At 42.8% G+C, this 72,089-nt stretch overlaps 2 protein-coding genes across 3 annotated transcripts; both read left to right on the plus strand.

Annotated features, from left to right (window-relative positions):
- Positions 1-15,870: 15,870 nt before the first annotated feature.
- LOC306894135 (uncharacterized protein) lies at positions 15,871-20,363 on the plus strand. The gene is made up of 3 exons (XM_079456419.1): positions 15,871-16,047; positions 16,275-16,373; positions 16,806-20,363. The coding sequence occupies exons 1-3, from the start codon at positions 16,014-16,016 to the stop codon at positions 19,454-19,456; spliced, it is 2,784 nt and encodes a 927-aa protein (XP_079312545.1). The 5' UTR covers positions 15,871-16,013; the 3' UTR covers positions 19,457-20,363.
- Positions 20,364-30,252: 9,889 nt separating this feature from the next.
- LOC306894137 (uncharacterized protein) lies at positions 30,253-34,291 on the plus strand. 2 transcript variants are annotated; one of them, XM_079456421.1, is made up of 3 exons: positions 30,253-30,350; positions 30,600-30,695; positions 31,437-34,290. In XM_079456421.1, exon 3 carries the CDS (start codon positions 31,439-31,441, stop codon positions 32,711-32,713), a length of 1,275 nt encoding a protein of 424 aa, XP_079312547.1. In that variant the 5' UTR covers positions 30,253-30,350; positions 30,600-30,695; positions 31,437-31,438; the 3' UTR covers positions 32,714-34,290. The 2 variants fall into 2 exon arrangements, with proteins under 2 accessions (XP_079312547.1, XP_079312548.1); XM_079456422.1 differs by lacking the exon at positions 30,600-30,695 and having other exon boundaries at positions 31,437-34,291.
- Positions 34,292-72,089: the final 37,798 nt, after the last annotated feature.

The following is a 72,089-nucleotide window of genomic DNA, read 5'->3' on the forward strand; positions in this document are numbered from 1 at the left end:
TATCTTTATTTGTGTTCAGCTTAACAATGAAATTTGAACGGTTTATAGCAGGAGGGTGATTTAGTGACTAAAACATTTACATTTTTGGGTGAACTAGAATTGGTAACGAGTGCAACGATGTTTAAAGTAAATTCTGTTTAGAAACAAAACACTGCTACACACTTATGAAGCCTTAAACATGATAATGAATGGCGGAAGAGCACTTCGCAGCACTTCAACCTCGGCGCAGTAATATAACTCATATAGTAATATAATTAATATAGTAATATATAATATAAAGATTTCAAGCCTGTATGACTTTATTTCTTCAGCAGAATTTTGAACAATGTTGGTAACAGAACAGCACAGCTCCCATTCACTTCTATTGTATGGCACAAAACCATTGCAAGTGAACGGGGTGCTGTTAACAACATTCTTAAAAAAAAACTATGTTCTGCAGAATTACCTGGTATTCTTTGATCAGTCAGCTTGCATCTTCACCAAGGTACATGATGAGGCACTTCAGCAGGCACTCTCTTATGATGTCTATGTCCAGACTCTACAAGATGTACAGTTTTTATTAGACGAAAACACTATTGAATTCTAACAATTCTAATTGCATCCAGCAATACCTGATCCATAACATTAATTGTATCCTTCGTTTTTCATGGAGGACTCCCCCTTTGCTCCTAATAACCTGGAGAAGTTGAGAGCTGTGTCGGTCCAAAGAAGCCAAAAATCTTGATGCGCAAAAATTCAGCATTAATCTGCAAGAAAGAGAAACAGAAAATGGACTTCGTAAAGAACCTGATATTACTTTGAAAACTAGGTGTAAAAATACATATATGTTTAACATTTTTTGCTGGAAAAGCATGATCTGAGGCTTTGGTTTTCAGGGAATTTGCCAAAAACTCAGCGCATCCAAGACCTTTTAACTGTGTGCGTAGGTTTCCCATCTTCATTTTAAATCTATGTGTCCACCCGTAGCAACCATTGAATGATCCTTTTTCTGCCAAGCAAGGGTGTTTCTTGATCAGGTGCTGCCCAATGTGATGGAAATACTCTTTAAACGATTATGTGTGTTTGTATTCACAAAGCATGCATTTATAAGTTGTCAAAGAATCTTTTTGAAGGTGATGTTGAGGATGCCTCCTCGACATGTGGCTCTTCAGAGAACTCTAAGTTTTAAATGAACAATGAGGATAAGGATGACGATGTCCAAAATGCCTATGATCAAGCTTAAAATGCTTGAGAAGCTCAGGACGCTTGGCTTTGGTGACACCACAGTCTTTGCATTTCTACATCGAGTTACTTGCCAATGAGAGGGGTTAGGAAGAGCATAGAAGAGAAAACCATGCATTACAAAACTGACCCTACAAAGCAATAATTAAGGTGCAAATTACTTACTTTTTCACGTGACTGGATTATTCAGAACCTGCCCTGAAAAACGTTGCCCCATCCTACAAAAGACAAAGAGAATTATAAGAAACTTGGGCTCACACATAACGTAAAATCTAAACAGGCGACTTCTTTACAGGGTATGCTTGTAGATGCAATATGTTATTATGTGTTGATGCCCGTCACTTGAAGTCATGTGTTTGGGCCTTCACGTTAATATGCGTTTCGCGCACATAGCTTGGGTTAGGGTTAATCATAAATGAGAGACGTTAGCGTTCAGAAGACACTCGCAGTCTCGTGCACACAATTTTTAGCTGAGCTGACGTTAAGTGTTAAACGAGTACATTGTAAAAACTACTTTCTTAAATAGCAAATAATCATCGTTATAAAAATAAATCTTCATAATAGTGTTAAGCCCATACAAAGCGTCTAAAGCGGGCATGTATTTTCTATATGACAAACTCACATTATGAGTATCGCACTCCAGCATACACGAAACAGCAGTTATACGACTTTTCAATCAACCCATCTAACCTATTTGCTTGTATAATAATTATTTTATTTCCACTCAGTTTAACTTCATAGTGATGAGGGGAACTTGTAAACTTGGTAGCCGAGTTAGACCCTTCCATCGTAATACTAACCGTATGTAAAACAACAGTATATCACAGTAGTTTATGTAATTATACGTATATGATTTCAATAATAAACCCAAACGTATCTTTAGAATTACTTACCGATTTTAGATATTGTCGTTTTTCCAAGCCGTGTTCATCCATGCAGTGTAAGAAGATGGCGGAGAGATGAACGTCCTCACGCTCGACTACGGGTTACGTTAGACACCACGTGATAATGGGAACGTAATATTTTTAAGTTGTTTCAAAGACATGTATTTACGTTACACTAACAAGTCTTACTTTTAATTTAAATCAACCAACCTTTTTACGTTACAATGATGGCTAGACAGAAAATCTAATGTTTTAAATCAGATCAAGGTCAAAAACTGCTTTAGAGTAAAGACATGCCTTGTGCACTTTTTACCGTGTAATTTTTTGTAATATGCATATATTTACAGTATTTTATATTTACTTTTTTCAGGGGAAAATATTCTGCTATTGGACTTTTTCAAATGTGCGGCAGCTTGTGAAAAGCTGCAGTTTGCCTGACAGGATCAACTGGAGGAGGTTACAGTTAAAAACATTTTGGCTGAAAACAGGTAAAGTAATTCCATTGTATATATGCAATATCCAGTGCTGGGAATGTCGAAATGCAGAGAGAGATCAAGGGATTGACATTCAAGGGGGATGGAGGATTTTCATATTGTATCCATAAAATACCCTCTAAACACTGTGGACTTTTCATACATACATAAAGCAAGATTTTCTGCATCTAAAGGTTAAAAAATATCCCTGCTCATATTTTAATGAACATTATTACAGTTTTTCTCAATTGGTAAAACACAATTTCTGAAACCTTGCTCCATTTCTGAAAACATTGAACACAAAACCTCATCTTCAAGCACTATTTACAAAACCTCTGACTCCTCTTGCAAAATGAAATCAAGCAGTCAGTAAACAATACACCAATAAATAGAAAATACATTGTTCAAAACACAGTTCTCAGGGAGAAGTACATTTTTAATCTCAAAACAAAGTTTATATTGTTCCCTCATTTGTCTTTTGATGAATGAAAACATGTTCTATCATCGTAGCTCAAAATTGTTCAGAAATTACTACTCTGCTTTGCTCTTTGCACTTTTTGGGGGGTTCTTCCTCCTCTTTCTTGCCCTCCTCCTCCTCTTCCACCTCTTTCTTGCCCTCCTCCTCTTTGCCCACCTCGAATACGCACTCGTCCTCTCATATTGTTTCTTCTATCAATTTTCAGACTTTCTCCTTCCCACCTTCAACAACCTGTTTTCTTTCTGAACTGTCTTATATTGGTTGTGTCACATCATTTGAAACAGGTTAAATCAATTTTGAGTGGTTGTGTTCAATCAATGACACATGTTCTCTATTTGTATTTGATTGTTGCCACTTGTGTTCACCAGTATGGATGACATGTGCATTATAGTGCAGAATGTGTTTTGAGAATGATAATGTGTTTAGCGTTTTGCTGAAGAGTCTAAGTGAGATTTGCAAATTGTGTTTTACCATGAGAAATGGTTTAAGGTATTGACAACAGACTGCACAATTAGCTAAATAAGTTCAGGCAACTGAGAACTTTGTTCAGCCAATGGGTTTTAGTGTTTTAGCAATTGAGAAAAACTGTAAAACTAAATATCAAGAGCATTGATAAAAAGGTATATTTGCCACATTTTTTTAGGTTCATACAGCAATGCTGTAGAAAAATGTTCCCGTGTGGTGGAGACTTCAAATATTGAAACAGAGGACACCACAAGAACTAAAAAGAGGGCACAGAAGAAGCCAAGGAGATTTCTGTCAGAAAAAGATTCCTCCTCAAGTGGTAACAGTTCAAATCACTTCCAAAACCTTTATTCCAACTCTTCAAAAGACTGAAACATTTCTTTAAACTATAAACAGAAACTGTTGTCACTCATTCTCTAGTTTACTAAATGCTATGTAAATATATTTTTTCCCTGAAGCACACATTAACATAAAGCTCTATTCATTTATTCTGAGATGTTTCTGAGAAAACAAATTAATGAACAAAATTGAAGTTGTGAAGTTTTGGGCACCTCAATAACCCTAAAATAAGATATTTAACCACTTGTGATTTGTTTGATTAAAAAAAATATATGTATTAAAGGAAAGAATGTCAGTGTCCCATATAGGCAAGTTTCTTTGGACAAATTGTATTTTGCTACTTTGTTTCAGACATTTACAGTAGATTTGACATAATAAGATTTAACATACAATTTGAATTGTATTTGTGAACTCTATGCTAGGGCTGGAGGGCATGTGTTCTGCATAGTTTAGTTCCAACCCTTATCCAACACACCTGTTCATACATTTCAAATAGTTAGTAGTATTTGATCAGGGTTGGAACTAAACTCTGCAGGACACCAGCCCTCCTGGAGCTAAGTTAACTAGCCCTGCTCTATGTTTTATTTTAACACAATTTGTTCTTATTTTCAGATGATGGCAGAGTATTAACAAGGAAGAAGTCAACAAAAAGTACATGCAAACCTGTTCCACCTAAATGTAAGTTGGTGCCATTAATTAATACATAATTGTCTTGTTGTTCTTTCAGTTTTCTTATGTATTTACAGACACACCCTTGCCCAAGACTTCTCTGGACATGGGTTCGTACAAAATCAAAATATGTTTTTAAGTATTAGTACTAGACATGCAGTATTTGACTCTCTTTTGCGTTTTGACTTCTAACAGACAACAATGACATTTCAAGTGATTGTTCTGTGAATTGTAAGCATATTTTTTCTTGTTTAATTTTCATACCTGAAACTTTATCAGTATGGCTCCATAGTTTATTTGGTTATTTGTTCTGCAGCAGAAGAATCACTGCAGAAGAACCCACAGCAACGGGTGTCTAAAAATCTTCAAGGTTGTGCAAAATATAATAGAATTATTGTTTTTATTGACTATTTAAATCAGTGTATCTTTATCAATAATTAATTGTTTTAAACTTATAAAAAGGTCCGTTTTGGTCCTTGATTTTTATCCTGAAGACGTTATAAAATACACCAGTAACCCACTGCCTCTTGGGGCTTATTGCTTTATTTTGCACCAGTTGCCTCCCAGCTCCTTTTAGAAGAGCCCCAGTCTTCGTCAGCCACAAAGAGTAAGTCCGTTTTTAACTTTTTAAATTAAATTAAAGTATGTTCAATGATGTTCAAAATGCTTTATAGACTATCGCACAAAAGTCTTGCAAAAGTTGCAAGAAATTGTTGAAAATCAACAAGAAATCCTGGCCATGCAGCGACAATTGCTGGCTTCTACAGCTGTGACGGCGTCAGAGGATGGAGGAGACCTGCTCGATAATGGGCCGTGTCATACAGTGGAAGAACTCCAGCTGCTGGACACTGAGCTTGCCCACAAGGACAAACGAACCAAGATGGTAAATATATATGCAAGAATGTTGATTGTAGGCTACATCTAAAAAATCTGCTGGCAGCCACTGTTGTAGCATTAAACTGGATTCCTACAGTGATTCACTATTGAAAAAGTGTTGGGCCGCATTTCTTATTCGGAAGTTCGGAAGGTTGGTCTAGTGCTGAGAAAATCATCCAGTGTCCGAGCACAATAAACACGTGAACTATACAAGTATATTTTTTGGTTGCTATAAACATTTTTAATGTACAGCAACATCAAGTGGCTTTGCGTGACTCTCCTTATGACCCAAAGTTTGAGAACCTGTGATATAAATGACATAACTACTAGTTAATGTAGCGGGTTGATACACCAAATTGCAAACTAAATCCAGACATTTGTTTCATTTAATTGTGAAATGAGTGTGCGAACCCACAATCTCATGCCCAAATGTATCAACCCGCAAATATATATATATATATATTCTTCAGATTCTGCTGTAACCTGATTCTTTAGAATTGCAGTAAAGGGCAGTTAAAACTTGGTAGCAGATTTTAACTCGCATGTTCAATAAATACACAGACCAATCTTTATGAACGTTATTTGAACACACTTCACTTTTTAAATTAAATTATTTGTCATATTTTTTTACAGATGAACTACCTTCGATCCCTTGGGGGCTTAAATCCTGGTGCTGCAGTCCGCAAAATGTTGCGCAAGATTGCCACAAATTAGGTTTTGGGGGCCTACAGTCTGAAAGGAAAGAAAAATAAACAGGCCTTCCAAGACCTACAAATATGCCACTTAGTAATAGGCAAGTTTTGTCCTAACTTGTGTAATTTTAGCGTCATTGAAACGTTTTGTTTTACTGTGTGAACATAAAGGGAGTCTTTATCTGATCAGAGATTGTCATTCTATTTTGTAGGAGCAACACAAAAAAACTTTAAGCAGCTGAGGGCAACTGATGTGGAGGACGAAATTTCTCTTGTTTTAAAATATGCCCCACACAGACATTTGAAATGGTAAACAATGTCATTTTTTAATTATCAGTATAGATCAATCAACTTTCAAACTTTTTATAAGACGGGCCACTAGGTTTGAAAAGATTTGTAGCCTAACAGCGGCATCTAGTGGTGTGATGTTAAAGACGGTTTTATAAAAGTTTAGTCAGTTTCCGTTTTAGTAAAACACATTGTACTTGTATCAACGAAGTAACTTTGTATAGAACTCCTCATATTATTGTCAAATAATTGTATTGTTTTCCATATGGTACTGTCGCTTTGAGTTGGAAAAGCCTCTACTAAACGCCTGTACTGTAAATTAATTGCAGGCATATTATTGATCAACATCAGTCACTGGCGACTATTAATTAATAATACATATTTCATATAATAATGATTCACTTCAACTACAGTGTTTAAGATACGTCTTACTCATTTCCTTTTTCTTTTGATTTCAGATGATGCTAAAGTGAAGATTGAACTTGATGGGGCTTCTGTATTTTTATTATATTTTTACATTTAATAAATAGTAATTATAATGTTATATATGTTTTTATAAATTATATATTACCAATTAGTTTAATGTCTTTATGGTTATTGTTTTCTTTCAATTTGTTTTATTTGTTTGTTGTTTAAGGCTTTTTATGTAGTTTATATATATATATATATATATATATATATATATATTTCTCTTTCTACATTTAATAAATAGTCATTTATATAATTATTTTAAAATACAATTTTACCAATTAGTTTTAAGTCTTAAAGTTATTATTATTTTCTTTCTATTTGTTGTATTTGTATGTTGTTTAAGGTTGTTTATGCAGTTGAATTCAATACATTTTGATTTATTTTATCCCAGTTTTTGTTCTCAATCTATAACACGTGATTTTAGGCTCATTTCATTCCCCATAACATGGTTAGGAGAACGTTAGCTTAACGTTAGGAGACGTTAATAGAATGTTCCCTGTAGGTTAGGGGAACGTCCCCTACCTTTGTACTAGCGTTAGGGGAACGTTCGCCTAACGTTAGGAGAACGTTCCCCTAACCTACAGGGAACATTCTATTAACGCCAAAAAAACTTTCCTGGAAAACCAACAGGGAACGTTAGAATATCTGTGCTGGGAACCAAAAATTGTTTGCTGGGATAAACGGGTCCTGAACGGGTCCGTGGCGGATCCGCTGCTTTATAAACAGGTCCGAAACGGGTCTGCCCCAGATCTGGATCCGCCATCCTTATCCGTTCTGGATCCGCTGCGCTGTGCAAGTGGACTCCATTCCGGATCCGTTTTGTACATCCGTTCCGGAGCTTGTGGTACTTCCGGGGCGGATCCGTTTCGGAGTCAATTTGCTATCTGGGTCCTGGACGCGAATCTGTTGTTCAAACTAATGAGCGGGAACAGCGGCTGTTGTATTGTGTTGTAGCGCAACTGAAGTCGGGTCCTATGGGCACAGATGAAAGGTATGGACCATATATACGCGTTAAAAACAAGCTGCTGTGGTGTCGATCATGTGTGATTCGAGTATGCGGAAGTAACGGCGTTTACAGGAGAAAAGTTCAGAGCTCGCGATCACTGCAGTTGAAGCTCTGAGAGGAACGGATGATTCATGCGCGTGCACGAATATTACATGTAATATTATAATTGAACGTTTTCGATGTCCCGCGGTACAGACCCGGAAGTGACGCTCCAGGCATTGGCATGTTCCGTGTCATGAGGTTTCCCTCTGTTATTTAAAGTATTTGACGTAAGGATTTTTAACGTCATCAACCCTGAACCCTGACCTCTATGACAAGAATAGACGCGAATATTGTGCTTCAAAAGAACGTTTGAATATCTGTGTGTGTCATTGAAACACGTCTGTTTAGCACAGCAGTTCAAATCTAAGACCAATAATACATTTGAATGTTATTTCTCATAAATATCCCGACTATACATTGTAATCTGGTGAATTAAAGTCTCAATGTCCTGCTGAAACAGCAACATCAGCAAAACCTTGTTTCCTTAAAGTAAATATACGTGTGTATGTGTGACAGTATCTTTTAAAATGGCGCCTCCGCTCCTGGATAAAGACTCATCTGAATCCTTCTCTAACATCTCCAGTTCACACCAACAGTGATTGACACCTTCAGTAAAGCTCCTCCTACATCAAACCACCAATAAATACCAGAAAGCAACAAGCAGAAGAATCACTTCAGGTGTAAGAACTGAAATCTTCACACAGTTGTTGGAGTTTGTGGAAGAGAAGCTTGAGAACACGAGAGATCCAGAACTACACACAACAGAAACTCAGAGGACTAAAGAACACAGAGGTTGGTTTCTGTTTTTAAATCTTTATTACAGATTGGATTTAAAATCTACATAATAAATTTAGTGATTGTCGGTGGACAATAAATGCAGAAAATTAGCAATAAAATACATTTCATTAATAATATAGGTTGTAGGTTGACCCCCCTTTCTGCTTTGTTTATAAATAGCTTTTTTGACCTTTTTTACACATTTTCATCAGTCTATTTTTTATTGTCTTATTGGAAAAAAGCATGAATGCATTTGTTCTTCTACCAGACCAGAACACGGACGTGATGATTTTAATTACAGGACATATAATTCAATGACACAACTTTTTTTTTTTAAATAAACATGAATTTGTTCTCTGGCTTGCACAAATAATATTTTAACATAGAAATAATAATTCTATTGCTTTTTTCTGCTGGAAATCTCATTACCGTAAAGCGTCCCGCTACATCTGAGTGCATTTTATGTTGTAATTTAAACAGAGTAAAGTTAAAATATTCTCTTAGGATGTGTTCATCTCAGTGGCGGTTCTACACGGAGGCCTAGGGAGGCCCGTGCCTCTGTAGAAATGTCCCTGGCCACCCCCGTGCTGACCAAAAAATAAGTGTCAATTAATTATCATTTTACATGCGAGCGCCAAAAGCGGAACTAATACGACTCAACGTTCTACACGGGTGAATTAAAGCGGCGCACCCAAACACTGTAGCCGCCTGCGGTCGGTGCTGCTCGGCTCAGCAACTACTCTTGGAGAGCGGAGCTACAATTTCTCCTGGTGCAAGGTAAGAAAAAACTATTTGATCTCATAAGTGACTTGTTGTTCTTGCACATAACCATGTTACTTTTGTTCTTTACATTGATAATAAAATCTTTAAGTTTGTAAATGTCTGGTTCCCCTTCAGTCGGTCTCTCGACGTTGTGAGAGACTGACTGGGGTTTGATCTTGAGAACCTACCTTCTCTGAGATAATTAATTATAAAACGCCAATGGGCTTGGCGAATGGCACGCGCACGCCAGTCTCCGCCCCGTGCATACGGGTATAAAGGAAGATGGCGGCGGTCATTCACTCATCCTTTGTTCTTTGGAACCTGTGTGTTTGCTGATGCTACACGCGATACTCGACTTCGAGAAAACTTTTAACCTGCTGGATTTATGACGCGGAGCAGCGGACTTCTCCTTTCGGTGGACTTCCCCTGGGCGTTTCGGCAGAAGGCTACAGACCTTAAGAGGTAAGTCCCTCCGGCTACGAGCATGTCTCGTAGCTGTATCCTTGGGTGCGACAGACTCATCCCGGAGTCTGACGGCCATGATTCCTGTGTCACTTGCTTGGGGCTCAAGCATGCTGAGGCAGGTTTCACTGATGCAATGTCCCGTGTGTGCGGACATAGCAATCAGGGTGTTGCGGTCACGGTTGGCTACGTTCTTTCGAGCGCTGCCACCACCCCGTCTGTTTCCCAGGCGTGTTCAGCTGCCGTTTCGGCGAGGTTGACCGCTTTGGCGAGCGGCGGGGGTGATTTAGGGACGCCGATAGATGTTGCTCCGTCAGCTTCACGCTCGCGGACCATCTATACCCCTTCACGCTCACCTGGTTCGTCCCCTACGAGCGGCAGACGGCCGTCTCATAGTGGTAAGACTTCGCACACGGATGATGACGCCATCTCTATCGCTGCGTCGGACAGCTGCCTGCTGGCATCGGATGCGGAAGACTCCTCTGATCTCCTGTCGTCAGGCAGTCGAGCTCCGGAGGAGACTGACGGTGAGATGTCGGCCATGCTTTCCCGGGCAGCCGCGTGCATCGGGTTGCAGGGTGTAACAACATCCTCCTCGGAACGCTCGCGGCTAGATGCGCGGTTTCGGGGGCGTGGTCAAAAGCCACGCCCCGCTCCGTTACCATTCTTCCCGGAGGTGCATGACGAGCTCGCCAAGTCCTGGAATGCGCCCCTTTCGGCGCGTTTCAGGCCGGAGGGCTCTGTGGCTGTGACTTCCCTGGTTGGTGGGGCGGCTAGAGGCTATGTTGATGTTCCCCGCGTGGAGCGTGCAGTCGCGGGCCACTTGTGCCCGCAGACAGCTGCCACTTGGGGGGCTCAACCTAGACTCCCGTCCAGAGCATGTAAGCTCTCTTCGACACTCGTCGAAGGCTTGCAGTGCTGATGGACGAACCGCCTCCGCTCTCCACGCCATGGCGGTTCTCCGGGTTTTTCAGGCTAAAGTTCTGAAGGAGTTGGACGGCGGGAAGTCCGACCCAACTGGTATGAGTGAGCTGCGTACTGCCACAGACCTCGCGCTACGAGCGACGAAGGCCACGGCACGTGCCCTAGGTCGGCCGATGTCCACAATGGTGGTCCAAGAGAGGCATCTGTGGCTTAGTCTTGCGCGGGTGAGCGGCGCCCAGAACGCCCGTTCTGGATGCGCCCATCTCGCAAGCAGGGCTGCTTGGTGATACCGTGGCATACTGAGGCGATCTAACAGATCCTAACAGATCCTACCACGCCGCAACGTGCCCACCAACAGGTCGGCATGGTCTCGGGCACAGCCTGGTTCCCAGCAGCCCTGCCCTCCCGCGGCGGCCCTCTGGTTGAGGAACCTCCCAGAGGACGACCCACCAGAGACGTAGCCCCCGCGGAAGAGGGCATCTGTTCCCCGTCAGCAGCCCGCCAAGAGGTCCTTTAAGCGGCCCTGACGGGACGAACCAGGGGAGATTTTACTGGGCCCGAATCCCGGCCTTTCCAACGCCGGATCGGAGAAGGACGCTGCCTGCCCTTTTCAGGGTCCGGCGCCCACATGCTCACAAAGAGACAAATCTCCCCTGGGTTTTCCTCCACAACACTCTCGTCCAGACGGTGTATTGGATGGATCGGGCCGCCGACCGCAATCTCCCCCGGACATTGCGTCAGGCCGCCTGAAGCAGGTAAACATACAGAGCCGTCAACCTCCCGGGGGGTCCCCCCTGTGCGAGGTGACCGTACTGTCAGCCACCGAACCAGCCTCCCCCGGCAAGGTGAAGCAGATTGTCCCTCTGGTCCCGTTGTCGCGGTTCTTGGGCGCTTGGTAGCGCACCAGCCCGTCACACTGGACAGAGAGGACAGTCCGTCTCGGTTACTCGATCCAATTCGCCAGGCGCCCCCCCAAGGGCATTCTGTACACCTTGGGGCGAGGAGAGAATGCTTCCGTACTTCGGCAGGAGGTCGCCGCCCTTCTGGCGAAGGGTGCGGTTGAACCCGTCCCTATAACCGAGATGTCGTCCGGGTTTTACAGCCAGTACTTCATCATGCCCAAAAGGGCGGGGGGCTGCGGCCCATTTTGGATCTGCGGTGCCTGAACAAGCACCTGCACAAGCTTCCGTTCAGAATGCTGACGCAGAGGCGCATCCTGGGCTCGGTATGTCACCAGGATTGGTTTGTGGCGATCGACCTGAAGGACGAGTACTTTCACGTCTCTATTCTCCCCCGACACCGGCCGTTCCTACGGTTCGCGTTCGAGGGAAGGGCGTATCAGTATAGGGTCCTGCCATTCGGTCTGGCCCTGTCTCCACGTGTTTTTTCCAAACTAGTGGAGGCTGCCTTAGCTCCTGTCAGGGAGCAAGGCGTGCGAGTGCTAAACTATCTTGACGACTGGCTTATCTTGGCACACTCGCGAGATGTGTTGTGCACGCACAGGGACCTTGTGCTTCGGCACCTAGACCGTCTAGGCATCCGGGTCAACCAGGAGAAGAGCAAGCTCTCCCCCGCGCAGAGCACCTCTTACCTCGGTATGGAACTAGACTCTGTCCGTATGTCAGCACGTCTCACCAACGAGCGTGCACAGTCAGTGCTGCGCTGTCAGAGGTTGATCAGTCAGAATCCCTCGACGCCTCTGAAGAATTTTCAGAGGCTCCTGGGGCACATGGTGTCCTGGACGGGGCTAATCCCTCTCGGGTTGATGCACATGCGGCCGCTCCAGCACTGACTACAGAGTCGGGTTCCCTGGACGGCGTGGCACGCCGGCACCAGGCGGATTACGGTAACGCCTCAGTGCCTTCGCACTCTCTTACCCTGGTCAGACTTGACCTTTTCTCCGAGCTGGGGTTCCGCTCGGACAGGTTGAGGCGTGTCGTGGTAACGACAGACGCCTCCCTGCAAGGGTGGGGTGCGGTGTGTAATTGGGCACGCAGTATCGGGTCGGTGGACGGGGCCCTGACTGCGTTGGCATATCAACTGCCTAGAGTTGTTGGCAGTCCTTCTGGCACTGAGGAGGACAGCACGACTGCCGTGGCGTACATCAATCGCAAGGCGGCATACGCTCACCGCAGTTATCACAACTCGCCCGACGCCTCCTCCTTTGGAGTCAGCAGGTGAAATCCCTGCGGGCCACGTTTCTTCCGGGCAACCTGAACCAGACAGCCGATGCGCTCTCTCGACAGTGTACTCCCCGCGGAGAGTGGCGATCCCCGTGCAGCCTGGCTCATGTGGGAAGCGGTTCGGCAGGCACAGGTGGACCTGTTGCCTCCCCGGACTCCACCCATTACCCGCTATGGTATTCCCAGACCGAGGGTCCCCTCGGCACGGATGTCCTAGCACACAGCTGGCCGCGGGACAAGCGGAAGTACGCCTTCCCCCCAGTGAGCCTCCTTGCACAGGTCCTGTGCAAGGTCAGGGAAAAGGGGCATCAGGTTCTGGTGAGTGGTGCCAAACTGGCCCAACCAGACCTGGCTCTCGACGGCCCCCATTGGCCCATTCCCCTGACGAAGGACCTTCCGTTGCAGGGAAAGGGCACGTTGTGGCACCCCAACGCAGGCCTCTGGAACCTCCATGCCTGGCCCCTGGACGGGACGAGGGCTTGCCGTTAGCGGTCCGGGAGACTGTCTTACAGGCTAGAGCCCCGCCTTATACGCTTATAAGTGCCGCCAAATTGTCCTGGTGTTCTCCCCGGGAGGAGAACCCGCGGAGTTGCCTGATCGGATCAGTGCTGACCCGCAGGTAAGTATCCCCGTCAGCACAACCTGGTCACCAGGTTCCTCAGGAGCGAGAGAAGGGTGTGTCCACCTTGGCCACGCTCCGTACCCTCTTGGGACCCTAATGTGGTCTTACAGGGCCTTGGTACGGCCCTGGTGAGCCCCTAAGAATTGCCAATCTTCCTCAGTTGGATGAAAGATGCACTCTTTGTGGCGCTCACCTCCATCAAGAGGGTGGGGGACCTACAGGCATTCTCTGTGTCCCAAAGGTGCCTGGAACTCGGGATTGGTAATTCTCACGTGGTCCTGAGATCCTATGCCGACGTCGTGCCCAAGCTTCCCACTACTCCCTTCCGGGACCAGGTGGTGAACCTGCAGGCGCTCCCCTCCGGAGAGGAAGACCCAACCTTTTTATGTGTTGTGTCCAGTACGCGCGCTGCGCACCGGTCTGGACCGCACACAGAGCCTCAGAAGCTCTGAGCAGCTCTTTGTCTGTTCTTGGAGACGGCACCCGGGGGGGGCTGTCTCAAAACAGAGGTGGCGCACTGGGTACCAATCCCAGGATCGCCGTGCCCGCTGGCAGTGAGAGCCCACAGGGCGATGGCACAGGGCGCCTCTCTGGCAGACATTAGTAGAACTGCGGGTTGGGCTACGCTCCGGGACCTTCACGAGATTTTACAATCTCCACGTGGAACCAGTTGCAGCAAATGCCCTTAAATGCCGCCAACGTTTAGGGTGGGCTCCTGGTTTGGGCGTACGCCTGCGAAAACGCCTTCTCCCCTCACCAGGTGAGACTAGTGCGCTATTGTAGCCTACCTACTTTCCCCTCTCGGGCGAAGTATAGGCATTCCATCCATCACTAAGCATTGCACTTGGTAACAGACTGAGCAGAGCCGTCTGTTAGAACCAGGTCCGTTATAGGTAGAGTCATCCCTGCTCAGGCAGACCCCTGTATTAGGACTAGTGCCCCATACGTAGTGACTCCCCTCTGGGTCGTCTCGTGTGTTGAATTCCTCACTCAGGATTTCCCGATTGGTGAATCTGTGACCTCCCCGCCGGTGGTAATCCCACCTGGATTGTCCCCCTATTCGGGCTAACACCTTTCCGCATGTTGTTCTCCCCGCCGGGGAGACCATGTCATGTCTCCACATGTACCTCCCCTCCGGGTAGGATGTGGCCTCCGTAACACATTCTTCTAAGAGGAGAGCAGTGTTTCCCCAGTGTTCGGCTCCGGACAGCTCCTCGCTACTAGAGGCGTACGCCACTGTCCGTGAGGCCGTCAGTAGAGGCTTCTCAGTATGACCAATACTATATGACTGGAAGATTACGTCTCGCGGTAGCACTCTTGTGACTCGCTAGCCCAGTCAGGGTCGCTCCGCTAGAGGTCGTGATATCGGTGCAAGCGCTGTGGCGTTTAAGATTGATCCCCAGTCAGTCTCTCACAACGTCGAGAGACCGACTGAAGGGGAACGTCTCGGTTACGTCTGTAACCTCGGTTCCCTGATGGAGGGAATGAGACGTTGTGACTTCATGCCACAACGCTGCACCGAATCACTGCAGTGAACGGGAGTGCCCTCTCAGGTTCCTCAGTACAAAGGGTGAGTGAATGACCGCCGCCATCTTCCTTTATACCCGTATGCACGGGGCGGAGACTGGCGTGCGCGTGCCATTCGCCAAGCCCATTGGCGTTTTATAATTAATTATCTCGGAGAAGGTAGGTTCTCAAGATCAAACCCCAATCAGTTTCTCACAACGTCTCGTTCCCTCCATCAGGGAACCGAGGTTACAGACGTAACCGAGACGTTTCGATATGTTTAGAAAGTTATTAATATCTAAGCAAACTTATCGAAGCAGAAGCGAATATCTAAATGTCAGTATCCTTGCTACTAGGTCTACACAATGCCCTCACGGAACAAAAATATATGGGAATATACTTCAAAATGTAATGCGACATATTACATAATGCATTTCCATATATGGGAAACTAGTGCTTATATTTTTCAATATATGCATTGACCATGAATGGCTAATAAATATACAATATTAATAAATGAAGACAAAAATAGCATTACATGTTATATTTACAAAGTTGTATCCTTTATTGTGTACATATATTGCACACATGTTCCCATAATAGGCAAAGAAATGTACTGCATGCCCCAAGTTATTTTTCTTATAGTTCCTTTTTGCCCCAGTAAACAAAAAAGTGAGAGAAACAAATCAAGGTGTTGAGGAGCAGGAAGAGGGAGAGCCAGATGAGTCAGTGGAGGTTGGAGAGAGAGCATGTGATTAAAGTAAGGGCTCTGACACAGAGAGGGACATTCCAGAGGGTGAGGAGCATAAAGAAGAGGGTGAGGAGGAAGAAAATATACAGGGACAGAGAGGGGAACAGCCAGAGGGACAGAAAATGGATCCATGTGGATCAAGTACTGCACCATCAGGTTTGTGATGAAGAAGGTCTTTAGTATTTGCAAAACAGTGCAATGATAATTTCATTGTTGGCCTACTGTGTGTCCTTAAAATTGTGCTTTCTGCTGTACATTCCTTTTTGTGACAATATGACTCTAATATTTATTTTTTAAGTAAATACTTGGCTTATAAATTGAAATACATGTCGATATACATGCGTAAGTCATTAAATGTGTGTTTACTGTACATCTTTCTACAGATATCAGCAAGTCCAAAAATGATAGACCAGTACAGCCCATCTTGAATATATTCCCAACCACTTTGACGGGGGACAGAAAACAGAGCTCAGGCCAAACTGGTATAATTGATCCAGCATTGTTATGCCAAGTTAAGTGTGGACTCAACTGTCCACAATAGGAAATTGTTGTACCCTGAATGCATTTTTATTTTTTATGGCCCTACCTCTTTTGCACCTGCACACACTCTTGCACTACTGTACAAAATAAATGTTTATATGATTGTAAAGTAAAATAAAGTTTGTAATCTTTAAATATCATTTGTTGCAATTTTTTAATGTGCCCCTCTGGTTAAACACTGGCCCCTCCTTTGCCCCCCTAGTAAATTTTGTCTAGAACCGCCACTGGTTCGTCTTAAATGGCAAACACTTTTATCCAAAGCAATAGTCAGTGCACTGAATGACTGTGCTGAAAATGAAACCATGATCTTGTCTTGTGATGTTGTTTTGTACAATTGTAAAACTGTGTTTAACAGATAGTTTTGTTCACTTCAGATATGATGGAATTGAATAAGGACAGTCAAGATGAAGTAAAAGATGCTGATGAGAAACATCAACGTGCACAAAGATTCCAGAAAGTTTCACTGGAAGAAGCTCTGAGAACAGGAGACAAAAAGAGTGAAAAACAGCACATGAGAATTCACACTGGAGAGAAACCTCACGCATGTCTACAGTGTGGAAAGACTTTTACAGATACGAGTAGCCTTAAGACACACATGAGAATTCACACCAGAGAGAAACCTCACGCATGTCTACAGTGTGGAAAGAGTTTTACAAGCACAAGTGGCCTTAAGATTCACATGAGAATTCACACCGGAGAGAAACCTCACGCATGTCTACAGTGTGGAAAGACTTTTACACAAACAGGAAGCCTTAAGTCACACATGATAATTCACACTGGAGAGAAACCTCACGCATGTCTACAGTGTGGAAAGACTTTTACACAAACAGGAAACCTTCAGACACACATGAGAATTCACACTGGAGAGAAACCTCACGCATGTCTACAGTGTGGAAAGACTTTTACACAAACAGGAAGCCTTAAGTCACACATGATAATTCACACTGGAGAAAGCCCTCACACATGTCTACAGTGTGGAAAGAGTTTTACAGGCACAAGTAACCTTAAGATTCACATGAGAAGTCACACTGGAGAGAAACCTCATGTATGTCTACAGTGTGGAAACAGTTTTACAAAAACGAGTAGCCTTAAGAGACACATGAGAATTCACACTGGAGAAAAACCTCACGCATGTCTACAGTGTGGAAAGAGATTTGCAGTCTCGAGTCACCTTAAGACACACATGAGAATTCACACTGGAGAGAAACCTCACACATGTCTACAGTGTGGAAAGAGATTTGCAGTCTCGAGTAGCCTTAAGACACACATGAGAATTCACACTGGAGAGAAACCTCACGCATGTCTACAGTGTGGAAAGAGTTTTACAGACACAAGTAACCTTAAGAAACACATGAAAATTCACACTGGAGAGAAACCTCATGCATGTCTACAGTGTGGAAAGAGTTTTACAGACACAAGTAGCCTTAAGACACACATGAGATTTCACACTGGAGAGAAACCTCACGCATGTCTACTGTGTGGAAAGACTTTTACACAAACAGGTGACCTAAAGATTCATATGAGAATTCACACTGGAGAGAAACCTCACACATGTCTACAGTGTGGAAAGACTTTTAGAAAAATTGGTCACCTTAAGACACACATGAGAATTCACACTGGAGAGAAACCTCACGCATGTCTACAGTGTGGAAAGACTTTTACAGATACGAGTTACCTTAAGACACACATGAGAATTCACACCGGAGAGAAACCTCATGCATGTCTACAGTGTGGAAAGACTTTTACATATACGAGTAACCTTAAGAAACACATGAGAATTCACACTGGAGAGAAACCTCACGCATGTCTACAGTGTGGAAAGACTTTTACAGGCACAAGTGACCTTAAGAAACACATGAGAATTCACACCGGAGAGAAACCTCGTGTATGTCTACAGTGTGGAAAGACTTTTACACAAACAGGTGACCTAAAGACACACATGAGAATTCACACTGGAGAGAAACCTCATGTAAGTCTACAGTGTGGAAAGACTTTTACACAAACAGGAAGCCTTAAGACACACATGATAATTCACACTGGAGAGAAACCTCACGCATGTCTACAGTGTGGAAAGACTTTTACACAAACAGGAAACCTTCAGACACACATGAGAATTCACACTGGAGAGAAACCTCACGCATGTCTACAGTGTGGAAAGACTTTTACACAAAAAGGAAGCCTTAAGTCACACATGATAATTCACACTGGAGAAAGCCCTCACACATGTCTACAGTGTGGAAAGAGTTTTACAGGCACAAGTAACCTTAAGATTCACATGAGAAGTCACACTGGAGAGAAACCTCATGTATGTCTACAGTGTGGAAACAGTTTTACAAAAACGAGTAGCCTTAAGAGACACATGAGAATTCACACTGGAGAAAAACCTCACGCATGTCTACAGTGTGGAAAGAGATTTGCAGTCTCGAGTCACCTTAAGACACACATGAGAATTCACACTGGAGAGAAACCTCACACATGTCTACAGTGTGGAAAGAGATTTGCAGTCTCGAGTAGCCTTAAGACACACATGAGAATTCACACTGGAGAGAAACCTCACGCATGTCTACAGTGTGGAAAGAGTTTTACAGACACAAGTAACCTTAAGAAACACATGAGAATTCACACTGGAGAGAAACCTCATGCATGTCTACAGTGTGGAAAGAGTTTTACAGACACAAGTAGCCTTAAGACACACATGAGATTTCACACTGGAGAGAAACCTCACGCATGTCTACTGTGTGGAAAGACTTTTACACAAACAGGTGACCTAAAGATTCATATGAGAATTCACACTGGAGAGAAACCTCATGCATGTCTACAGTGTGGAAAGACTTTTAGTAAAATTGGTCACCTTCAGAAACACATGAGAATTCACACTGGAGAGAAACCTCACGCATGTCTACAGTGTGGAAAGACTTTTAGTAAAATTGGTCACCTTAAGACACACATGAGAATTCACACTGGAGAGAAACCTCACGCATGTCTACAGTGTGGAAAGACTTTTACAGGCACAAGTGACACATGAGAATTCACACCGGAGAGAAACCTCATGTATGTCTACAGTGTGGAAAGACTTTTACACAAACAGGTGACCTAAAGACACACATGAGAATTCACACTGGAGAGAAACCTCATGTAAGTCTACAGTGTGGAAAGACTTTTACACAAACAGGTGATCTAAAGATTCATATGAGAATTCACACTGGAGAGAAACCTCATGTATGTCTACAGTGTGGAAAGACTTTTACACAAACAGGTGACCTAAAGACACACATGAGAATTCACACTGGAGAGAAACCTCATGTAAGTCTACAGTGTGGAAAGACTTTTACACAAACAGGAAGCCTTAAGACACACATGAGAATTCACACTGGAGAGAAACCTCATGTATGTCTACAGTGTGGAAAGACTTTTACACAAACAGGTGACCTAAAGACACACATGAGAATTCACACTGGAGAGAAACCTCACGTATGTCTACAGTGTGGAAAGACTTTTACACAAACAGGTGACCTAAAGACACACATGAGAATTCACACTCGAGAGAAACCTCACACAAGTCTACAGTGTGGAAAGACTTTTACAGATCCGAGTTACCTTAAGAGACACATGAGGCTTCACACTCGAGCGGAACCCTTCAATGGATCAGTGCAGTAAAACGTAGGGCTGTACGATGATGGAAAAATTATCATCACGATTATTTTGTCAGTTGAGAACTTTGGTTTTTATATTTCACTTGAGTGTGTTTATTAGGCCTAAACTTTACAGCCAATGAAAATGTTATAATCTGCTGCCATTGAACTTCTTCAACATGGTATTTCAAACCACGCAAACAATAATCTATAAAAATGTCGAAACAGAAATGAAAATGTTGTGACCTTCGGAATGAAACCTTGCTGCTCCTTTTTTATATAAATCCTTATTATTGGTCACTCTTCATGTTTGTCTGTGTTTTTTGCAAGAGAGTTTTAAAATAGTACAAATGATTTGAAAAAATGTTGTGCTCTTATTTCCTGTTAAGTGGCCATTTACAACCATTACAAGATACAACCATGATTTTCTGACGCTATCGGGAGTTTAGTGTTTGCTTTTAAAACATTATTGTCACCACGATTGTGCTAAATTAATTGCACATTTAATACACAGCTCGTTGGACTGCTTGATTCTGATTGGCCAGTCGCGACATTTGCAGGTTGGTTATTCCTAAATAACAACCGCTCAAATAACTGATAACACAATGTAATAACGTCTCGGTTACGTCTGTAACCTCCGTTCCCTGATGGAGGGAACGAGACGTTGTGAGAGACTGACTGGGGTTTGATCTTGAGAACCTACCTTCTCCGAGATAATTAATTATAAAACGCCAATGGGCTTGGCGAATGGCACGCGCACGCCAGTCTCCGCCCCGTACATAAGGGTATAAAGGAAGAGGGCGGCGGTCATTCACTCACCCTTTGTACTGAGGAACCTGAGAGGGCACTCCCGGTCACTGCAGTGGTTCGGTGCAGCGTTGTGGCATGAAGTCACAACGTCTCGTTCCCTCCATCAGGGAACGGAGGTTACAGACTCAACCGAGACGTTCCCCTTCAGTCGGTCTCTCGACTTTGTGAGAGACTGACTGGGGATCTATCTTAAACGCCACAGCGCTTGCACCGATATCACGACCTCTAGCGGAGCGACCCTGACTAGGCTAGCGAGTCACAAGAGTGCTACCGCGAGATGTAATCTTCCAGCCACATAGTATTGGTCATACTGAGAAGCCTGTACTGACGGCCTCACGGACAGTGGCGTACGCCTCTAGTAGCGAGGAGCTGTCCGGAGCCGAACACTGGGGAAACACTGCTCTCCTCTTTGAAGAGTGTGTTACGGAGGCCACATCCTACCCGGAGGGGAGGTTACATGTGGAGACACTAACATGGTCTTACCGGCGGGGAGAACAACATGCGCAATAAAGGTGTCAGCCCGAGTAGGGGGACAAATCCAGGTGGTCTTACCACCAGCGGGGAGGTCACAGATTCACCAATTGGGAAATCATGAGTGTTCAACATTCAGTGTCCGAATTCAACACACGGGACGACCCAGAGGGGAGTCACTACGTATAGGGCACTAGTCCTAGTACAGGGGTCTGCCTGAGCAGGGATGACTCTACCTATACCGGACCTGGTTCTAACAGACGGCTCCGCTCAGTCTGTTACCAAGTATAAAAAATGCTTAGTGATGGATGGAATGCCTATACTTCGCCGCGAGAGGCATTAGCTCAAATCATCAATTGAGCTAAGATAACACGATTCACCATGGCAACGCAATATATACACATATATACCTACGATTTTTGTCATGTAGGTGCAATCCTGCAATAAAAAGAACATGGCAGCAGCTGAAAATTAAATATAAAAACATCCTTCAGTCCGGTGAGTTTAAATGCTCTTGCTAGTAGGATGCCTGACTGGGAAATGTTTGATATATTTAATAAACTGGCCTTGAAAGTTATGAAGACATGAGAACCGAGCACTGTGGCTATAGAAGACAAAAAATTGACCATGCTTGCCCCTGCTCCAGCTATGTGTAACGGAGGCCAGCTAGTGAAGAGTCACTCCCTGACCAACAGAGACGCTCTAGTGACAGACGCAATAGGGACTGCGGTCTTTAGGCTCGTCGTTAGAGCGCCCGTCTCCCATTCGGACCGACGTCGGTTCAAAGACCGCGCGAGTGGGACGGGTTACATGTGCACCCAATCACATTGGGAAATCCTAAAGGGTATTTAAATTATTAGCTTACTTCCAGGGTGGGCAGCAAGCCCACTCTATTTGATCAGCTTATTCAGAGAGACGTTCACCATTCACCTGCAGTCCTATGAAACTCCTCTTTGATGGCTCTCACAGGAAACTTAACACAAATGTATAAAAAGTGCTTGAGAGCGATGCACACTTTTCTTACTGCTCTGCATACAGTTGCCTTGCTCACGTGTTCTGCATCCCCGGTGTTTTAAAGAAAGCTTATATTAGCAAACATAGAATCTGCTCAGATGTAAGAGTGCGGCCACGACGAGTGAGGTTTGTTTTCTATGCATGAAACAGATTGTGGATATATTTAATGGACTGTAAAGAAAAACGGTATCGCTCAAATAAAAAATTGTCCGGTTAGACATTTAATGTCTGTGTTACCAACTTGTGCGCGATTAAGGAAAACGAATGAAAAAACTAACGGCGTAGGCAAGTTCAACACCGCTCGCGCTTTGAAAAGGGGGCGGAGATTGTAACAAACCTCGGGTTAGTGGAATAAAACCTGCTCACGACCAGGGGCCCGTTCTTCGTACGTCGCTAACTCGGTTAGCTGGATTTGATTGTTGACGATTTGGCATGATCTTGGATTGTTCGGTTCTTGGACGCTCATCCTGGACTTGCTGTCATAGCAACAGGTCCGTAAGCTTAACCTGCTTGGGAGCAGGCTAACTTCATGTAAACAGGATTAGATTGCGGCTTTATAAGCGGAGGAGATGGGTAAGTCTGTCGCAGCCATGTCTTGTACATTTTTACGACAGCAACCTGTTGCGGAAGGTGCAATAATAATTCGCAGAGCTTTTCAAATTAATAGACAGGATCATTTAGCGCAGCGCGATAGCGTCATTGTTGAGAGATACCGTTTTTCTCGTTAGGGTGTTATTTACATCATTCATTTGTTGGAACCACATTACGTGTTTAACACGGAGGAGTCGGGCTTTAACAACAGCACAGACTGTGTGCATTCGCAAACTTTACCTGCCGCTCAAGCAGTTTTTGTTGTATTTGTCACCGGGTGAACGAACCAGGAACCGAAGAGAGACTGCGACTCCATAACATATTTCTAAGCCACTTAAGACCACAGGTTGTAAAGCAGGATTTTTTAGCTATTGCAGGTACATTTATAATTGTTAATGACATGCAATCATGACCATACCAATAAGTATGAATAACAGTATCCTTCAGGCTTCCCTAACGTGATTTGTGCCATAGACTGCACACATGTCCCCATCAAGGCCCCCCAGGCCCCAATGAGGGGGATTTTGTGAAGCGAAAGGGCGTTCATAGTGTAAATGTGCAGGTAAATTACAATTACAATTTATAATATTCCAGATTATTACATGGGAAAAAAAAGTAATGAAATCAAAAAGTATGCAGTTGACTGACTCAAATCTCTTCGATGGTGTGTGACTCTATGCTCCATGTCACCAATGTGGAAGCAAAATGGCCAGGATCAGTACATGACTCAAGAATTTTCAGAGAGTCACATTTATGCACATTATTTGAACGTGGTAAGGGAACAAACATTTCAAGCTCACAGTATTATACACAGTATTATGCTGAGCCTAACAGAACTGCATTTTTCCATTATACAGGGGATTGTGATGGGATCCTGCTTGGAGACAGGGGCTATGCCTGCAGGCAGTATTTTATGACGCCCTTCCCTGAGCCAAACCCTGGACCACAAACCCGTTACAATGCAGCTCTAGCCAGGACAAGCATTGAAATGACCTTTGGGCAACTAAAGGGAAGATTTCAGTGTCTGAAAAGTCTGAGGGTTGCACCTGACAGGGCCTGTGACAGAATTGTTCCATGTGCCATATTGCATAACTTTGCCACCATCAGAAAGGAGAGGAGCCCTGTGGTGGGGGTGCAGCCTGATGATGACCTCCAGCCAGTGCACTTGAACCAACCTAGCTGCACGGGACAGAATTGTGGAACACCATTTTTTTACTGAATAAAAGACAAGACAAATATGCTTAGTTTCTTGAGTTTATTTAAAAGATTATTTATAAAGAAAAGCCAGCAAGTCATATTTTGCCTGCAATAAGAGATAGTTATGGAAAGTCAGCAATACTACTATGTGTTAAATAGTGTATTTGTCATGATTCCGCTATCATGTCATGTTTATTTTTGGTCTTGCAGCGGAGTCATGGCATAGCCTTAGGTTTTGTGTGAGAAAGACATGGCTTTGTTTTGATTCTGACATGCCATGTGCTTTCTCGTGTCTCGTCAGTGTTTCCCGCCCTTTTGTCGCGTTAGCCTTCCCATTAGTGTCTCATTACCTACACCTGCCCCTTGTTCAATTATCCTGTGTTTGTTTCCCTTTAAAACCTCCTCTTGTCTATTGTCCTGTGCTCGTTCATTGTATTTGGTATCTTGTACTTTGTTCCTCTATGCTGTGTCAAGTACCAAGTTCTCGTTCAGTGTATTTTGGTGAGTCAGTTTAGTCTTGTCCTTAGTGTTTATTTTTCTAGTTTAGTTAGTCCATGTCCTGGTTGTCCCTATTATTTGTCTAGTCTTGGTTTTACTCCATCGTGAGTCTTTGTTTTGTGTTTATTGTGTATTAAATTTATTGTTATCTCCTTCACCCCCGAGTCTGCCTGCAATTGGGTTCTTCTCTCCACACAGTTCATAACAGAATGAACGAGCCACAGAGAACCCAGCAGGCAGCCAGGGACCGTGAGCAGTCCTCTGCCAGCCAGGACCACCAGCATTGGTGGCAGTCGACTGCTGACTTAATTCAGCGGGGCGATGGTCCTTTCCAGCCTCAGGGAGATAGGTCCCTGAGTGAGTATGCTCGAGCGTCTGTGGCAAGACGGGGTTTTCTGCCAGAGACGCTCATGAATGCCTACTTCCTGGCAGGCCTCGTTAAGCCTCCACCGTTGGAGGAACGGGAGAGGCTGATCCGGGGGTCCTTTCAGCAACTGGTCAGCAGTCTTGCCTCCAGCTGCCCCTCAGCTTCGCACTCTCCCCTGCCTCCGATCCCAGAGAGTCGTTCCCTGAGAATCGGGGCCGTGGGCCTCTCCTCACCCTCTGCACCCTTCGACTCTTCCAGCACGGAGCTAGTCATGCTCCCCACCGCTTCTCCGCAACCGGCTACACCCACCGTGAGCCGGTCGAAGAAGAAGAAGAAGCCGAGGAGGGGTGTAATCTCCAGCCCGAACTTCCAGCCGGAGGAGAACACCGGGACTCAGCCCAAATATTTTTTGGGGGGGCGTCATACGGGCAGGAGGGCCCCGTCCAGCGGGCCTCCTGATGTCCCGTCAAGTCCGGTGGTCCCAAGTCCGGTGGTCCCAAGTCCGGTGGTCCCAAGTCCGGTGGTCCCGTCAAGTCCGGTGGTCCCGTCAAGTCCGGTGGTCCCGTCAAGTCCGGTGGTCCCGTCAAGTCCGGTGGTCCCGTCAAGTCCGGTGGTCCCGTCAAGTCCGGTGGTCCCGTCAAGTCCGGTGGTCCCGTCAAGTCCGGTGGTCCCGTCAAGTCCGGTGGTCCCGTCAAGTCCGGTGGTCCCGTCGAGTCCGGTGGTCCCGTCGAGTCCGGTGGTCCCGTCGAGTCCGGTGGTCCCGTCGAGTCCGGTGGTCCCGTCGAGTCCGGTGGTCCCGTCGAGTCCGGTGGTCCCGTCGAGTCCGGTGGTCCCGTCGAGTCCGGTGGTCCCGTCAAGTCCGGTGGTCCCGTCAAGTCCGGTGGTCCCGAGTCCGGTGGTCCCGAGTCCGGTGGTCCCGAGTCCGGTGGTCCCGAGTCCGGTGGTCCCGAGTCCGGTGGTCCCGAGTCCGGTGGTCCCGAGTCCGGTGGTCCCGAGTCCGGTGGTCCCGAGTCCGGTGGTCCCGAGTCCGGTGGTCCCGAGTCCACCCACTCCAGTGTCAAGTCCTGCCCTGCCGGCCTTCCAGCCGGCGTCAAGTCCTGCCCTGCCGGCCTTCCAGCCGGCGTCAAGTCCTGCCCTGCCGGCCTTCCAGCCGGCGTCAAGTCCTGCCCTGCCGGCCTTCCAGCCGGCGTCAAGTCCTGCCCTGCCGGCCTTCCAGCCGGCGTCAAGTCCTGCCCTGCCGGCCTTCCAGCCGGCGTCAAGTCCTGCCCTGCCGGCCTTCCAGCCGGCGTCAAGTCCTGCCCTGCCGGCCTTCCAGCCGGCGTCAAGTCCTGCCCTGCCGGCCTTCCAGCCGGCGTCAAGTCCTGCCCTGCCGGCCTTCCAGCCGGCGTCAAGTCCTGCCCTGCCGGCCTTCCAGCCGGCGTCAAGTCCTGCCCCCAGTCCTGCCCAGGCGGCCTTCCAGCCGGCGTCAAGTCCTGCCCCCAGTCCTGCCCAGGCGGCCTTCCAGCCGGCGTCAAGTCCTGCCCCCAGTCCTGCCCAGGCGGCCTTCCAGCCGGCGGCTCAGCCGGCCTTCCAGCCGGCGGCTCAGCCGGCCTTCCAGCCGGCGGCTCAGCCGGCCTTCCAGCCGGCGGCTCAGCCGGCCTTCCAGCCGGCGGCTCAGCCGGCCTTCCAGCCGGCGGCTCAGCCGGCCTTCCAGCCGGCGGCTCAGCCGGCCTTCAAGCCGGGAACAAGAACAGTTCCCCCGAGGACTTCTCCCATCAAGTCCCCGGGGATTCCACGTTCGCGAGCGCCCCCGGGAACTAGGACTGTCCCACCCTATCCCTACCCTCTTGGACACCCTCCCGTGAACTTTGTTGTTCCCCCACCCCCCCTCCCATGTTTATTATTTTTATTGTCTCACCCCAACCCTGTGATTTTGCTTGCTTGTTTGCCCCTGATATTGTTTTCTTTGTTTTGCCTTGTATTGTCGTGTTCCCAGTCTGTCTTGTCTTGTTAGTCTACCCCTTGATGAACACCTGGAGGTGTTCATTTAAGGGGGGGCTTATGTCATGATTCCGCTATCATGTCATGTTTATTTTTGGTCTTGCAGCGGAGTCATGGCATAGCCTTAGGTTTTGTGTGAGAAAGACATGGCTTTGTTTTGATTCTGACATGCCATGTGCTTTCTCGTGTCTCGTCAGTGTTTCCCGCCCTTTTGTCGCGTTAGCCTTCCCATTAGTGTCTCATTACCTACACCTGCCCCTTGTTCAATTATCCTGTGTTTGTTTCCCTTTAAAACCTCCTCTTGTCTATTGTCCTGTGCTCGTTCATTGTATTTGGTATCTTGTACTTTGTTCCTCTATGCTGTGTCAAGTACCAAGTTCTCGTTCAGTGTATTTTGGTGAGTCAGTTTAGTCTTGTCCTTAGTGTTTATTTTTCTAGTTTAGTTAGTCCATGTCCTGGTTGTCCCTATTATTTGTCTAGTCTTGGTTTTACTCCATCGTGAGTCTTTGTTTTGTGTTTATTGTGTATTAAATTTATTGTTATCTCCTTCACCCCCGAGTCTGCCTGCAATTGGGTTCTTCTCTCCACACAGTTCATAACAGTATTAGCACTTACTCTGAAGCAACTCTATCTTCAGTGCAAATTTTCTCTCTTTCAAGTTGTCGAGTTCAATTTCTCCTCTAATTTCTCTTTTTTTCACCTCAAAATACTCTATTTTTGGTTAAAGATGCCGCTTATATAGGGAACGGATGTCACCCGGTGTAATTTTGTGAAAAAAAAGGGTCAAAACATGCATCATGCAACAAGACAAAAGTAAAACACTGCCCACCTCTGTATCAGCAGTTCTTTGTGCAGACTGTTCTGTGAGCCTTTCTGTAGACCTTTCTCTAGGTGTGGACTCCTGCAACTCATGTTGCAGACAGAAAGAATAGGTACACAAGTATATACAAATTATAGTTAAGTTATTTATGCACTTACAGGTTCTTCCTCCAAAGGACAGTCATCTGAGAGGATTTATTCACAGGTCGTGCAATGGAAATAAATGGGTATTACAATGTGTTGCACTCTTGGGGGGGGGGGAATAATGTCATTACAATTAACTACACTGTAAAAAATAATGTGATCAATAACTCATGGCAACATATTTTATATGAACTAGAAGTTTATTAGTTTTCACTTTCACAAACATTTGAAATGACTGTACCAAATTCATTTAATGCAGCAACAAACAATTTTACAGTATACTAAGGGAAATAAAAGCTCATTTAGCCTAACAGTAATGTAGGTGTTGCTGCTACTGGTCCCTGGCTTTGGGTCTAAGGAAGAGCTGCCCCCAGGGATGCCCTCCACACTGGGTCGGTTTGAAGTCAACCCAAGGGCCAGCTCTTCTGCTGGGGTATATTGTGGGGGTGCAGGACCACCACCTGTAATCTTTCAGCCTTTTCTTGGTGGCTGTCATAAATAGACACATCATTTAACAGTGGCTTTTAAAATAAGGACTGTATAAGAAGTGTAGGCTACAATTTTGTAGAATATTCTTGTACTTTACTTTTACTTGTTCCCATTTTCTACTGGGTCCGTGGTGGCTCTGACATAAGTAAATATGAAATAAATAAAAAATGCAAAAATACATACTGTAGAAAGTGATAGAAACATCTGACATGGACACCACTTAAGCATTTAATTAGTTTGAATTTAACGTTCAAATTGGGCATAACCTTCCATTAAAAGCTCTTGTTCTGCTTGAGAGGAAAACTGGGCGTGTTCTTTAGCCATGCTGAACAGCCAATCACAGCGTTGCTGATCATTGTTTCTACTATCGATACATATCCCCTTTTAAACCAACGCAAGAGCGCGCAATGATCTCAGATAACTCAATCCAGCGATACTAATCATAAACAACAGGTGTGTTCGAAGAACCCAATTAGCCGGATCATGATTAGCACGATGATGTCATCTTGGATGTGTCTTTTGATCTCGGATGTAATAAGCGACGTACGAACGGGCCCCAGGACTCACCAGTGCAGATTCGACACACCGCCATATTCCCGCCCACGTTCTCTGGTTTGTTACATAGATTTGAGTGAAGTCACATTCAGCCAATCACAAGTGAGTGTTAACCTACGAGGCGAATCTGTTAGTTCAAACTAATGAGCGGGAACAGCGGCTGTTGTATTGTGTTGTAGCGCAACTGAAGTCGGGTCCTATGGGCACAGATGAAAGGTATGGACCATATATACGCGTTAAAAACAAGCTGCTGTGGTGTCGATCATGTGTGATTCGAGTATGCGGAAGTAACGGCGTTTACAGGAGAAAAGTTCAGAGCTCGCGATCACTGCAGTTGAAGCTCTGAGAGGAACGGATGATTCATGCGCGTGCACGAATATTACATGTAATATTATAATTGAACGTTTTCGATGTCCCGCGGTACAGACCCGGAAGTGACGCTCCAGGCATTGGCATGTCCCGTGTCATGAGGTTTCCCTCTGTTATTTAAAGTATTTGACGTAAGGATTTTTAACGTCATCAACCCTGAACCCTGACCTCTATGACAAGAATAGACGCGAATATTGTGCTTCAAAAGAACGTTTGAATATCTGTGTGTGTCATTGAAACACGTCTGTTTAGCACATCAGTTCAAATCTAAGAGCAATAATACATTTGAATGTTATTTCTCATAAATATCTCGACTATACATTGTAATCTGGTGAATTAAAGTCTCAATGTCCTGCTGAAACAGCAACATCAGCAAAACCTTGTTTCCTTAAAGTAAATATACGTGTGTATGTGTGACAGTATCTTTTAAAATGGCGCCTCCGCTCCTGGATAAAGACTCATCTGAATCCTTCTCTAACATCTCCAGTTCACACCAACAGTGATTGACACCTTCAGTAAAGCTCCTCCTACATCAAACCACCAATAAATACCAGAAAGCAACAAGCAGAAGAATCACTTCAGGTGTAAGAACTGAAATCTTCACACAGTTGTTGGAGTTTGTGGAAGAGAAGCTTGAGAACACGAGAGATCCAGAACTACACACAACAGAAACTCAGAGGACTAAAGAACACAGAGGTTGGTTTCTGTTTTTAAATCTTTATTACAGATTGGATTTAAAATCTAGATAATAAATTTAGTGATTGTCGGTGGACAATAAATGCAGAAAATTAGCAATAAAATACATTTCATTAATAATATGGCTGTGATGTCCTGTTGTTTATCTCGAGAAAGGGGGACCTCTAGTGGTGTCTCTCACGTAACGTTATGTTTATTTTTGTACTATCAGTCTTGCCGTAGTTCGGATATTTATGGTGAAGTAAACGTTACGCATTTTTTCTCTCTGGCCTGAAAAACGTTTGCCTGTAAGTACAAACTCAGAGTTATGTTGTTATTGAATATTAGTAATGCAAGTAATCCTCTGTTATTGAGTTTAAGTTAATTCTAAATATGTGTTTTGATCGCGTATGCTACACGCTAGCATCGTAATGGAATTTCTCATAGAAGTTAGCCTTAAGCTAACGCATGTGTTCCTGAATGCTTTTATATATTTTATATTTCATGTTCGTCTGTATCTTAGTTAAATACTGAGATGTATTTTTGTATCTTTGTAGTTTAACAGTGCTTCCTGAGTAAAGTTTGAAAGGATACACAAGCTTCATTCTTTGTCTTGTGGAAACTGTTATCTATCTGCCGAACTAATGTATCAGGCAAGACCACACACTCACACAGAAGCAGAATAATGGACATAGGTTGACCCCCCTTTCTGCTTTGTCTTTAAATAGCTTTTTGGACCTTTTTTTACACATTTTCATCAGTCTATTTTTTTATTGTCTTATTGGAAAAAACATGAATGCATTTGTTCTTCTACCAGACCAGAACACAGACGTGATGATTTTAATTACAGGACATATAATTCAATGACACAACTTTTTTTTTAAATAAACATGAATTTGTTCTCTGGCTTACACAAATAATATTTTAACATAGAAATAATAATTCTATTGCTTTTGTCTGCTGGAAATCTCATTACCGTAAAGCGTCCCGCTACATCTGAGTGCATTTTATGTTGTAATTTAAACCGAGTAAAGTTAAAATATTCTCTTACTGTGTGTTCACACCGAGCGCGAATGAGGCGTCAAGCGCGAGTGATTTACATGTTCTATTTCACTCGCGAATGACGCGAATTTCACGCGCGAATGAAGCGAGTAAACACAAAATGTTCAAGCGTCAAACTACTCGCGAATAGCGCGTTTTTGATGCCTCATTCGCGCTCTATGTGAACACACAGTTAGGATGTGTTCATCTTATATGGCAAACACTTTTATCCAAAGCAATACTCAGTGCACTGAATGACTGTGTTCGCTGAAAATGAAACCATGATCTTGTCTTGTGATGTTGTTTTGTACAATTGTAAAACTGTGTTTAACAGATAGTTTTGTTCACTTCAGATATGATGGAAGTGAATAAGGACAGTCAAGATGAAGTAAAAGATGCTGATCAGAAACATCAACGTGCACAAAGATTCCAGAAAGTTTCACTGGAAGAAGCTCTGAGAACAGGAGACAAAAAGAGTGAAAAACAGCACATGAGAATTCACACTGGAGAGAAACCTCACGCATGTCTACAGTGTGGAAAGACTTTTACACAAACAGGAAACCTTCAGATACACATGAGAATTCACACTGGAGAAAAACTTCACGCATGTCAACAGTGTGGAAAGACTTTTACAAACACAAGTGGCCTTAAGATTCACATGAGAATTCACACCGGAGAGAAACCTCACGCGTGTCTACAGTGTGGAAAGACTTTTACAAACACAAGTGGCCTTAAGATTCACATGAGAATTCACACCGGAGAGAAACCTCACGCGTGTCTACAGTGTGGAAAGACTTTTACAAACACAAGTGACCTTAAGATTCACATGAGAATTCACACTGGAGAGAAACCTCATGTATGTCAACAGTGTGGAAAGAGTTTTACACGAACAGGAAACCTTCAGACACACATGAGAATTCACACTGGAGAGAAACCTCACGCATGTCTACAGTGTGGAAAGACTTTTACACAAACAGGAAACCTTCAGACACACATGATAATTCACACTGGAGAAAAACCTCACACATGTCTACAGTGTGGAAAGAGTTTTACAGAAACAGGAAGCCTTAAGAAACACATGAGAATTCACACTGGAGAAAAACCTCACGCATGTCTACAGTGTGGAAAGAGTTTTACAGAAACAGGAAGCCTTAAGAAACACATGACAATTCACACTGGAGAGAAACCTCACGCATGTCTACAGTGTGGAAAGACTTTTACACAAACAGGTGACCTAAAGATTCATATGAGAATTCACACTGGAGAGAAACCTCACGCATGTCTACAGTGTGGAAAGAGTTTTACACAAACAGGTGACCTAAAGATTCATATGAGAATTCACACTGGAGAGAAACCTCATGGATGTCTACAGTGTGGAAAGGTGTTTACAGTCCCGAGTAGCCTTAAGAAACACATGAGAATTCACACTGGAGAGAAACCTCACGCATGTCTACAGTGTGGAAAGACTTTTACACAAACAGGTGACCTAAAGATTCATATGAGAATTCACACTGGAGAGAAACCTCATGGATGTCTACAGTGTGGAAAGGTGTTTACAGTCCCGAGTAGCCTTAAGAAACACATGAGGCTTCACACTCGAGCGGAACCCTTCAATGGATCAGAGCAGTAAAACGTAGGGCTGTACGATGATGGAAAAATTAACATCACCATTATTTTGTCAGTTGAACTTCTACAACATGGTATTTCAAACCACGCAAACAATAATCTAAAAAAATGTCGAAACAGAAATGAAAATGTTGTGACCTTCAGAATGAAACCTTGCTGCTCCTTTTTTTATATAAATCCTTATTATTGGTCACTCTTACAAGATACAACCATGATTTTCTGACGCTATCGGGAGTTTAGTGTTTGCTTTTAAAACATTATTGTCATCACGATTGTGCTAAATTAATTGCACATTTAATACACAGCTCGTTGGAATGCTTGATTCTGATTGGCCAGTCGCGACATTTGCAGGTTGGTTATTCCCAAATATTAACCGCTCAAATAACTGATAACACAATGTAATAACATATATTACATGATATTTACAACTTATTAAACCAAATTGCCTGTTCATGACATGTGAACATCCTTTCTGACCAAACGGAAAGAAAACGGCTCAACATCTGTAATCTGAATGAATTTCTTTCTATATCACCTTCAAACCGTTGGTAGAGACTGTCTCCAAACCCACCTTTATAGTTTGGTACAAAAAGAGGTTCTGGTGACCTATCTATTTAATTTAGTTATAATTCAACTGTTAAGGGGGGAACTCATCTGTTTCCATTATATTAAGCCTTAAAGTGCTGCATAATTAAGGGCATGGTCACATTTACATTACCAATTTACAAGTAGTCAACATTTTGTCATCACGCTAAACAGTACCGTTAGTTTTCAAGGCCATGCTACTTAGAGGATTAAAGCTGTAGTAAGCAAAGGAGAGAATGAACAATAGGATTTTTATAGACACATGCAAAGACTTGGTTATTGGTTAGTCAAATAAATGTGGAACATGTCTGCCGTTTGGGTGGATGCTGGATGTTCATTCCACCACAAGGGATCCAAATGAGTAAAGGGATTTGGTGCCTCGCTGTCGCTCATTTTCAGACTGAAGATGACCGGAAGGGATGTAGACCTGGAGCAGAGAGTTAAGGTAACTTTATTGACAGGTGGAATGCCGCTGCTGTCCGCCGTTTGTCGGTCTGAGCTAACTTGATCACGTCAAGATATTTATTTTAGTGGGAAAAGTTCTGTAAAAAAAAAATTTCTCACACAGCAATACATAACTTTATTTGAAACGACAAAATCAATTAGATTAAGATTATGTCACGATCGTCAGCTGGAGTCCCCATGAACTCCAGTAGAGGGCCCTCCACTAAGGACTCTTTTTGTGTCCTTTCCCATTTCCCATAATCCTCGGACTAATCACCACCAGGTGTTTCCAATTCCACTCCCTATATAATCATGTTCCAGACTCTCAATCAACGTAGTAAAGTCTTGTTTAGCCTCTCTGACATTTCAGTGCGGTCCCTGTGTTTGTTCCTGCCGGGTTTTTTTTATCTCGGATTGCTTAATCTTAAACGGACTGTGATGACCTGCCCCGACCTCTGCTTGTTAGTGTTTTTGGATATCCCCTGACATACCTGACGCTGTTCTCTGACCTCTGCCCTTTTGACCATTCTTTATAATAAAATACTGCATATGGATCCGAACGTCTCTGACTCCACATTACAGATAGACATCATTCAATGTTTATATAAGCACACTCCTGCTAAACTCAAGCGGAATGATCTTTACATTATTTACAATAAATTGATAGAGAAATAGAAAATTACTCCAGCCATGGGTTTATTAAATTAATGTGAATGTATTTATATCTCATGGGAACTTATATTTATATTTTTTGTCTCCCTCCTTGTACAGTGCAGTTAGCAAGTGGAGGATATATAGTGAATAAATACAGAATACAATATTAGGGAAATATTATACAGTGGGCATTGACAAATGAAAATACTTTACAGGTATGTACTTATGAAAATATAACAAAAGGTATGCACTATGAACAATATATACAGATGGCTATATACTATGAACATTAATGTACAGGTGGATATGAACAGATAATAATTTATACTAAACCATAGTGCAAGTGACTTAAGTGTGCATAAATTATAAGCATTAGCTATTAAAGTTGCAGTGCAATAGGTGAGTTAATGCAGTTGTTGAAGTTATAGTGCAATAGATGAGTAGATGCAGTTAATAGAGTTACAGTGCAGTAGATAAGTTAGTGCAGTTACTGAAGTTACAGTGCAGTAGATAAGTTAATGCAGTTATTGAAGTTACAGTGCAATAGGTGAGTTAATGCAGTTGTTGAAGTTATAATGCAATAGATGAGTAGATGCAGTTAATAGAGTTACAGTGCAGTAGATAAGTTAATGCAGGTTAATGCATACTGGTGTGTACAGTTCAGTCAGGCATGGCAGCCCTGTAGTGGAATGTAAACAATGTTATAGCAGCATTAAAGTTAAAGGTATGAGGGGTAGTGGAATCAGTGGGGAGCAGAGTTCAATAATGAAACAGCGCTGGGAAAAAGGCTGTTTCTTAGTCTGCTGCATTAATGTGGATGGGGTCGTGTGTGTGCCTCCTTTCGCCTTCCTGAAGTCCACGATGATCTCCTTTGTCTTGGAGGGTGTTAAGGAGCAGGTTGTTGTCTTAGCACCATGTGACCAGGTGCCGGACCTCCTCACTGTATGCAGTATCATAGTTGTTGCTGATGAGACCAATCACTGTTGTATCGTCTGCAAACTTGATGGAGTTAGAGCCGTTCACAGGCCTGCAGTCGAGTGTGAAAAGGGAGTAGAGAAAGGGGCTCAGTATGCAGCCCTGTGGTACACCAGTGTTGAGGGTGATGGTGGCGGAGCAGATGTGGCCTATTTGTCAAAAGCTGAGGCCTGTTCCTCAAGAAATCCATAATCCAGTTGCAGGTAGAGTTGTTAATGCCTAGGTTTCCAAGTTAGATGATTAGCTTGGAAGGGATGACGGTATTGAATGCAGAGCTGAAGTCTACAAACAGCATGCGTGCATAAGTGTCCTTATTGTCCAGATGTGTGAGCACGGAGTGCAGCGCCATAGACACTGCATCATCTGTGCTCCCATTGCTATGGTAAATGAAAATGGTGGTTTCCCATTCCGGGAGTCGAACCCAGGCCACCTGGGTGAAAACCAGGAATCCTAACCGCTAGACAGTTCATCTTATTAAGCTAAATTGTCAAACTGTGCATAAACACGCTTTGTGTTAACAGCTGTCATTATTCCAGACCGATAGTTCCCATTTTCACCTCCTTCATTATGCTGATATCTTCAACTCTCATGGAAATGTCCTCACAAAACAAATGTGAGATAAATGCAGAATCAGTATTTGTCATTTAAAACGCACCATTCAATTACATGAAAAGGTAAACCTCAGTTTTTGTGCTCATTCTGATGACTTGAAATAGGTTTGTGTTTAGTTGTAATTGGTGAAATCTGGAAATTACTGAATTGAGTTGTTAAACTGAGTTATTTTGAATGAAATCGATTTTTATTGTGAATCGAACAGAACTGATTCATTCTGAGATCAGTTTTTAATCGAATTGAAAACTTGTTGGTTCAAATTGAATAAACTACCTAAAGATTCATTACAGTCCATCCCTGCGTTCAATGACAGTTAAAGTTAGAAATAAACACTTAGCATAATGCAGTTGAATGTTTAAACCGATATAGGCTAATATGTTTTGGGTGTTTAACAATGGATGTTCATGTTTCTAATCAAATAAAAGCTTTACATTTCACTCTTCTAACGAAACAACTGGATTTCTTCTTGTCTATGTAAAGTCCTCCTTCCGAAACGCTCTGATTGGTAAAGCTGACGAGGTCTTATGTCTAAAATAGACTTGAAATATAAAGCGTTTTTAAAAAAAGTCAAACACCCCAAAACATACTCAAAGCTTCAAAAACAGCGAAATCATTTCTCCTTTAAAACGTAGATGCGGATTCATTCGCAGAGTTATTACTTACCAGGACTCACCAGTGCAGATTCGACACACCGCCATATTCCCGCCCACGTTCTCTGGTTTGTTACATAGATTTGAGTGAAGTCACATTCAGCCAATCACAAGTGAGTGTTAACCTACGAGGCGAATCTGTTTGTTCAAACTAATGAGCGGGAACAGCGGCTGTTGTATTGTGTTGTAGCGCAACTGAAGTCGGGTCCTATGGGCACAGATGAAAGGTATGGACCATATATACGCGTTAAAAACAAGCTGCTGTGGTGTCGATCATGTGTGATTCGAGTATGCGGAAGTAACGGCGTTTACAGGAGAAAAGTTCAGAGCTCGCGATCACTGCAGTTGAAGCTCTGAGAGGAACGGATGATTCATGCGCGTGCACGAATATTACATGTAATATTATAATTGAACGTTTTCGATGTCCCGCGGTACAGACCCGGAAGTGACGCTCCAGGCATTGACATGTTCCGTGTCATGAGGTTTCCCTCTGTTATTTAAAGTATTTGACGTAAGGATTTTTAACGTCATCAACCCTGAACCCTGACCTCTATGACAAGAATAGACGCGAATATTGTGCTTCAAAAGAACGTTTGAATATCTGTGTGTGTCATTGAAACACGTCTGTTTAGCACAGCAGTTCAAATCTAAGAGCAATAATACATTTGAATGTTATTTCTCATAAATATCTCGACTATACATTGTAATCTGGTGAATTAAAGTCTCAATGTCCTGCTGAAACAGCAACATCAGCAAAACCTTGTTTCCTTAAAGTAAATATACGTGTGTATGTGTGACAGTATCTTTTAAAATGGCGCCTCCGCTCCTGGATAAAGACTCATCTGAATCCTTAGGCTTGTTTGAGATGCGCCTTGCCTCGCCTGAAATATAGGCGAGAGTAGGCGGCTACAGTGAGGGGAGGAGTGAAAAAAAGTGCAGGCAAGCCGGACACTTCCTGAATCTCGCTGTGTTGTGGACTGCAAACGTCAACAATGGAAGAGATCGCGTTCGCGTTCTTTATCGCAGACGAAGTTGATGCATTTGAAATACCACTGTTTTTACACGAAGATGGTTATGATGAGGAGAATCACCGAAGGTGAACAGTGCTCATTACTTAAAATGGCTTATTCAGTAAATGGTAGGGATATAAATCTATCTGATCTAGAGTGGTATTGCAACTCTCATCTAATGAAATTAATGTCGAGTAAAAAATAAACAGTCCTGACTGCAGATAATTCAGCACCAAAGAAAATTGTTTTTATTATTATTAAAGTTATTTGGGTGAACTATCCCTTTTTTACATGATAAATATTCCATATAAATATATTACACAATTGTTTGTCACCTTAATGTAAGTTTCAATTCATGTTTAATGATTAGGAAAAGTGTGTGCTGCAAATTATTCTTAAAAAATAATATGAAACAACAACACATTCTAAATTAAGAAATGAGCATGTGTGGGTTTTGTTTATTGCACTCCTGGAATCAGACATATCCAAATAAAGATATCGGATAAAAACACAAACATGAGGCATAATTGTAAAACAGTCACATTAGATGTATGCATGTATTGATGGATTGACTAATTTATTTAATGGAATAATGTTGTACAAAAATGTCAATGTATAAAGAGAATACACATCTCTTAAAACAAACAGGACTTCACTTCAAACCAAGAAAATAAAAATAAAACATGTCCTAATTATGTTGGCTTCTTCTTACTGAAATTTTCTGACTGCTACTCCTCCTATAGCTTTTAAGCTACAGCCACTAAACTTCACACACATCTTCAGTCTGGTCTCACTCGAGTTGCTATATCTTTTCTAAGGGATTGGACTTACGGTTTTCCTAAAAATGCCCATCAAACTCTCAAAAAAGTCCCATTGACTTACATTGACGGAATGTTCAGGGGAGATGTTTATGTTCCAAATGTCAACTGCCAACTTTCAAACATACACACACACACACACACACTCTCTATACATCTCTGCATTCATCTCTACCTACATATCTTACTACTATTTATCTTTCTTTTTATCTTTCTTTTTATCTCTTTAGCTCTTTATCTTTCTTTTTATCTTTTTATTAACCTCTTTTTTTCTAGCTCTTTTCTTTAAAAATATAATAATAATTTTGTCGCTTTGGATAAACGTGTCTGCTGAATGCACTAATCTCTATCTATTTATCCATCGCTCCATCTTTCTTTCTTTCTTTACATTTATTCTTTCTTTCTTTACAATTCTTATCTTTTAAACATGAACATACACTCACTCTCTATAAATCTCTGCATTCATCTCTACCTACCTATCTTACTACTATGTATCTTTTTATCTCTTCATCTTTTTATCTTATTATCTCTTTATCTTTTTATTAACCTCTTTTCCTTTCTAGCTCTTTTCTTAAAATATTCCTTTCTTTAAAATAATTAACTTTAATTATTAAATTTCTTTAAAATTAGACCTGCCTATCTACTTATCTTTTTATCAATTTATCTTTTTATCTGTAACACTAACCTCTTTTTCCTTTCTATCTCACAATTCAAACTTTTTCACCAGACTTTCTCAAGCCAACATAAAGTTTGTTCACAAACTTTTCCTCATCTAGTTACTAAGTACTATAGAAAAAGTAAATCGTATTAGGCTATAGGTAATGGACTTCTTAGAATTAAGGGGAAAAAAATATCAGCTGACATTCTCAGCCAATGAGCTTGAAGCTGTGTCGTCAGTCAGTCGTTTCCCATCATGCTTTTGAGTAGCGCAGTCGGTGGAGAGCAACTGCGCTCGACTGCTCAATCCGACACAGCCGCCTCGCTGTCGCGAGAGTTTTTTGGCACACGTCAGCATGAGGTCAGAGCAAGGCGGACGTTACTCGGACACTTTTCTAACCGTCATGCAGCTCGCGGTGATCACCGTTGATCGGTTCTGCGCAGATTTTGTTCATCTCAAACAAGCCTCTTCTCTAACATCTCCAGTTCACACCAACAGTGATTGACACCTTCAGTAAAGCTCCTCCTACATCAAACCACCAATAAATACCAGAAAGCAACAAGCAGAAGAATCACTTCAGGTGTAAGAACTGAAATCTTCACACAGTTGTTGGAGTTTGTGGAAGAGAAGCTTGAGAACACGAGAGATCCAGAACTACACACAACAGAAACTCAGAGGACTAAAGAACACAGAGGTTGGTTTCTGTTTTTAAATCTTTATTACAGATTGGATTTAAAATCTACATAATACATTTAGTGATTGTCGGTGGACAATAAATGCAGAAAATTAGCAATAAAATACATTTCATTAATAATATGGCTGTGATGTCCTGTTGTTTATCTCGAGAAAGGGGGACCTCTAGTGGTGTCTCTCACGTAACGTTATGTTTATTTTTGTACTATCAGTCTTGCCGTAGTTCGGATATTTATGGTGAAGTAAACGTTACGCATTTTTTCTCTCTGGCCTGAAAAACGTTTGCCTGTAAGTACAAACTCAGAGTTATGTTGTTATTGAATACTAGTAATGCAAGTAATCCTCTGTTATTGAGTTTAAGTTAATTCTAAATATGTATTTTGATCGCGTATGCTACACGCTAGCATCGTAATGGAATTTCTCATAGAAGTTAGCCTTAAGCTAACGCATGTGTTCCTGAATGCTTTTATATATTTTATATTTCATGTTCGTCTGTATCTTAGTTAAATACTGAGATGTATTTTTGTATCTTTGTAGTTTTAAAGGGCTTCCTGAGTAAAGTTTGAAAGGATAAAGGATTTCTGCTTTGTCTTTAAATAGCTTTTTTGACCCTTTCTTTACACATTTTCATCAGTCTATTTTTTTATTGTCTTATTGGAAAAAACATGAATGCATTTGTTCTTATACCTGACCAGAACACGGACGTGATGATTTTAATTACAGGACATATAATATAATGACAAAACTTTTTTTTAAAATAAACATGAATTTGTTCTCTAGCTTACACAAATAATATTTTAACATAGAAATAATAATTCTATTGCTTTTTTCTTTTTATTTTATGTTGTAATTTAAAAACATAAAAAAAAAAAATTTTATGTTGTAATTTAAACCGAGTAAAGTTAAAATATTCTCTTGGGATGTGTTCATCTTATATGGCAAACACTTTTATCCAAAGCAATACTCAGTGCACTGAATGACTGTGTTCGCTGAAAATGAAACTATGATCTTGTCCTGTGATGTTGTTTTGTACAATTGTAAAACTGTGTTTAACAGATAGTTTTGTTCACTTCAGATATGATGGAAGTGAATAAGGACAGTCAAGGTGAAGTAAAAGATGCTGATCAGAAATATCAACGTGCACAAAGATTCCAGAAAGTTTCACTGGAAGAAGCTCTGAGAACAGCAGACAAAAAGAGTGAAAAACAGCACATGAGAATTCACACTGGAGAGAAACCTCACGCATGTCTACAGTGTGGAAAGAGTTTTACAGTCTCGAGTAACCTTAAGTCACACATGAGAATTCACACTGGAGAGAAACCTCACGCATGTCTACAGTGTGGAAAGACTTTTACAGATACGAGTAACCTTAAGACACACATGAGAATTCACACTGGAGAGAAACCTCACGCATGTCTACAGTGTGGAAAGACTTTTACAGATACGAGTAACCTTAAGACACACATGAGAATTCACACTGGAGAGAAACCTCACGCATGTCTACAGTGTGGAAAGACTTTTACAGATACGAGTACCCTTAAGAAACACATGAGAATTCACACTGGAGAGAAACCTCATGTATGTCTACAGTGTGGAAAGAGTTTTACACAAACAGGAAACCTTAAGAAACACATGATAATTCACACTGGAGAGAAACCTCACGCATGTCTACTGTGTGGAAAGAGTTTTACACAAACAGGAAACCTTAAGAAACACATGATAATTCACACTGGAGAGAAACCTCACGCATGTCTACAGTGTGGAAAGAGTTTTACACAAACAGGTGACCTAAAGATTCACGTGAGAATTCACACTGGAGAGAAACCTCATGTATGTCTACAGTGTGGAAAGAGTTTTACACAAACAGGAAGCCTTCAGACACACATGAGAATTCACACTGGAGAAAAACCTCACGCATGTCTACAGTGTGGAAAGACTTTTACACAAACACGTGACCTAAAGATTCACATGAGAATTCACACTGGAGAGAAACCTCATGTATGTCTACAGTGTGGAAAGACTTTTACACAAAAAGGAATTCTTCAGACACACATGAGAATTCACACTGGACAAAAACCTCACGCATGTCTACAGTGTGGAAAGACTTTTACACAAACACGTGACCTAAAGATTCATATGAGAGTTCACACTGGAGAGAAACCTCATGTATGTCTACAGTGTGGAAAGAGTTTTACAGGGACAAGTAACCTTAAGATTCACATGAGAATTCACACTGGAGAAAAACCTCACGCATGTCTACAGTGTGGAAAGACTTTTACACAAACAGGTGACCTTAAGACACACATGAGAATTCACACTGGAGAGAAACCTCATGTATGTCTACAGTGTGGAAAGACTTTTAGAAAAACAGGTCACCTTAAGACACACATGAGAATTCACACTGGAGAGAAACCTCACGCATGTCTACAGTGTGGAAAGACTTTTACACAAACAGGAAACCTTCAGACACACATGAGAATTCACACTAGAGAGAAACCTCATATATGTCTACAGTGTGGAAAGACTTTTATAAATACGAGTCACCTTAAGTCACACATGAAAATTCACACTATATTGGAACCCTGCAATGGATCAGTTCAGTAAAGGTTTATCTAGAGATACCCGTGAGAGGATACCTAAATGTAAAGTCTTGCATATTGTAGTGTTTGTGGAAAGAGTTTTTCGCAACAGACCTGTTTCAACGCTAATGAGAAAATAAATGTTGCCATTGAAGGCCGATGTCGACCCAGAACAGTCCAATATAGTCACAACTAGGGCTGGGCGATATGGCTGAAAACTGTATCACGATATCAGTGTTTCATATCGGTCGATATCGATAATTATTGATATTTTTATGACCCATTTAAAATAAGGACCAGGAGAAAAATATTGTACATTTAAACATTTTTATTTTAAACTTAAACTTCCTCTGATCATAATCCCCTCAGTTATTGAGACAGAAATGTCAACACAATCATGCAAAACTCAAATAATTAAAATGTAAACATAAGTCTAAAGTCACAATGAACACTTAACAATTATCTTTTAACATTTAAGGTGCAAAATGAAAATAAAATGTAAGAAATGCTTAATAAAGTGTAATACAATAGTGCAAAGTGTTAAATATAAATAAAGAAAAACCTGAGAATTTAGTGCAAACTTAGTGCTAGGAAGTTCACTAGCTGTTCACCTTCTGGTGAATAAAGTTTTTTAAAATATGTACAATGTTTTGTAAACAAAGAAAACTGAGGTAGACTGATGTACATCTGTAACATAAATAACAAACCTGATACAGTACAGTAACATTGTTAGAAACCTGCAGAAATATGAAAAAGTAACAAACGAGTCTTCAAGTTATTCTTCCTCTAATAATACTATTTACAATTTCCTCGCTCGCCGCGGCACTCATTTTCTGCTTATCAGTCGCCGGTTTCTGAGAGGAATCCAGCAGACCAGCACGAGACAACGAAACAGCGCAACCAAACATGATACTGTTACACGATTGGCTGTTAGCTTGTCACTCCCTACGTTGCTAGGCTACCAGAGAGCGAGTGCCTTTGTTCATGCAACCAAACTTGCTTTGAAACCTCTGGTTTCTTCATGGGTTTCTTCCGACGAAGAAAAAAAAAAAACTTTATCGAACTTTTATCGAGCGCATTTTTTATTGATATTGATTACATGTCTATCGCGATACATATCGTTATCGTTTTATCGCCCAGCCCTAGTCACAACATCAGGAATCTGCGTAGAATTGTTTCCAGATCACAACCGACCGGGCGCTAGAGCCGCAAAACACTTTTATTTCTCTTTATTCTCGTCCATCTGACTTTCTGTCTCTCTCCCCTCCAAACTTCTTCATAGAAATATTCTGTTTCTTTGTGTCTTACAGATGTGATGTACCATCATCCTGTCTGTCGTTCTCTTTTAGGACTATTTTGTTTTTGAGATAGAGTTTGTAAGTTACATGTTTTATTCACCTTCAGAGGTATCTCTTCGGTTTTTCCTTGGGTTTGTGTGAAGTTGAGGGTTTTTCGGTCCTACGCTCAAATCAGAATCTGAGAGGAATGTCCCATTCACAGATGATCAGATGGACCTACAGCGTTGGATGTGTTTGGGGTACGACGGAACGCAGGCGACTCTGGGGGGGGAAACGATCGGACAGGTCCGTCAGACGGATGATAGGAGAGGGCCGGAGGGAGACTACATGATGCTTTCTGACAGCATCACTAACTCTTGTGATCCTCCAGCGGTCTCCAAGCTGTTTTAATTCTGTTTCAAGAATAAGTGTTTTTATTGTTTATGAAGTCTCTTCCATGAGGAGTCTCAGTCTGAAGGGAGAGAAATATCTGTCGTTTATTACACCAAAACACCAGAAAGATATTTGTAAACATGAATTCAAATGTGTAGTTTCATGTAGTATGAAGTTTATAAAACATGTATACATGCAAACGGTATATTTGTAAGTATTGTATTGTAATGAGCTAAATGGAGTTATTTTTTCAATGCTGTGATCAGAGCTTTTTTCATATTTTTGACAACAAAACCTTATCTTATGGGTAATTTTGAATAAATAAGCTTTGTATGATTTGTTAGGATCGGACAATATTTGGCTGAGATTCACTTATTTAAGGCAATGGAATTTGAGGGTGCAATCAAAATACTCAGAAAATCGCCTTTAAGTTTTTCCAAATGAAGTCCTTTGCATAGCATATTACTTACAAAAATAACGTTTTTATATATTTACAAATTATCTCAGTGGAACACGATCTTTACATAAAATAATAATAACATTTGGCATAAAAGAATAATATTGCCACAAATAATATGTCCAGTGTCACATTTTGAGTAGTTTTATTTTGTATTTTTAGTTTATTTTCTAAATGAAATTGTTATTCTGCGTGCGTTTATTTTATATTTCTCTTCAATAGAATTCTTGTTGTAATTTTCTCTTTATTCTATTGTATGTTTGTGTGAATTAATAAATCAATCCATTAAAAATATACATGCACTCATACATATCTAAATGGACTGTTTAGTCATTACATTTACATTTAGTCATTTAGCAGATGCTTTTATCCAAAGCCACTTACAGATGAGGAAACATTGGAAGCATTTATAACAACATAGGCCACAAAATACATAAGTGCATCAAACTAGTCCATTAAAGCCAAGCACAGTATACAACGCTAAGAATAGTGAGGTTAGTACGTTTTTTTTAATTTTTTTATTATACAGAAGGAAAGGGAAGAGAATTAGAAAAAATGTTATGCCTCATCTTTGTGTGGTTTCATCTGAGAAGTGTCTGGGTCTTAAAACAAGGAAAGAAATTCTGAAGAATGTTTGTTACAATACAGCTTTGACTTGCATGGTATGGAAACCTGCTTGTTCTTAAATATGATAAACATTTGTTATGACCTCTGTCTCTCAAAAGCAACTTGCTATTTACTTCATTTACCATTTGTTTATACAATCCTTGAAAATGTCTTACATGTTGTTGTGTAAGATGTTTATTTGTACATTATTTGACAGTACATTCAGTGATTATTATTGTAACCATCTTCGTGTAAAACAGTGGTATTTCGATTACATCCACTTCGTCTGCGATAAAAAACGCGAACGCGATCTCCTCCATTGTTCACGTTTACAAGCGACAAAACAGCGAGATTCACGAAGTGTCCGACTTCAAAGGTCTTTTTTAACTCCTCCCCTTACTGCAGCCGCCTACTCTCACCTACATTACAGGCGAGGCAAGGCGCATCTCAAACAAGCCTAGTGTCCGGAGCTCAAGATGGCGTACTAAGTAGTCAAGCTGTTTCGTGCTCTTACAAATTTCCCAAGTTAGTTCAGTTTGACAAGTTTTTTTTTCCACCTCCACCTGCTAATATACTCACCCAAATTGTAGTGCCGATATGGAAGGCCATTGTTACGGAATGGAAAAAGCTGTATCTTCGAACAAAAGGGAGAGAGGAGCTGATTCTGATCCACCCACACCGAGTAAACCTCAAAAGGAGAAAAAGTCTAAAAGGAAGGTTTTCGTCCTAAGGAAGTTGGTATAGTTGTTAAGGTCCATGTTGATTGGATTCTTGGTTAATTTGCGCTATCGTCGGTACATGTGCTGATGGAGACCATGATTGAATGCACCTGTTGGTAGGATCCAGTTGATGAGTGGACAAGCAGCGAGGTTGTGTGTTTTGGAAATCGTGAAGGGGAATTTACTGTTTCATCTTGTGTGGTGCGAGAAGAGGAATAGTTAGGAATTGTGAACAGGGTAAGTTTGTTGTTTTTTCAATCCTATGAGAAACCATTGTTGTTGCGTACTATTGATGATTAGCAAACTATAGGTTAATTCCTTCTGTTTGTAGGATAATTCTGGTATTTCCCCAGTAGGTAGCAATGCATTGCGTTGATGTTTGTTTTTTTAGTTTGTTATTTTTGTGCTTTTCGCTGGGTTGAGGGCACTGCCGCTTTTGTTTTTCTCACTGGTTTTGTTGGTGGGTTTATCCAATTGATGGTATTTGAGTGCTTGAAGAGACACGACTCTTGGTGAGGGCATGAAGAGTCAAGTTTAGATATTGTGGGGAGGTGGGGAAATATCACTAATTATCTTGATGGTTGAAGTTTGTAGTGCGTGAGGATAAATTTGCTGGAAGATGGTTGAATTAGACTTATTTTATAGGTCTCCTAGTTAGGAATTGTTTGATCAGCTAACAAAAGACCAGTTGTTGGAGGTCGCCGAGAAGTATGAGGTACAATTAAATACTAAGGATAAAAAATTAAAAGGGACAGTTGCGTTAATTGTCAAAGCTGCTTTGGTTACTTTAAATGTTTTTGATATTAGTGTTTCCGATTTTGCTGATCAATCTAGCGTTTCGATTGCAACTATGTCTTTTGAGCAACGAAAGGAGTTGATGGTTTTGGAGTTAGAGAAGGCAAGAGTTAATCGGGAAGTGGAGATTCGCAAATTGGACATTGAGGTTTTGCGTTTCCAGTTGATTGGTGAAGGCAAGTTGTCGGAGAGTGGGTCGTCCTGTCCTGTTAAAGGGTTGGATGTTGCTAGTAGTATTAGATTATTGCCTAAATTTTGTGAAGCTGATGTGGATACATTCTTCAGTTTGTTTGAACGATTGGCAAATATGATGCAATGGCCGGAAAAGGAACAGACAGTGATGTTGCAGTGTGTGCTGACTGGTAAGGCCCAAAAGGCAATTTCTGCATTAGATTAGATTAGATTCAACTTTATTGTCATTACACATATACAAGTACAGTGTAACGAAATGTAGTTTAGGTCTAACCAGAAGTGCAGTTAGCAAGTGCAGGATATACAGTTAGATTAAATACAGAATACAATAGTGAGAATATAATACAGTGGGTATGGACTATAACAATATTTTGCAGTAGGTGTGTTCTATGAAAATATGACAGAAGGTATATACTATGAACAATATATACAGATGACTATATACTATGAACAACAATTTACAGGTGGATATGAACAGATAATAATTTAGACTAAAATAGTGGAAGTGACTTAGGTATGCATAAATTATTGACATTGGCTATTAAAGTTGCAGTGCAATAGGTGAGTTAATGCAGTTGTTGAAGTTGATGCAGTTATTAAAGTTACGGTGCAGTATATGAGTTAATGCAGTTAATAGGTTGCAGTCCAGAAGATGAGTTAATGCAGTTAATAATGTTACAGAGCATTAGATTAGTTAATGCAGTTATTGAAGTTACAGTGCAATTGATGAGTAGATGCAGTTAATAGAGTTACAGTGCAGTTGATTAGTTAATGCAGTTATTGAAGTTACAGTGCAATTGATGAGTAGATGCAGTTAATAGAGTTAAAGTGCAGTTGATTAGTTAATGCAGTTATTGAAGTTAAAGTGCAATTGATGAGTAGATGCAGTTAATAGAATTACCGTGCAATTGGTTAGTTAATGCAGTTATTGAAGTTACAGTGCAGTAGATGAGTAGATGCAGTTATGGAAGTGGTCCATTAGTGCAAATGAGCATTCAGTTAAATATTCCTGGTGTGCAAGTGAGCAGTATAGAGTGCAAATGATGCTGTGTGTGTGTAAACAGTCCAGTAGAGCAGATAACATGAAGTACTGGTGTGTACAGTTCAGTCATGCATGCAGCCCTGTAGTGCAATGTAAACAATGTTGTAGCAGCATTGGAGTTAAGGGTATGAGAGGTAGTGGAATCAGTGGGGGGCAGAGTTCAATAATGAAACAGCTCCGGGAAAAAAGCTGTTTCTTAGTCTGCTGGTTCTTGTCCGGAGGCACCGAAAGCGCCTACCAGAAGGCAGGAGAGTAAACAGTCTATGAGCGGGGTGAGAGGAGTCCTTGAGAATGCTGCGAGCTCGACGCAGACAGCGTTTCTTCTGGATGTCCTCAATGGCAGAAAGTGTAGTCCCTGTGATGCGCTGGGCTGTTTTCACCACCCGCTGCAGTGCCTTGCGCTCAGCAACAGAACAGTTCCCGTACCAGACTGTGACACAGTTGGTCAGGATGCTCTCTATCGTGCAGCGATAGAAGTTCACCAGGATAGTTGAAGACAGTTGGTTCTTCTTCAGTGTCCTCAGAAAGAAGACACGCTGGTGAGCCTTCTTGACCAGGCATGAGGTGTTGGTGGTCCAGAGCAGGTCCTCCGAAATGTGAGTCCCCAGGAACTTAAAACTGGAAACACGTTCAACAGCCATCCCATTAATGTGGATGGGGTCGTGTGTGTCTCCTTTCGCCTTCCTGAAGTCCACGATGATCTCCTTTGTCTTGGAGGTGTTAAGGAGCAGGTTGTTGTCTGAGCACCATATGGCCAGGTGCCGGACCTCCTCCCTGTATGCAGTCTCATCGTTGTTGCTGATGAGACCAATCACTGTTGTATCGTCTGCAAACTTGATGAAGGAGTTAGATCCGTTTACAGGCCTGCAGTCGAGTGTGAAAAGGGAGTAGAGAAAGGGGCTCAGTACGCAGCCCTGTGGTACACCAGTGTTGAGGGTGGTGGTGGTGGAGCAGATGGGGCCTAACCTAACAAGCTGAGGCCTGTTCGTCAGGAAGTCCATAATCCAGCTGCAGGTAGGGTTGTTAATGCCTAGGTTTCCAAGTTAGATGATTAGCTTGGAAGGGATGACGGTATTGAAAGCAGAGCTGAAGTCTACAAACAGCATACGTGCATAAGTGTCCTTATTGTCCAGATGTGTGAGCACGGAGTGCAGCGCCATGGACACTGCATCATCTGTGCTCCTATTGTTTCGATAGGCAAATTGGTATGGGTCCAGTGTGGGTGGTAGAGAGTCCTTTAGGTGTGTCAGGACCAGCCGCTCAAAGCACTTCATGACAATTGGTGTGAGTGCTACCGGGCGGTAGTCGTTCAGGCACGTCGGGTTTTAATTTTTTGGGATGGGCACAATGGAGGTGGATTTAAAACATGCTGGAACCACTGCTTGGGCGAGGGACAGGTTGAAGATGTCCGTGAAGACCCCAGCGAGCTGCTCTGAACATGCCCGGAGTACGCGACCAGGGATGCCATCTGGGCTAGCAGCCTTGCGCGCGTTGATCCGACTTAGTGCATTGTGAACATCAGTGGAGTTGAGTGTGATGATTGGGTGGTCAGCAGAGGGTGTGAGCTTGGTAGCTGTTTCCTTGTTGTCTCTCTCAAAGCGAGCATAAAAGTCATTAAGCTCGTTCAGGAAGACGGCATCTGTGGCTATGGGGGTGGAGTGGTTGGGTTTGTAATCACTGATGGCCTGGATGCCCTGCCACATGCGTCGAGGGTCAGAATTGGAAAAATGCTCCTCTAGCTTCAGCTTGTAGCAGTGCTTGGACTTTTTGATGCCCCTCTTCAGATTTGCCCTAGAAGTACTATAGGCCTGTGCATCTTCCGATCGGAAGGCAGTGTTACGTGCTTTCAACAGGAGGCGCACTTCCTTGTTCATCCATGGCTTCTGATTAGGGTACGTGGTGATCTGCTTCTGGGTTGTGACACTATGGTGGACAATGGTGGAATTTATGTAGTCCAATACAGAAGAGGTGTAGCTGTTGATGTCAGTGTTAGAGCCACTGGTGGCCTGAGAAGCAAACAGAAACCTTTCCTGGAGTGTAAAGTCTGCCCCTGCAGGCCACACCTTGATGGTCTTCACTGATGGCTTCACACGATTGATGAGATTAACGTATTTGGGGGTGAGGAACAAAGAAAGGTGATCAGATTGACCCAGGTGGGGGAGGGGTGTCGCGGCGTAAGCTTTAGCCATGTTTGTGTAGACATGGTCCAAAGTTTTGTTCCTCTTGTGTGGCAGGAAACATGCTGATGAAATTTAGGGAGCACTGTCTTTAAGTTAGAGTGATTAAAATCTCCCGCAACAATAAATACAGCCTCCGGGTGAGAAGTCTGTTGTTTACTGATGGCTGCATGAAGTTCTTTCATAGCAAGCTTGGCATCAGCATCCGGTGGAATATAAGCTGCCGTTATAATGGTGGAAGTGAATTCCCGTGGCAGATAAAACGGTCTACATTTAACCATGAGAAACTCAAGGTTAGCCGAGCAGTGTCTCCCGACAATAACAGAGTTTGTGCACCAAGTTTTGTTGATGTAGATGCACAATCCACCTCCTCTTGTCTTACCGGATTCCTCTGCCGTTCTATCCGCCCGGTTTGTGTTGTAGCCTGCTAACTCAATAGCATTGTCCGGTATACCGCTGTGTAGCCATGTTTCTGTGAAGATTATGACATTGCAGTTCAAAAGTCTTTTGCTGTTGATGATGCGGAGTCTAATCTCGTCCATTTTGTTCACTAGCGATCAAACATTAGCAAGGAAAATGCTGGGTAAAGAGAGCCGGTGTGGTGTTAGCTTTAGTCTAGCTCTTAGCCCTCCGCGCTTCCCACGCCTTTGTTTACGATCTCGACGCCGCCGACGAGCACTTCCGCCCGGCCGTGAGAGGTGCGTAGCATCGGATGTTCTGACGATCTCAGGGACGAGTTGAATGTTGCTAATGCAACTTCCAGACATGCGTAAACTGATATCCAAAAGCTCCTGCCGGGTGTACGATGTAAATGCACAACTGTTCTGGACGAACAGACCCGAGATGAGCAAGAAATACACTTGGTCTAAGTGTTCATGATGGTCAAAAGTACCAAAAGGTTAAGAATGCTGTTCTGAAGGCTTATGAATTAGTGCCAGAGGCCTACAGGCAGAAGTTTAGGAATATTCGTAAATTCACAGAACAGACCTACTGTGAATTTGTGAAAGATTTAAGGGTACAGTTAGATCGTTGGTGTGCTGCCTCAGGGGTATTCGATTATGAAGAACTTTATGAATTATTTTTATTAGAACAATTTAAAAGTACTTTAATAATAATAATAATAATAATACATTTTATTTGTATTGCGCTTTTCTTGTACCCAAAGCGCTACAGTACAGTACAGAAGTAAATACATTAAAAATACATTAAAAAGAAAACAAACAAGATATAAGACCAATATACACTGAGCAAGTCTCCATTTTCCTGACTGACCGAAATGTGACATCTGCGGGTGATGCTGCTGCTCTTACGGATGAGTATATGCTCACTCATAGGAATGAAATTGAAAGGGGTAGGTCAAGGTTCACAGACAGTGTTGTAGTTGCCGGCGTTGCTCCACAAGTCCCTTTTGATAACTTTAGGGGAGAAAGGAATTTTCAAAGTTACATGGATAAATATGACCGTTGTTCGTATTGTCATTTGAAGGGACATTGGAAAAAAGATTGCGTGGCACTAAAAGGAAAATTGGGGCGTCCTAAATTTGAACCTAAACCTACTCTTACATTTTCATCTGTTCAGACTGTCTCCATTTTTTTCAGACCGGGGAGAAACCAGTAGTATCATGTAAGGATGGAGATTCTGGTTATGCTGCTTTCATAACCGAGGCTTATGTGTCATTGGGTGAAAGTGATGAGAAGGTCCCCGTTAAAATGTTGAGAGACACGGGTGCATCTGAATCATTTATTCTAGAATCATTTTTGCCTTTTTCACAGGAATCTGACACGGGGAGGGGTGTTTTCATTCAAGGTGTTGGATTGAAAACCCTGTCGGTCTCATTACATAAGTTGTTCCTTCAGTCTGAAATAATTAGTGGACCTGTTGTACTGGGAGTTAGACCTTCTATTCCAGTTGAGGGAGTCTCTGTGATCTTGGGGAATAATCTGGCGGGTGACCGCGTATGGAGTGACATTCCACCTCGCCCTGTGGTAACTACGTCACCTATTGCATTGGAGGAAGCTGAGTTATCTGAGCAGTTCCCTGAGGTGTTTGTGTCATGTGCACTGACACGTGCTAGGAGTAAACAGGACACAGGGGAGGAGCTGTCAAAGCATAATGCTGCTAAAATGCAACCGGTTGATCCTAGTGATTTTATCACTTCAAAGAGAGTGCTGCCCGGTCTTTTGGCTTTACCTTCTATTCCTCCACAGACTTGGTTGTCTGCTCAGAAAGAGGACTTATCCTTAAGGTCTTTATTTGATGCTGTTTTATCTCCAGAGGTAGCCGAGGGTTCCACAAATGGATACTTCATTGAAAGAGAGGTACTGTTACGGAAATGGACCTCAGTTGGTGAGGGGCGTTTGGGGGAACCTGTTATACAGATAGTAGTGCCTGTTCATCTTCGAAATATTGTTTTAGAGTCTGTACATGGGGGGTTGTCTGGTCATTTTGGAGTTAATAAAACCTACCAGCGGTTGTTGCAATATTTTTACTGGCCACGTGTAAAGCGTGATGTAAGACAGTTTATAAAGACTTGTTCAACTTGTCAGTTAACAGGTAAGCCAAATCAGAAACTGAAGCCTGCACCTTTATATCCAATACCTGTTATGGAACAGCCATTTCAGCATCTTTTAGTGGATTGTGTGGGGCCATTATGAAGGCAGATGGTTTTCTCTTGTTACATTCGGAGTAAAGAAAGCAACAACTACACAGAGTTGTAGTGCAAAATATAAGAAATATATTTAATTAAAGATTAATTAAAGAAAAGAACCAAAACATTCACCAATATGTAACACAACTGAACAAAACATAAACCAAACGAATATACAAAAGGAAACGTTCCAGGCCCCCTTGACAAGAGAAAACCATCTGCCTTCACCAGGATCCAGATCCTCTCAAATACCCAATCCCCGATCAGCATCAGGTGCACCCAATTTACCTGTAATACAAGAACATGACCACAAAGAAAGAACAACCCGTAACAAACACCAACAGAGAGTGAGAAAAATGAGGTGTCCAATTTGGCTATACTGGATGCGATTAAAGCCCTTGGAACTAAGGTAGATTTACAGCACGAAGAATTAAGCACGCAAATGAAGCAGCACAGTGCAATGATTGCAAGCGTTGCTAAATCCGTCCAAATAAATGCGCAAGAGTTACGAGAATGCAAAGATAAAATAAAAATAATGAAGAAACAATTTGAAAATCTGTCTGAAGTTAACAATGATCTGAAAGTTCATGTGTTGGAAGAGGAAAGATATAAGAGAAGATGGTGTCTTCGTATAAAAGGTCTCAAAGAGAACTCAAACGAGCGCATAAGAGAGGATGTGATTCAACTTCTGGGCAAAATAACACCGGAGTTTGCTTCTAACATGGGGGAGGCTGTGGATGTCGTGCATCGGGTGGGAAAGAAGGAGATTGGTCGTTCGAGAGAGGTGATCATTCTCTTTACCCGCAGATTGGTACGGGATGAAGTATGGAAGAAAACAAAGTCGTCATCGGTGTGCAAAGAAGCTGGCATCCGTTTTGCCGAAGACCTGACGAAAGAAGACAGACTAATGAGACGTGACTTATGGCCAAGAATCGAACAAGCCAGAAAGGAAGGCAAGGCAGCTGGCTTCAGAGGTCCTTTTGGATATATCGAGGGTAAACGTATCTCGTAAAAAGTGTATTGTCTGCATCCTTTTGACATGAGGTGAGGTGGAATGATTAAGAATTGGGACTTTGTTTTTTTTTCTATCCCACAAACTCTACACGTTTATAGTCTACACTCTACATCTTTATTTTGATTCAGTTTTCTCTTTTATTTTTATATATTCAATCTGAAGTTCTATTGTTTATGTTCATGTTAAAATCTGATATCTCATTTTCTTCTTTAAATTGTAGGGGTTTAAAGGACTCAGTTAAGAGAAAGGCAAGGCAAGGCAAGGCAAGGCAAGGCAAGGCAAGGCAAGGCAAGGCAAGGCAAGGCAAGGCAAGGCAAGGCAAGGCAAGGCAAGGCAAGGCAAGGCAAGGCAAGGCAAGGCAAGGCAAGGCAAGGCAAGGCAAGGCAAGGCAAGGCAAGGCAAGGCAAGGCAAGGCAAGGCAGGTTTATTTGTATAGCACATTTCATACACAATGGCAATTCAAAGTGCTTTACATAGAAGAAATTAAAAATATCCATTTGATAAAACAGTTAAGAAATAAGAAAAATAAAAGTAACCAGTTAAGAATAAAAAAGAAAATTACAAAGTTTAGAACAAATAAGAAAAATAAAAATTAACCAGTTAAGAATAAAAACAAAATAAAATATAGTTTAGAATAGATAATAAATAAAATAAAGTACAAACAGTCGGAGGCACAGTGGCACATTAATCAAATGTAAAGTTAAACAGATGTGTTTTGAGTCTGGATTTGAATGTGGCTACTGTGGGAGCACATCTGATCTCTTCTGGAAGCTGGTTCCAGCTGCGGCTCGCATAATAGCTAAATGCAGACTCTCCTTGCTTTGAGAGAACCCTTGGTATTTCTAGCTGATGCGATCCTAATGACCTGAGTGTTCTTTTGGGTCTGTATATCTGCAATGTATTGAGGTCCTAGGCCATTGAACGATTTATATACCAGTAATAAAACTTTAAAATCTATCCTATATGTAACTGGTAGCCAGTGTAAAGACCTGAGGACTGGTGTGATATGATCATATTTTCTGGTTCTGCTCAGAATCCTTGCCGCAGCGTTCTGTATGAGCTGCATCTGTCTTATGGTCTTTTTGGGGAGTCCATTACAATAATCCACCCTGCTGGTGATGAAAGCATGCACAAGTTTCTCTAAGTCTTGATTGGAAAAAAAGCATCTAATTCTTGCAATATTTTTCAGATGATAGTATGCTGATTTAGTTATTGCTTTGACATGACTACTGAAGCTAAGGTCTGACTCTAGAGACACACCGAGATTCCTGACTTGATTTTTTGTTGTTTGACCTTTAGAGTGAAGGTACGCGTTCACCTTGAGAACTTCATCTTTATTTCCAAACGCAATGACTTCAGTTTTGTCTTTGTTTAACTGAAGAAAGTTTTGGCACATCCAACTATTTATTTCATCAATGCATTTGAGCAGGGAGTCAATAGGGCTGTAATCGTTAGGCGATAGGACTAAGTGTATCTGTGTGTCGTCTGCAAAGCTGTGGTAAGCAATTTGGTTATTTCTCATTATTTGGCTCATTGGGAGCATGTACAGGTTGAATAGGAGAGGCACAAGAATTGAGCCTTGAGGGACTCCGCATGTCATGGATGTCCACTCAGACTTATGGTCACCTATACTCACATAATAACCTCTTGCTTCTAGGTATGACCTGAACCATTTTAGGACTATCCCAGAAAGCCCCACCCAGTTTTCCAGCATGTCTATAAGTATGTTGTGATCGACCGTGTCAAATGCAGCACTGAGGTCGAGTAGGACCAGCACGGATAATTTGCCTGAATCAGTACTTAAGCAAATGTCGTTTACTATCTTAATGAGCGCTGTCTCTGTGCTGTGATGGGGGCGGAACCCAGATTGAAAATTGTCAAAGTATCCGTTTGAGCTTAAGAATTTGTTCAGCTGGTTGAAGACAACTTTTTCAATTATCTTACCTATGAAGGGAAGATTTGAGATCGGTCTTTAGTTGTTTAATATGGTCTTATCCAGATTGCTCTTTTTCAGGAGGGGTTTGACAACAGCAGTTTTCAGGGAGTTTGGGAAACTTCCAGAGAGAAGTGAGGCATTTACCACATCTAGGAGATCTGCTTCTAAACAGTTTAACACACTTTTGAAAAAAAGATGTGGGAAGTGCGTCAAGGGCGCAGGTTGATGTTTTAAGGTGTTGAACGGTTTCTTCCAAATTTTTGCCATCAATTTCTTCAAAATCAGACATTGTAACTATTAGAGGCAATTTTTTTATTTTGCAAAAGTCAAAAATCACATAGTTTTGTTTTTTTACAAAAACACATTCAGAGTTGGATGTTACCTTTTGGAAAAATGTTACCTTTTGGAAAAAGTTACCTTTTCAGATGTTACCTTTTAGAAAAAGCAGTGGGGGGATGATATGATATTTAGTCATGAATCAAATCGGTCTGCAGGGGTCGCTATATGCATGAATAAATGTCCAGACAAGATTATTACTCATAAGACTAATGTTAATGGACATTGGCTTGCAGTGGTCCTACACATAGACAAAATATTTTTCATTTTCGTTAATGTATATGGGTATAATGTCCAAACACAGAATAAAGACCTGTTAGAGACAATAACAAATGTCATTAGTGACCTGAAATCAAGTTACCCAACAGATTATATTTTAATAGGTGGTGATTTCAACACGACACCAGATGAATATATAGATAGACAACCTTCTAAATTTGATAGTTCTCATGTGAATAGTATTATTCAGAATTTCTGCTTATTTAATGGATTAATTGATGTTTTGGAGAAAATTAAACCTCACTGCCAGACACTTTTCATGGTTCAAACCGAATGCCACAAGGTCGTGAATTGATTATCGGCTCGGATCTACATTTACATTTAGTCATTTAGCAGACACTTTTATCCAAAGCGACTTACAGATGAGGAAACATTGGAAGCAATTATAACAACATAGGCAACAAAATACATAAGTGCATCAAACTAGTCCATTAAAGCCTGGCACAGTATAAAAATTAGGAAAAATCAATCAGCGACATGTTGACGGAAGAGATGCGTTTTTAGGCGTTTTTTAAATATGGCAACCGAGTCTGCTGATCTTGTAGCAGCTGGTAGATCATTCCACCAATGTGGAACAGATCCAGAGAAGGTACGGGAGAGTGACTTTTTTCCTTTTTGGGATGGTACCACTAGTCGTTGTTCCTTTGCAGACCGCAGTGATCTGGCGGGAACATAGATCTGCATTAGCGAGTGGAGATACGATGGTGCAGATCCGGTGTTGGTCTTGTAGACCAGGAGCATAGCTTTGAACTTTATGCGGGCGACAACAGGGAGCCAGTGTAACCTGATGAAGAGCGGAGTTACATGCGCTCTCTTCGGTTCATTGAAGACCACTCTTGCCGCCGCATTCTGGATCATCTGGAGAGGTTTGATTGTGCAAGCAGGAAGTCCAGCCAGAAGCGCATTGCAATAATCCAGTTTGGACAGGACAAGAGCCTGGACTAGGACTTGCGTGGAGTGCACCGATAGGAAAGGTCTAATTTTCCTAATGTTGTAGAGGATGAATCTACAGGACCGGGTGGTGCTGGCAACATGACTTGTGAGGTTAAGCCGATCATCGATTACCACTCCCAGGTTTCTGGCTGTGCTGGACGGTGTAATCGTTGATGAGCCTAATTGAATTGCAAGGTTGTGGTGAATCTTTGGGTTGGCTGGGATCACAAGCAGTTCCGTTTTTGCAAGGTTTAGCTGCAGGTCATGATCCTTCATCCAAAGTGAGATGTCACTCAGGCATGCCGCGATGCGAGCAGCGACCGTCGGATCGTCCGGTTGAAATGACAAGTAGAGTTGGGTGTCGTCCGCATAGCAGTGATAGGAGAAGCCATGCTTCTGAATGACCGAGCCGAGGGATGTCATGTAAATGGAGAAGAGTAGCGGTCCAAGCACTGAGCCCTGTGGCACCCCCGTGTTGAGCTGTTGGGACGCAGAGACCTCATCTCTCCAGGATACTCTAAATGACCTACCCGAGAGGTAGGACTCAAACCATTGCAACGCCATTCCAGAGACACCCATAGCACTGAGAGAAGCCAGGAGGATGTGATGATTGACAGTGTCAATGGCAGCAGACAGATCCAGCAGGAGGAGCACAGATGACATGGATGATGCTTTTGCCAGTCTCAGGGCTTCGATGACTTCGTTCTGATGTACCAAGTGATCTTTTACTCTGTTAAGTAATGTAACTAAATGTAATATTTCAGGTGCCCCCTTAACAGATCATTGTGTGATCAACTTAATTTTAGAACAAAAAAATAAATCTTGTAACACTAAAGGCTATTGGAAATTCAATGCAGATTTGCTGAATCATATCGACTTTTGTACATGTATTAAAAAAATAATTTCTGAATTTAAAGTAAAAAAGATGCCAAATGGTATTAAATGGGAATATTTAAAACATAAATTAAGAGAATATTCAATGACCTTTAGCAAAAATCTAATGAAAAAGAAACGTGAAAAAGAAATCCAGTTAATTCAAGAGATTAATAATTGCTGTTGTCAACCTTATATGTCAGATGAAGATAAAGAAAAACTAATTAAGCTTCATTCCATTCTAGATTAATTCTATATTAAAAAGGCCAAAGGGGCTTACGTGAGATCTAGAGCTAAGTGGCTGGAAGAGGGGGAAAAAAATTGCTCATACTTCATTAATTTGGAGAAAAGACGACAAGAAAAAAATTCGATCAATAGTTTAATTGTGGACCAAGAAGAACTCTCAAATCATAACTTAATAGTAAAAGAGGTGTTTCAATTTTACTCTAAATTGTATTCCTCTTCTTTTTCCTCTGTTAATTCTAATTCTTTTTTTCAGATGTTAAAAAATAACATACCGTCTATTGATAGTGTATTTAAAGAACTATGCAAATCTGACATATCCATACAAGAGATTGATATGGCGATTAAACAGAGTAAACCCGGTAAATCACCGGGTCCTGATGGGTTAACCATAGATTTGTATAAAATCTTTTGGGATGACCTAAAATATCTATTATTTGAAGCCTTTCGAGAGTGTATAGATAATTTTGAATTATTGCCAACTATGAAACAAGGACTTATAATTTTGTTACCAAAACCAGGAAAAGATAAGAAGATATTAGACAATTTACGCCCTATAACATTACTAAATACAGATTATAAACTGTTTTCTAAAGCACTGGCTTCCAGATTAAAATCAGGAATAGCGCAAATTATTAGTGTTACCCAATCAGGATTCTTAAAGGATAGGTCAATTCATAATAGTATCAGGTTAGTTTTTGATTTGATTGAATATGGTCATTTAATTGAAGAAGATGGATTCATTTTATTTTTGGATTTCTATAAGGCTTTTGACATGGTGGAGCATTCTTTTATTTTTCAAACTCTTAAACACTTTGGTTTTGGTGCTAAATTCATTAGTATAGTTGGAATGCTTTATAAAGACATAAACAGTTCTGTAGCTCTTACCCAAGGTACTTGTGTGCGGGGGCACACGGCAGCGATGCGCTACCTATTCCTGTTCACAAAGACTGAGTGCAAATGTTGCTGGTATTTGTTTGTCTAGCGGGTCAATGTGTTCTTCTATTCCTCATATTCTTGTAAATTAGCGGTTAAACCAGTCTTTTATCAAAACTCTACAGTATTACCGTAGCTTTCGTGTGCACACTTTAACATCTAATACTACGGTGATTTAAATGCTATAGCTACTATTATCAATACATAGTGAGCTGTTTAAAATCAGGTAATTTACTTCACAATCTTTACCAGTTACAATAACCACGCAACACAGGTTTTTCGTTAATCATGTATCTTTTTATTTAGTTTAAAATTCGCTTAGCTCTGACATACCATCTTTGTGTCTTACAGCCGTCTCCTGTTTGTTGGAGTAAAGGATTTTTTGCCTCAATTGTGGGGCTTTTATGACGCCATGACTTCCGGGTCAATAGGAAGTGGTTCGGAGTTTGAGTTAATAATTTTCAGCGGTTAATTTAACTATATGCTCTTTGACAAAGTAAGCTAAACCCATAGAAATAATATTTTGTAATTTTCTAGGTTTATAGAGGTAACGTTTTGTCTGTTTAAGCATTTATGGCATATTCACCTGAGCCACCCCTGTATTATCGTATTGTGTTGGTATGTGCCAATTCTAGGGGTGCCTTCAGGCATATAAAGATTAATTGCTCCAGTCTCAGGGGAAGAGCGAGTAGAGAGGACATAAGTCTGTCGCTGCTCTTTGTATATGGGCTTGTGTAAATGCTATTTTCTAAGCAGCTGCAAAATTTTGATTATTTATTTGACTCAAGTCAATTTAGATTTTTTTTGTTTTATTTGTCCCCAAACATGTATGTTTTTTTTTTGTGTTAAATTTATAGTACCTTTCTTTGACCTTACGGAGGATAAATAAAAGATCCCATCTGTTTGCAACTGTTCTCCTGTGTGCTTACATCTGCTCAAGACGACTCTGTCACATCTACCATCAACACTTGTCCAAGATTTGAGGTTAGAAGAGGCATCAGGCAAGGATGTGGATGCTCACCTTTATTATTTATAATGGTAGCAGAAATGTTGTCTATTTTACTCATAATGGAAACTATATCAGGTATTCGTTTTGAAGGTAAATATTTTACTGTCAGTCAATTTGCTGACGACACTTCTCTTTTTTTAAGAAATGAACAACAAATTCCCAAAGCACTTCAGTTAATCAGATGTTTTTCAGAAGCTTCAGGTTTAATGCTAAATATGTCAAAATGTGAGTTAATGGCCATTCACGATCATCCTAATCTAACATTATATAATATCCCAGTTAAAAATGAAGTCAAATATTTAGGTATTCGCTTTTCTAAGAAGATTGATAACTTGGAACAATTACATTTTGATAAAACTTTGGACAATTGTAAATTAATAATGAATACTTGGCTGCAGAGAGAAGTAACGATTTTTAGAAGAATATTATTGACAAAAGTAGAAATTCTTTCTAGGTTCATCTGTCCTTGTTTCTCTTTAGCAGTCTCGGCAAAAAAGATAAAGGCAGTTAATAAATTAAACTTTGATTTCATATGGAAAATGAAAAGTCATTATATACGTAAAAGTGATATGATTAAAGATTATGAAGAAGGTGGTCTTAAAACAATTGACTTTGATATTATGAATGGAGTCATTAAACTTAGATGGTTGCAGTCTTTCATTAATGATAAGTCCTCTTTTTGGTTTGAGATCCCTACTAGCGTATTCAATAAATGTGGTGGCATAAGTTTTTTTGCTGCAATGCGACTTCGAACTCTCCAAACTCCCTGTAAAACTTTCTGCTTTCCATCAACAAGTATTATTATACTGGAAATCAGTGGTGTGCGGTGGACTTAAAAAATGAGGAGGCAGATTTCTACCCACACTCAAAAAAATAAAACGTTGGATTTACTTAAAAAAACTTTGTCAAGTGGGTTCCACAGAGCTTTGTCAAGTAATCTCAACAAACAAAATGTAAGTTGTATTTACTAAAAAGGTTTGTGTAAAGTTGACAATATAAATGTCGTATGAACTAAGAAAACCTAGTAAAGTCACTATTACATATACATAATGTTATGTTGTATGAACTAAAGAAATCCTAGTAAAGTCACTATTACATATACATAATGGTATGTTGTATGAACTAAAGAAATCCTAGTAAAGTCACTATTACATATACATAATGGTATGTTGTATGAACTAAAGAAATCCTAGTAAAGTCACTATTACATATACATAATGGTATGTTGTATGAACTAAAGAAATCCTAGTAAAGTCACTATTACATATACATAATGTTATGTTGTATGAACTAAAGAAATCCTAGTAAAGTCACTATTACATATACATAATGTTATATTGTATGAACTAAAGAAATCCTAGTAAAGTCACTATTACATATACATAATGTTATGTTGTATGAACTAAAGAAATCCTAGTAAAGTCACTATTACATATACATAATGTTATATTGTATGAACTAAAGAAATCCTAGTAAAGTCACTATTACATATACATAATGTTATGTTGTATGAACTAAAGAAATCCTAGTAAAGTCACTATTACATATACATAATGTTATGTTGTATGAACTAAAGAAATCCTAGTAAAGTCACTATTACATATACATAATGTTATATTGTATGAACTAAAGAAATCCTAGTAAAGTCACTATTACATATACATAATGTTATGTTGTATGAACTAAAGAAATCCTAGTAAAGTCACTATTACATATACATAATGTTATATTGTATGAACTAAAGAAATCCTAGTAAAGTCACTATTACATATACATAATGTTATGTTGTATGAACTAAAGAAATCCTAGTAAAGTCACTATTACATATACATAATGTTATGTTGTATGAACTAAAGAAATCCTAGTAAAGTCACTATTAAATATACTTAATGTTATGCTAAATTTACGAACATTTAGTGTGCAATAAACATTTAAGGATTTCAGTTGCTTTGTAAATAGAAGCCATACAAGTGTTCAAGAAAACCATTAAATAATCAGACTTACAATTTTTCAGAAACAAATAGCTTTTTATTTGCAATACAAACAAGTCTTGCACTTTTTTTTTCTTCAATAAATTCTACAAGCATGACAATTCGTGTCTAACGCACCCAAAGTGCTACAGAACTTGACCCTCATAGAAAGGAATGAGGCATGTTTTTTTAGAAGAAAACAAATAAACACAAAAACAATATTGTTTTTCAAACAGCAGTATTGTACTGGAATTAAACTAAACATCAGTTAATTATTCCATAAGTTTATTTTTAAGTACCTGCATTTTGTGTGAAAGTTTGCTTGCATCAAGTTCCAGTAACACCTTTTGAAGAAACTCAAAGGTGTACTTGAGATCACATGGATAGCTAAGATTCAAGGTATATATTACTCCCAAGAGGAGAGCACAAGCCTTGGTGACATCTCGTAGATCCTGAAGCACTTTCACTCCTTCAACAATGATCCCAACATCCAATGGTGGTTGTTCAGGTCCTGCACCTTCAGCTCGGACAATGAAAATTCCAATGACTGTATTAGCCATGTCTCTCTCAGCTTTCTCCAAGTCATTGTCCTAAAACAAATAACAAAAGTGAATTAGTTTTAAAACATGAAACTTACTTTGACAACAACACGTCCTATATTAATATCATAATGAATAGAATAGGTTTAAAAAAATGACAAGTCACTTAAAGGGCTTCTTACACTGTATATGTGGCAAGCGTAATTTTTTTAATATGCGTTTTAGATCACATATATGCTCCCTCTTTTCTGTTGATTCTATCTACAGGAAACATGCGGAATATGCATGCACCCATACTGAATGGGTCCTTAATTTTAGCTTGAACTAAATTAAGTGTGTAATTTAATGTTTTATTTTAATATTAGTTTAAATAAAAATACAACTTAAAGTTTAGAATCAAACTGCCTTATGTTGTGTATGCAATTGTGCACTGAAAATGTCATGGTTCTCGTGGTGAGACACGGAGAGAGGACCCAGGTGCAGACAGCGGGTAAGGGGTTAACAAATAATTTAATAAATAATAAAACAAAGACCCACGAGGGGTAACAGAACAAAACATGGATACATAACATGACAGGACTAAGACTAACTACACTGAAACAAAACTTAAATTAACTCTTTGACATAAACTACACATGACTAAACTAACATAACACAGGAACTCACCACACAAACCACAATGAACCAGCACAAGACAGAAGACACAAGGGCATTAAATAAGGGAGCAAATCAAGAGGGAAACAGGTGAAGGGCATTAATCAATAAAGAGGTAACGAGAGACGAGACCGGAGAGAGAGAGTATGGAAGGCCATAAGAACAATAATTGCCTCTCTCCACACAAAACGTCTCGGTTACGTCTGTAACCTCGGTTCCCTGATGGAGGGAACGAGACGTTGTGAGAGACTGACTGGGGTTTGATCCTGAGAACCTACCCTCTCCGAGATAATTAATAATTAAAAAACGCCAATGGGCTTGGCGAATGGCACGCGCACGCCAGTCTCCGCCCCGTGCATACGGGTATAAAAGGAAGATGGCGGCGGTCATTCACTTACCCTTTGTACTGAGGAACCTGGAACGTTCACTGCAGTGATTCGGTGCAGCGTTGTGGCATGAAGTCACAACGTCTCGTTCCCTCCATCAGGGAACCGAGGTTACAGACGTAACCGAGACGTTCCCCTTCAGTCGGTCTCTCGACGTTGTGAGAGACTGACTGGGGATCAATCTTAAACGCCACAGCGCTTGCACCGATATCACGACCTCTAGCGGAGCGACCCTGACTGGGCTAGTGCCAAATAGTGCTACCGCGAGACGTAATCTTCCAGTCACATAGTATTGGTCATACTGAGAAGCCTCTACTGACGGCCTCACGGACAGTGGCGTACGCCTCTAGTAGCGAGGAGCTGTCCGGAGCCGAATACTGGGGAACACTGCTCTTCTCTTAGAAGAGTGTGTTACGGAGGCCACATCCTACCCAAGGGGAGGTTACATGTGGAGATACTAACATGGTCTCCCCTGCGGGGAGAACATCATGCGGAAGGTGTTAGCCCGAATAGGGGGACAATCCAGGTGGGATACCACCGGCGGGGAGGTCACAGATTCACCAATCGGGAAATCCTGAGTGAGGAATTCAACACACGGGACGACCCAGCGGGGAGTCACTACGTATGGGGCACTAGTCCTAATACAGGGGTCTGCCCGAGCGGGGATGACTCTACCTATAATGGACCTGGTTCTAACAGACGGCTCCGCTCAGTCTGTTACCAAGTGCAATGCTTAGTGATGGATGGAATGCCTATGCTTCGCCTAGAGGGGAAAGTAGGGAGGCTAATAACGCCGTAGTCTCACCTAGCAAGGGGAGAAGGCGTTTTCGCAGGCGTACGCCCAGAACAGGAGTCCGTCCTACACGCCGGGGGCGTTAAGGACATGGGCTGCTACTGGTTCCACGCGAAGATTGTAAAACCTTGCGAAGGTACTGGGTGTAGCCCAACCCGCAGCACTGCAGATGTCTGCCAGAGAGGCGCCTTGTGCCAGTGCCCACGAGGAGGCCACACTCCGGGTGGAGTGGGCCCTCACTGCCAGCGGGCACGGGCGATCTTGGGACTGGTATGCCACCGTGATGGCATCCACAATCCAGTGCGCCAGTCTCTGTTTGGAGACAGCCCCCCCGGGTGCTGTCCTCCGTAACAGACAAAGAGCTGCTCGGAGCTTCTTAGGCTCCGTGTGCGGTCCAGATAGAGGCGCAGCGCGCGTACTGGACACAACACATTAGAGGTTGGGTCTTCCTCCCCTGAGGGGAGCGCCTGCAGGCTCACCACCTGGTCCCGGAAGGGAGTGGTGGGAACCTTGGGCACGTAACCGGGCCGGGGTCTCAAGACCACGTGAGAGTCGCCGGGCCCGAACTCTAGGCACCCTTGGGACACGGAAAATGCCTGTAGGTCCCCCACCCTCTTGATAGAGGCGAGCGCCGTCAGGAGTGCAGCTTTCATCGACAGATGAGGGAGACTGGCAACTCCGAGGGGCTCAAACGGGGCCGTACCAAGGCCCTGTAGGACCACGTTAAGGTCCCAAGAGGGTACAGAGCGCGGTCGAGGTGGATTCACCCTTCTCGCGCCCTTGAGGAACCTGTTGACCAGGTCGTGCTGACCGAGAGACTTACCCTCCACGAGATCGTGATGTGCAGCAATGGCCGCAACATACACTCTCAGAGTGGAAGGGGAGAGATTACTCTCAAGTCTCTGCTGTAAAAAGGCCAGCACCGACCCGATCGGGCAATTCCGTGGGTTCTCCCCCCGGGGAGAACACCAGGACGAAAAGAGGCGCCACTTGTAGGCGTATAACCGCCTAGTGGCAGGGGCTCTAGCCTGTAGAACAGTCTCCCGGACCGCTACCGACAAGCCCCCTAGGGTCTCCTCGTCCCGTCCAGGGGCCAGGCATGGAGTCTCCAGAGGCCTGGGTTGGGGTGCCAAACCGTGCCCTTCCCCTGCGACAACAGGTCCTTCGACAGGGGAATGGGCCAGGGGGGGGCCGTCGTCAGATCTACCAGATCCGAGAACCAGGTCTGGGTGGGCCAGTATGGCGCAACTACCAGAACCTGATGCCCCTCTTCCCTGACCTTGCACAGGACCTGTGCAAGGAGGCTCACTGGGGGGAAGGCGTACTTCCGCTTGTCTCGCGGCCAGCTGTGTGCTAAGGCATCCGTGCCGAGGGGACCCTCGGTCAGGGAGTACCAGAGCGGGCAATGGGTGGAGTACGGGCAGGCAAACAGGTCCACCTGTGCTTGACCGAACCGCTCCCATATGAGCTGGACTGCGCGGGGATGGAGCCGCCATTCTCCGCGGGGAATGCCCTGACGAGAGAGCGCATCGGCTGCCTGGTTTAGGTATCCCGGGAGAAACGTGGCCCGCAGGGACTTCGTCACCTGCTGACTCCAGAGGAGGAGGCGTCGGGCGAGTTGCGACAACTGCCGTGAGCGTATGCCGCCCTGGTGATTGATGTACGCCACAGCAGTCGTGCTGTCCGACCGGACTAGCACGTGTTTGTCCTGCACGAGGGGCTGGAGCCTCCTCAGTGCCAGATGGACTGCTAGCAACTCTAGGCAGTTGATATGCCACCGCAGTCGGGGACCCGTCCAGTGACCCGATACTGCGTGCCCGTTGCACACCGCACCCCACCCTTGCAGGGAGGCGTCTGTCGTTACTACGACACGCCTCGAAACCTGTCCGAGCGGGACCCCCGCCCGGAGAAAGGTCAAGTCTGACCAGGGTAAGAGAGTGCGAAGGCACTGCGGCGTTACCGTAATCCGCCTGGTGCCGGCGTGCCACGCCGTCCAGGGAACCCGACTCTGTAGCCAGTGCTGAAGCGGCCGCATGTGCATCAACCCGAGAGGGATTACACCCGTCGAGGACGCCATGTGCCCCAGGAGCCTCTGAAAAATCTTCAGCGATGTCGAGGGATGCTGACTGATCAACCTCAGACAGCGCAGCACTGACTGTGCACGCTCGTTGGTGAGACGTGCTGTCATACGGACAGAGTCTAGTTCCATACCGAGGTAAGAGGTGCTCTGCGCGGGGGAGAGCTTGCTCTTCTCCTGGTTGACCCGGAGGCCTAGACGGTCTAGGTGCCGAAGCACAAGGTCCCTGTGCGTGCACAACACATCTCGCGAGTGTGCCAAGATAAGCCAGTCGTCGAGATAGTTTAGCACTCGCACGCCTTGCTCCCTGACAGGAGCTAAGGCAGCCTCCACTAGTTTGGAAAAAACCCGTGGAGACAGGGCCAGACCGAATGGCAGGACCCTGTACTGATACGCCCTTCCCTCGAACGCGAACCGTAGGAACGGTCGGTGTCGGGGAAGAATAGAGACGTGAAAGTACGCGTCCTTCAGGTCGATTGCCACGAACCAATCCTGGTGACGTACCGAGCCCAGGATGCGTCTCTGCGTCAGCATTCTGAACGGCAGCCTGTGCAGGTGTTTGTTCAGGCGACGCAGATCCAATATGGGCCGCAGCCCCCCGCCCTTTTTGGGCACGATGAAGTACGGGCTGTAAAACCCGGACGACATCTCGGTTATAGGGACGGGTTCGACCGCACCCTTCGCCAGAAGGGCGGCAACCTCCTCCCGAAGCACGGAAGACACAGAATGCCCCGAAACTTGGGGGGGCGCCTGGCGAATTGGATCGAGTAACCGAGACGGACTGTCCTCTCTATCCAATGTGACGGGCTGGTGCGCTGCCAAGCGCCCAAGAACCGCGACAGTGGGACCAGAGGGACAATCTGCTTCACCGTGCCGGCGAAGGCTGGTTCGGTGGCTGACAGTGCGGTCACCTCGCAAAGGGGGGACCCCCTGGGAGGCTGACGGCTCTGTAGTTTTACCTGCTTCCGGCGGCCTGACGCAACATCCGGGGGAGATTGCAGTCGGCGGCCCGATACATCCAAGACACCGTCTGGACGAGAGTGCTGTGGAGGAAAACCCAGGGGAAATATCTCTCTTTGTGAGTAAGTGGGTGCCGGGCCCTGAAAAGGGCCCGGACTTGATGTAGACGCGGCAGGCAGCGTCCTTCCCCGATCCAGCGTTGGAAAGGCCGGGATCGGACCCAATGAAACTTCCCCTAGGTTCGTCCCGTCAGGGCCGCTTAGCAGCGCTCTTGGCGGACTGCTGACGGGGGACAGATGCCTTCTTCCGCGGGGCTCGACGTCTCTGGCGGGTCGTCCTATGGGAGGGTCCTGGAACCGGAGGTGCCACCGCTGGAGGGCGGGGCTGTTGGGAAGCAGACTGCGGCCGAGAACGTGACGACCTGCTGGTGGCCACGTCGCGGCGCGGCAGGATCTGCTTAATCGCCTCGGTCTGCTTCTGAACCGTGGAGAACTGCTGCGCTACGTCCTCCACGGTATCGCCAAACAGCCCGGCTTGCGAGATGGGCGCGTCCAGAAGGCGAGCCTTCTGGGCGTCGCTCATCTGCGCAAGGTTAAGCCACAGATGCCTTTCCTGGACCACCATTGTGGACATCGACCGACCCAGGGCGCCCGCCGTGGCCTTCGTCGCCCGTAGCGCGAGGTCTGTGGCAGTGCGCAATTCACTCATGCGAGTTGGGTCGGGCTTCCCGCCGTCTAAGTCCTTCAGGACTTTCGCCTGAAAGACCTGGAGGACTGCCATAGCGTGGAGTGCAGAAGCGGCTTGTCCAGCAGCACTGTAAGCCTTCGACACGAGTGTCGAAGAGAGCCTACATGCTCTGGACGGGAGTCTAGGTCGACCCCTCCAGGTGGCAGCCGTCTGCGGGCACAAGTGGCCCGCGACCGCACACTCCACCCGGGGAACGTCGACATAGCCTCTAGCCGCTCCTCCATCCAGGGAAGCCACAGCCGCCGAACCCTCCTGCCTGATACGCGCCGAAAAGGGCGCATTCCAAGACTTGGAGAGTTCTTCATGCACTTCCGGGAAGAACGGCACCGGGGCGGGGCGCGGCTTTTGACCACGCCCCGATCCCAGAAACCATGCATCCAGCCGCGAGCGTTTCGGGGAGGGTGGAGCCACACACTGCAACCCGATGCACGCGGCTGCCCGAGAGAGCATGGCCGACATCTCTGCGTCCGTCTCCTCTGGTACTCGACTGCCCGACGACAGGAGGTCAGAGGAATCTTCCGCATCAGATGCCAGCAGGCAGCTGTCCGATGCAGCGACAGAAATGGAGTCATCATCCCTATACGCAGTCTTTCCGCTATGAGACGGCTGTCTGCCGCTCATAGGGGACAAACCAGGTGAGCGTGCAGGGGTATGGATGGTCCGCGAGCATGTTGCTGACGGAGCGACATCCATAGGAATCCCCGAATCACCCCCGCCGCTCGCCAAAGCGATCAACCGCGCCGAAACAGCGGCTGAAGACGCCTGGGAAGCAGACGGGGTGGTGGCAGCGCTCGAAAAGAACGTAGCCAACCGTGACCGCAACACCCTGATTGACATGTCCGCACACGCGGAACATGCCAAATCAGTGAAACCTGCCTCAGCATGCTTGAGCCCCAAACAAGTGACGCAGGTGTCATGGCCGTCAGACTCCGGGATGAGTCTGTCGCATCCGAGGACACAGCTACGAGACATACTCGTAGCCGGAGGGACTTACCTCTAAGGTCTGTAGCCTTCTGCCGAAACGCCCAGGGGAAGTCCACGAAAGGAGAAGTCCGCTGCTCCGCGTCGTAAATCCAGCAGGAAAAGTTTTCTCGAAGTCGAGTAAAAGTGCGTTGCATGAAGAAACACACAGGTTCCGAAGAACAAAGGATAAGTGAATGACCGCCGCCATCTTCCTTTTATACCCGTATGCACGGGGCGGAGACTGGCGTGCGCGTGCCATTCGCCAAGCCCATTGGCGTTTTTTAATTATTAATTATCTCGGAGAGGGTAGGTTCTCAGGATCAAACCCCAGTCAGTCTCTCACAACGTCGAGAGACCGACTGAAGGGGAACATGAGGTTCTGTCATGATCCTGCCACCACACTAAGAGAAACATGACATGATGCAGCAGAATCATGACACAAAATTACCAAATAGCCCCACCTATTAACCCATAGAGTCCAACCAGCACCAATACAAGTATTACCGGTTTGAACTAAGGATAGCATTAGGGGTGTGCGATGTCACTATTTTTGATCATGGGCGATTAAATTGTCTCCACAATGTGCTTTTGAATAAATATCGTAGTATCATGCAACCATAAGTACATTTGTTCATTTAATATTCATTTGTAAATCTAATTTCTTTTTTGAATGCCATCTTCGTCACTTTGGGCTAAATGTCCGCCATTCTTTTTGTTACTTTGTAAGGCTTTGTTTTTAAAATAGGGAAATGAAGATTTTTTGCCATATCGCCCACCCCTAGATAGCATACCGGCATGAAAATTATGACATCATGGCAAGACTAATATCTTGTCTAGTAGATACTGAACTTTCTATGATTAGAAATAATTCCTTGGATAACTTACTATATATTCCTTCATGAGCTTCTCATTATCTTCATTAAGATACACAGAAAGTGCTTTGAGAATGCAAGCTCTCCGAGTCATGTGAAATCACGTGATCGCTTGCTTTCTGAAACTGTAATGTTCTGCACGTTGCTTGCTTCTGACGGAGTAATGGTGTGCGGCCTATACGCACGTGAAAATATGAAAATATACATTTCAGTGTCATAAGCAACATAAACGCGCACATCAATCTGATTAACTTAACGTTATTTTGCGTTCATGCAAACAGAAAATCATCTATCGGAATGAATTCATTTCGTTTAACTGCAGCTTATGACATAAACTGACATATTAAAGTAATACAATTACATAGTGTTTTATTGGGTATTATTTTTCAGGATGGCAAATGATTTAAACAAAATATTCATACCTCACAAAGTCGCCACTGTTGTCAGCTCCTCAACGTTCGTCTGTCTTTGGCGCTGCTGCATTTTCATACGGTGTGTACAAAGGGACATCCTGTTTTTTTGTGCGTGTTTGTGCGTTTCACTGAACAATGATTTGTTGACTGAACAAAAACACCTAAAGTTAAAATGACAAGACACGGCCAATTATTTTTTTAAATATAAATAACTAGTTAAACATATTTTATCCACTGAAAGAAATGACAAAACAGTGTTTTTTTATAATTAAGTTAATTTTATGCACTGAAAGAAAAAAGAAAACTCAACCTGCATTTCAAGACTCCGACAAAAACCAAACAAATCTGAACCACGTAATATTCTGTCAACAATGGATAACTCCTCTGCGTCCGCTATCTCCGACACGAATCCTAAACTCCGATTAATACAACTAATAAAACAATTTAATTAATATTCAATCTAATTTAGCGCCCGCAGTTTAAAACGTATGACGAAGACGAGCAGGAAGGCGGGATCTCGCTGATGAGTTAATCCAATCATAGCCCGTTGGAGGCATTGCCTCCTCTCACGTGACTTTTCTCCATTCTTTTCAATTACCCCCACTCAAACTCCCGGCACGCTTTAGGGGGTATATATAAAGTCAGTGAGCTTACAGGAGGCAAGAGAAACGCTGCTATGGGATGTATTTCGACTAAAAAATGATTAACAAATGCACGCACAGTCATCCGTGAACGTGATACACGTTTCATTTGTATTTTACGATTCACAAAAAAATGCCTTATGATTTGATTCTGTGAAATTTAGATTTGAATAAACAAGAAGCGATTTGTACAAATAGAGGCAGATTTGTGATCGCAATGTTTTATTTTGTGTTCATGTATATTGATTTTGCGCATACCAATGAGAAGTTGTGCATTTGTGGATTCTGTGACGCGCGTCATACATCCTGTTCGGTTCATTTGGATTTTGAGACTTTCTTTACGCGGTTTTGCATTGGACAATCCACACACACGCAACTGCAGATCCATGCGCAACCGTGCAGAAAATAAGAACTACCACTAGATGGCAGGCTTACGGAAACCATAGGTGCTGGTCATATCATTAGAATATCATCAAAAAGTTGATGCATTTCACTATTTCCATTAAAAAAGTGAAACTTGTAAATTATATTAATTCATTACACGCAGACTGATATATTTCAAATGATTATTTATTTTAATTGTGATGATTATTTACATTTACATACATTAGTCATTTAGCAGACGCTTTTATCAAAAGCGACTTACAGATGAGGAAACATTGGAAGCAATTATAACAACATAGGCAACAAAATACATAAGTGCATCAAACTAGTCCATTAAAGCCTAGCACAGTATAAAAAGCTAAGAATAGTGAGGTTAGTAATTTTTTTTTCTTTTTTTAAGAAGGAAAGGGAAGAGATTTAAGAAAAATCAATCAGCGA

This window comes from Barbatula barbatula (assembly GCF_947034865.1).
Source record: "Barbatula barbatula genome assembly, chromosome: 5".
Lineage (NCBI taxonomy): Eukaryota > Metazoa > Chordata > Actinopteri > Cypriniformes > Nemacheilidae > Barbatula > Barbatula barbatula.

What these genes read in the sequence shown, in the direction of transcription:
- LOC306894135 (XM_079456419.1), top strand. Translation starts at nt 16,014, where the DNA reads ATGGATCCATGTGGATCAAGTACTGCACCATCAG. An exon ending in ATCAAGTACTGCACCATCAG is followed by an intron (nt 16,048 to 16,274) that starts GTTTGTGATGAA and finishes ATCTTTCTACAG; the next exon opens with ATATCAGCAAGTCCAAAAAT. An exon ending in ACAGAGCTCAGGCCAAACTG is followed by an intron (nt 16,374 to 16,805) that starts GTATAATTGATC and finishes TGTTCACTTCAG; the next exon opens with ATATGATGGAATTGAATAAG.
- LOC306894137 (XM_079456422.1), top strand. Translation starts at nt 31,439, where the DNA reads ATGATGGAAGTGAATAAGGACAGTCAAGATGAAGTAAAAGATGCTGAT.